This window comes from Aristolochia californica, unplaced genomic scaffold (assembly GCF_029961685.1).
Source record: "Aristolochia californica isolate CCGP_79_NKW_82.1479 unplaced genomic scaffold, dmAriCali1.0.hap1 SCAF_4, whole genome shotgun sequence".
Classification (NCBI taxonomy): Eukaryota; Viridiplantae; Streptophyta; class Magnoliopsida; order Piperales; family Aristolochiaceae; genus Aristolochia; species Aristolochia californica.
In genome coordinates this window covers 21,924,090-21,996,178 of record NW_027182103.1, presented here as the reverse complement: position 1 = coordinate 21,996,178, position 72,089 = coordinate 21,924,090, and the positions used below count along the sequence as shown (strand labels likewise).

Sequence of the window (72,089 nt, the reverse complement as noted above, 5' to 3'; positions counted from 1 at the left end):
AAAAATGCATTATCAAAGCCTAATAGACGTAGAAAGTACGTTGTTTCAGAAAAAAAATGCCTCACCACAAAATTTTCTTTAAAAGAATTTTGAGCTAGATAAATGTTTCCATGAAACATTGGGGACTAATGGTCCCTAGAGACACATTTTTACAAGAAATATTTTTCCAAATATTCCTTAAAAAATACCCTAACTAGGCCTTATATTATTAAAAAGTAATTTGTTTCAACAAAAAATGCCTGACTAAAAAAATATCCTTGTAGGAATTTTTAGCTAGAAAAGTGTTTCCAAGAAACATGTGGCACTAATGGTCTCTAAAGATGTATTTTGACCAGAAATACTTTTCCAACGTTTCCTAAAAAACTGAACTAACAAGGCCTTATAGTTATAAAAATTTATTTCATTCACCAAAAATTGCCTTACGACAAAAAATTCTTATTGGGAATTTTTAACAAGAAAAGTGTTTTAGGTAACAAGAAGCACTAATGGTCCCTGTAGTTTTATTTTTACAAGAAATATATTGCCAGGTTTTTTTGAAATTGTTTACTAAAAAAACCTTATAGTTGTTGAAAGAAATTTGTTTCAGCAAAAAATGCATTACCACTAAATTTTCCCTGTAAGAATTTTCAGCTAGAAAAGTGTTTCAAGAAAACATGAGGCAGTAATCATCCCTGGAGACTTATTTTTACTAAAAATACATTTTAAACATTTAGCAAAAAATGCACTAACAAGGCCTTATAGTTGTAGAATAATTTGTTTTCGCAAAAATTGCCTTACCACAAAATTTTCTTGGTAAGAATTTAAATTTGAATAGTGTTTCAAGGAAACATGATGCACTAATGGTCCCTACAAATGTATTTTTACAAGAAATAATTTTCCATTATTTCCTGAAAAAATGCACTAACAAGGTCGTACTGTTGTAAAAAGTAATTTGTTTAACCAAAAATTTCTTTACCAAAAAATCTTCCTAAAAAGAATTTTCAGCGAGAAAAGCGTTTCTAGGAAACAAGAGGCACTAATGGTCACTTGAGATGTATTTTTACTAGAAGTACTTTTCCAACATTTTTCATAAAAGTACACGAACAAGGCCTTATAGTGGTAGAATATAATTTGGTTCAACAAAAATTATTATTCCAAAAAATTTTCTTGGTAATAATTTTCTTCTAGAAAAGTGTTTCTAGGAAACAGGAGGCACTAATGGTCCCTAGAGACATATTTGTATGACTCCTGATCGTAGAATGTAATTTGTTTCAGTAAAAATTGCCTGAACACAAAATTTTCCAACTAAGAAATTTTAGTTAGAAAAATTTTTCCAAGAAACATGAGGCATTAATGGTCTCAATTGATGTATTTTTTCTAGAAATATTTTTCCAACGTTTCCTAAAATGCACAAATAAGGCCTTATAGTTGTAGAAAGCAATTTGGTTCAACAAAAAATGCCTAACCATAAAATTTACCTGGAATGAATTTTTAGAATGAAAAGTGTTCAGAGGAAACATGAGGCACTAATCGTCCCTAGGGATGTATTTTACATGAAAAATATTTCCGACATTTTCTGAAAAAATTCTATAAAACGACATCATAGTTTTAGAAAATAATTTGTTTAAAAAATTGTCTTACCACAAAATTTTCTTGGTAAGAATGTTCAACTAGAAAAGTGTTTCCAGGAAACATGAAGCACTAATGGTCCCTAGAGACATATTCCTACTAGAAATATTTTGCCAATGATTTCAAAAAAAGCAACTAACAAGGCATTATAGTTTTAGAAAGTAATTTATTTTATCAAAAATTGCTTGACCACAAAAGTTTTCAGGTAAGAATTTTCAACTAGAAAAGTGCTCCCAAGAACAATGAAGTACTAATGATCCTTAAAGATGTATTTTTACTAGAAATACTTTTCCAACATTTCCTAAAAAAGGCACTAAAAATGCCTTATAGTTGTTGAAATAATTTGTTTCACCAAAATATCCCTAACCACAAAATTTTTGAGTAAGAATTTTCAGTTAGAAAAGTGTTTGCGTAAAACATCGTGCACAAACAGTCTTTATTAGAAATAACTAGAAATAACTAGTTATTTTTTACTAGAAATAACTTTCCAACATTTCCTAGAAAAATGAAATGATAAGGCCTTATAGTAGTAGAAAGTAATTTGTTTTAGAAAAAAATGCCCCACCACAAAATTTTCTTAGTAATAATTTTTCAACTAAAAAAGTGTTTCCAAGAAACTTGAGGCACTAATTGCCCTTGAAGAAGTATTTTTTACTATAAATAAATTTCCAACATTTCCTAAAAAAAAAAATACAAATCCAAGGCTTTATAGTTGAAAAAAGTAATTTGTATCACCAAAAATTGCTTTTCCACAAAATCTTTCTAGTAAGAATTTTTTTCTCAAAAAGTGTTTCCAAGAAACTTGAGGCACTAATGGTCCATGGAGATGTATTTTTATACGAAATACTTTTCCAAAGATTCCTAAAAAATGCATGAACCAGGCCTTATAGTGGTAGAAAGTAATTTGTTTTAGCAAAAATACCCTAGCACTAAATTTTCCAGGTAAGAATGTTCTGCTAGAAAAGTGTTTCCAGGAAACATGAGGCACTAATAGTCCCAAGAGATGTATTTTTACAAGAAAAACATTTCCAACATGTTTGAAAAAAGGCACTAGTAAGGCCTGATAGTTGTAGAAATTAATTTGTTCAACAAAAATTGCTTTACCACAAAATTTTCTTGGTATAAATTTTTTGCTGGAAAATTGTTTCCGGGAAAAAGAGGCACAAATGGTTTTTAGCGATATATTTTTACTGGAGACCCTTTTCCATCGTTTCCTGCAAAAAATGCACTAACAAGGCCTTATAGTTCTAGAAAGTAATTTGTTTATGCAAAAATTGCCATACCAAAAAAATTTCCTGGTAAGAATTTTTAGCTAGAAAAGTGTTTTAAGAAAACATGAGCCAGTAATGGTCCATGGAGACATTTTTTTACCAGAAATTGTTTTCAACATTTCCTAAAAAATGGCATTAACATGCCACCAAACTTTCCTCGTAAGAATTTTTTGCAAGAAAAGTGTTTCTAGGAAATATGAGGCACTAATGGTCCTTGAGACGTATTTTTATTTTTAAAATAAATACTTGTCCAACATTTTTTGAAAAAAATTTGCTAACATGGCCTTATAGTTGAAGAACGTAATTTGATTTAGCAAAAAATGCCTTACCACAAAATTTTCATGGTAAGAACTTTCACCTAGAAAAGTGTTTCCAGGAAACATGAGGCACTAATGGTCTCCATAGATGTTTCTTTAGTAGACATATTGGCCAAATTCTCCTAAAAATAGACACTGACTAGGCTTTATAGTTGCAGAAGGTAAGTTATTTCAGAAAAAATTGTCTTACCCCAAAATTTTCAAGGGAAGAATTTTCAGCTAGAAAAGTGTTTCCAAGAAACATGAGGCACTAATGGTCCCATGAGTGGTATTTTTACTAGAAATACTTTTCCAAGTTTCCTGAAAAAAAATGCACTAACAAGGCCTCATAGTTGTAGAAAGTAATTGGTTTCAGCAAAACATGTCTGACTAGAAAATTTTCCTCATAAAACTTTTTTGCTGGAAAAGTGTTTCCAAGTAACTTGAGGCACTAATTATCTCTACTGATGTATTTTTACCAGAAATACTTTTCCAACATTTCCTTAAAAAATACATACATAAGGCCTTCTAGTAGTGGAATGTAATTTCTTTAAAAAAAAGCCTTACCACAAAAGTGTTTCCAAGAAACATGAAGCACTAATGGTCCCTTGACACGTATTTTTACTAGAAATACTTTGCTAATGTTTCCTAAAAAAAGTCACTTTCAAGGCCTTATTATTTTAGAAACAAATTTGTTTCAACAAAAATTGCCTTACCACAAAAATTTCTTCATAAAAATGTTCTGTTAGAAAAGTGTTTCTAGGAAACATGAAGCACTAATGCTCCCTATAGATGTATTTTTACGAAATTCTTTCCTGAAAAAAGCCACTAACAAGACCTTCTATTTGTAAAATTTAATTTGCTTCAACGAAAAATGCCTTATCACAAAATTTTTTAGGTCAAATGTTTTAGCTAAAAACGTGTTTCAAGGAAACATCAGGCACTAATGGTCCGTGGAGATGTATTTTTACAATAAATACTTTTCCAACATTACTTGAAAAAAAATGAACTAACAAGGCCTGATAGTTGAAAAATGTAATTTGTTTCATCAACAATTGCCTTACCACCAAATTTTCAGCTAGAAATGTGTTTATAGGGAACTTGAGGCACAAATGGTCTCTGGAGACATATTTTTACAAGAAAAGTTTTTTCCAACGTTTCCTGAAAAAGGCAATAACAAGGCCTTATAGTTGTAGAAAGTAATTAGTTTCAGAAAATATTGGCTCCGACAATATTGTCATGATAAGAATTTTTAGCTAGAAAAGTGTTTCCAGGAAACATGAGGCACTAATGGTCCCAGGAGATAATTGTTATTAAAATATTGTTCCAATGTTTCTTGAAAATAGACACTAACAAGGCCTTACAGTTGTAGAAAGTAATTTCTTTTTTAGCTAGAGAAGTGTTTCTAGGAAACATAAGGCACTAATGGTCCTTGGATACTTATTTTGTACTAAAAATATTTTTGCAATGTTTCCTAAAAAAAATCCCTAAGAAGGCCATATAGTTGTAGTAAGTTATTTCTTTCATCACAATTTTTCTTGTAAGAATTTTTGTTTGAAAAGAATTTCTAGGAAACATGAGACATTAATGGTACCCAAAGACATATTTGTACTACAAATACACTTCCAACATTTCTTAAAAAAATGCACTAATGAAGCCATATAGTTGTTGAAAGTAGATTGTTTCAACAAATATTGCCTAACCTCAAAGCTTTCCTGGTAAGAATTTTTAGGTTGAAAAGTGTTTCTAGGAAACATGAGCCACTAATGGTCCTAGAAGACATATTTTTCCTAGAAATAATTTTCCAATGTTTGTAGAAAAAAAAGAACTAACAAGGCCTTAAAGTTTTACTAAATAATTTATTTAAGCAAAAAATGCATTACACAAAATTTTCTTGGTAAGAATTTTCAGCTAGAAAAGTGTATCCAGGAAACATGAGGCAATAATAGTCCTAGGAGATGTATTTTATTTTTTAAAAAATACTTTGCCAATGTTGCTTGAAAAAAAAACTAACATGACTTTATAATTTTAGAAAGTAATTTGTTTTGGAAAAAAATGTTTTACCACAAAATTTTCGTGGTAAGAATTGTCTGCTAGAAAAGTGTTTCTAGGAAACATGAGGCATTAGTGGACCCTAAAGACATTTTTTTTACTAGAAATACTTGGACAATGTTTCTAAAAAAAGTAACTATCGAGGCCTTTTAGTTATAGAAATAAGTTGTTTTAGAAAAAAATTGCCATACCACAAAATTTTACTGGGAAGAATTTTCTACAAGAAAAGTGTTTCCAAGAAACATGAGGCACTAATGGCCCATGGATATGTATTATTACTAGAATTATTATTCCAACGTTTCCTAAAAAAATGCACTAACAAGGCCTTATAATTGTTGAAAGTAATTTGTTTTAGAAAAAATAGCAAAACCAGAAAATTTTCTTGGTAAAATTTTTTATCTTGAAAAGTGTTTCCTAGAAACTTGAGGCACTAATAGTCCTTGATGACATATTTTTATTGGAAATATTTTTCCTACATTTCCTGAAAAAAGGCACTATCAAGGCCTTACAATTGTTGAAAGTATTTTTTTCGACAAAAAATGCTTTACCACAAAATTTTTAGTAACGAGGCCTTACAATTGGAAAGAGTTTTTAGTTTTAAAAGGGTTTCAAGGAAACATGAGGCACTAATGCTCCCTGGAGATGGATTTTTCCTAGAAATACTTTTCCAACGTTTCCTTAAAAAAAACACTAACAATGCCTTATAGTTGTAAAAAGTTGTTTGTTTCATCAAAAATTGGATTTCCAAAAAATTTTCCAAGTAAGAATTTCCAAGTTGAAAAGTGTTTCCAGGAAACATGATTCACTAATGGTCCCTAGAGACATTTTTTTTCCTAGAAACGTTTTTCAATGTTTCCAAAAAAAAAATTCACTAACAAGACCTTATAGTTTTAAGAAGTAATTTGTCTAACCAAGAAATACTTGGAAACATGAGGCACTAAAGGTCCCTGGAGACATATTTCCAATGTTTCCTGAAAAAAGTCACTAATAAGGGCTCATGGTTATAGAAAGTAATTTGTTTAAAAAAAATGCCTCATAAAAGTTTTTTTCTTGTAAGAATTTTCTGCTAGAAAAATGACTCTAGGAAACATGAGGCACTAATGGTCCTTACAGATGTATTTTTACTACATATTTTTTTCCAACGTTTCATGAAAAAGGCATAACAAGGCCATATAGTTGTAAAATGTATTTTGTTTAAGCAAAAATTCCCTTACCTCAAAAATTTTCATGCAAGAAATTTCTTCTAGAAAAGTGTTTCCTAGAAACCTCAGACACTACTGTCACTGGAGACATATTTTTACTAGAAATAGTTTTCTAATGTTTCCTGAAAAATGCACAAACAAGGCCTTATAGTATACAAAGTAATTTATTTCTACAAAAATTACCTTAACTCAAAATTTACCTGGTAAGAATTTTAAGTTAGAAAAGGGTTTCCAAGAAACATGAGTCGCTAATGGTCTTTGGAGAACTATTTTTATGAGAAATAAATTTCCAATATTTCCTAGAAAAAAGATACTAACTAGAACTTACATTTCTAAAAATTAATTTGTTTCAGCAAAAATTGCCTTAACTCAACATTTTCTAGGTAAGAATTTTTAGCTGGAAAATGTTTCCAGGAAACATGAAGCACTGATGGTCCCACGAGATGAATTTTCCTAGTAAAATTTTCAACTTGAAAAGTGTATCCATAAAATTTGACATTTTCTATAAAACATGCACTATCTAGTAAAAAAAATTCCAAGAAATATTTTTCCAATGTTTCTTCAAAAGATGCACAAACAAGGTCTTATAGTTGTAGAAAGTAATTTCAGCAAAAATTCCCTTACCTCAAATTTTTCCTGGTAAAAATTCTCAGTTGTAAAAGTGTTTGAGAGATAAATGAGGCACTAATGGACCCTGGAGATATATTTTTACAAGAAATACACTAAAAAAGCCTTATGGTTGCAGAAAGTAATTAGTTTGAACAAAAAATTTATACCACAAATTTTTTTTGGAAAGAATTTTCATCATGAAAATTTTGAGGACTCAATAGCTAACTGTTAAATTGGGTTGAAGGCCCTATCCCAAAATCACTAGCCACTTAGGAAACCTCTTTTGCCAACTAATAAATGCTAGATCTTTATATTCACTAATGTATGTGGGACTATCCTTTTGAACACTCCCCCTTACGTGTAGGCACATGGATAATTTGGGTAGAGGCCCTCATGTGGTGGCACGTGGATAATTTGGGTGGATGCCCACATATGAGAACCTTGCTCTGATACCATGTTAAATTGGATCGAAGGCCCTATCCCAAAATGACTAGCCACTTAGGAAACCTCTTCTGTCAACTAATAAATGCAAGATCTTTATACTCGCTAATGTATGTAGGACTATCCTTTTTAACACTAACCGAGTCATCCAAAGGAGGCTCATTGAGTCACTGAGTTAATTGCTTTATTTCTATATTATTTTAAATTCGTTTTATGCATTATTTAAGTTAAATTACCGTAGGGACAAAATTGTAAAATTAAACCCTAAAACTATGTTGCCGTCAACCCTACTTAGAGGGGAAGGAGAATGAGAAAAGGCAAGTCTTGAATTAGGTTAAACAGGGTTCAGAGTTCTCCTTGACGAGCTCTAGAATCAAGTTCCCTCTTGAATATGAATTTCTTTCTTCTCTCTTTGATTTTTTTTTACCTTCCTCTTCACCAAAAACAAGGAGGGATTTCTTCCTCTTTTCCAAGCTCAACAAGAGGCCTTTAGCCTCTAATCAGTGCACAAAAGCAAGAGAGGATCTCTCTCTCTTTCTGAGCAAAGATAGAGATTTTCCAGCCACTAAACTGAGAGCAGCAAAGGCTAGAGGTTCTTCAACCGCTAAACTAGAGAGCAACAAGGTTAGTGACTCCTAACCTCTCATCCGTGGACTGCCCAAGTTAGAATCTTTTCAGCCCCTAACCCGGATAGCAGCTGGAAGGGTCCTAACCCTCTCAGCCGTGAGCAGCAAGGGGCCATTCCCCTCCTGTCCGAGAGCAGCAAGGGCTTCCCAACGTCTTACCAAGAACAGCAGCATAACTGCAAAAAGGAAGCTCATTTCCTCCCAATCGAGAGCAGCAACTCTCTTACAACTCTGGATTCACCAATCCCACACCGAGTTATCAAAGCAAGGGACCATAACAACTTTGTATTAGAGATATACCGTTGTTGCGAGTTCGAATCCGGAGGGGGTGACCTAGATGCCAGATTAAAATTACTGGTAGGCTCAAAAAGTGGATCGGGCCAGTGTTGCTAGAGTGGGCCATTGAGGATGTCAGCTCAAAATGGTGAGAGTATTGTTATGATCCTGAGGTTAAGTACTTCTGCTATCTAATAGATCGATCTTTTGGTAAGTATTGGCTAGGTACTTAACATTTGATATCAGAGCAGGAACACAATGAGTGATTCTTCATCCCGAGAAAAGTATCTAGCCATACTCAATCTATTGGGAGAAATACATGCAAGGTTTTTAGCATTGGTAGAAATACGCACAGAAATTTTAGCATGCCGTGATGGAAGGCGTGAATCTTCCATTAAAATTTATAAGGAAGGGGCCAAGCATGGAAATTCGAAATCGGGGACCATGAAAATTTCTAAGTAGGGAAGACCATAGCACAATTCCCTAACATGGAAATCTGACATTGGGGAACCAAAAAATCTGAAATCGAAGGCTTATTCTGCAAAAACCTCACCGATAATGGCTGAATTGGGTTCGACATAAAAAAACCCCTTATCATGGCAAGGAAAACCCCTTCCTGAATAGGAGACAGAAATATTTCTAGAGACTCTTCCCACCTGGAAAAGTTTCTGACCTACCTCTTTCTCGGAAAAAAGTCGACCTAAATTCTCCAATCTTTACCGACTGGAGAAGCACCATGTGGCTGCTGTTTGCCATCCAAAAAAGGTGAGGCTCTGTCGGAAAAAGGTCCGGTTGGCTTTGGTGGAAGAAAATACTTCAGGAACAGTGAGTTCCGAATTGAAATGTTGACACCTCTCACGGTTGCTCTCAGCAGCCTAGCGGGTAAATGACTTCAATGAATTTTGGGGTCAGTTTTTTAGACGATTTTCTACAAATTTCGTTTTCTCCTTTCTCTAGTCCTTCATTGTTTTTAAGAAAACACTCTCAAATTGGGTTGAGGGTGCACCGTTGGACACAAAAATAGAAAGGTTACTCCAATTTTGACGGAGTTCAGGCTTTAGTGTCTGAAATGCGAGATGGGAATTTTTTGGGTAGTTTGGGAATCATACAGAAATTTCTATGGGTGATGAATTATCTTACTATTGATGAGAACATAATCAATTTCTGGGTGGAGACTGAACAAAGTATACTTGATGCGGTTTTACGTGGGCATATTGATTTTGCGTCTAATCCATGGCCATCAATTTCTAGTGGTGCCTCATTAAGCAGTGGAATTAGCACACGGGCCTATAATTTTCTTGCAATATTTCGGGAAGATAGGGAGAATGGACGAGGCTGTGCAGCTGTTTGATGATATGCCTGAAAGAAAGGTGGAGTACTGGATTTCTTTGCTAAGAAGTTTTGCTGAACAGGGGAATGTGATAAATTATATTACTGTTGTTGAGAACAGAAACAGTGTTCTTACTGCATGTGCCATTCTTGGATTCTTGAGATTGAGATGATGATGAAATTTAAAATTGCTGCGGCTGTTGCAGTGAAGAAAGGTGCACAACATTAGAAAACTGAAACTGAGAGTAAGGATTTTGATGCTGCCAACCAGGATAATGAGGCAATGTGGATATATATGCAAAGTGTGGGATGACTACAGTCAATTTTTTTTGGCTTCTGCTGTTGCAGTGGTGATATATGCTGGCATGCACAGAAGGATACATGACCACTAAGTTGATGACGACTTTTAAATTTGATGCTGCTGTGGCAGTGCAGAAAGGGGCACAACAGTAGAAAATAAAAACTGATAGAAAGGATGTATATGAGCAGAATTTATCAAGTTCAGAGGCTTTATCATTATCTTCAACAAAGGGTGCTATTGGGCAGCTGGGGCTGTTGAAGCAGTTGAAGCAATCTTTACTGTCTACACTATGGAATTGCTCAACCAACCATAAATCTTCACAATGCAGATCCTGATTTCCATGATGATTCCATGCCTCTGAGTGTTTCAAGGGTCTTGCCAATCAGGGTTTGCCTTTCAAATTCTTTGCACTTGGAGGAACACTTGCAAATTTCGAAGTGGTGTGATATTGTCATTTTGACTGCTGTCTACAAAACAGTGCTGCAAATTGAGATAGGAGGTGAAGCGGCAATTTTGCACTCTATTTCAATGGAAAGGCTTCAACTTGTCGTGGCAATGAATGCCAACTTCCCTACTGCTGCTATATAAATTCACCAGAGAGCACTATTTGCTCTTCGTAAGTCTTCTCAGAAGAATTATAGCAACATTGCTGCTAACAACTCAGGCCTAAACCATATTGGTCTGCGGATGGAGAAAATCTTTCAACAGAAGAAATATGTTGTTGTTTGTGAGAACATCATCAAGTATGGAAGCTTTGTTCCAAGGGTCATATTTTTACTAGAAATACTTTTTCAATGTTTCCTTAAAAAATGCACTAACAATGCCTTATAGTTGTAGAAAGTAATTTTTTGCAGTAAAAATTGCTTTAACACAATAATTTCTTGGTAAGAATTTTCAGCTAGAATTATTTTCCAGGAACCATGAAGTACTAATGGTCCCTCATGACGTATATTTACTTAAAATACCTTTCAAATATTTTCTGAAAAAAAAGGTACTAACAAAGCCTTGTGGTTGTAGAAATTAATTTGTTTTAGCAAAAATTGCCTTACCTCAAAATTTTCCTGGTAAGCATTTTCAGCTTAAAAAGTGTTTCCTATAAACATAAGGCAGTAATGGTTCCTGGAGACGTATTTTTACTAGAAATGTTGTTGAATTTATGGGAGAGAGAAATACTTCATTTACTTGTTGTAATCAAAGTACATGAACCCTTATTTATAATAGAGGAAACTAGTGGAGTCCGATTACAATTAAACTACCCTTGTCCCAATTACACCCAAACTCTAACACTTAAAGATAAGTCTTAGCATAATTAAATACCTCAATATAAATAGAAGCCTAACATAGCTAAAACACCTTTCAATAGAAACTCTTCTATGAGACCTCCTTCCATAATAATTTTGGCTTTGTAAGACTTCTTATTGTGAGAGTCATGTAAGAGGCTTTCATATCTTCTTTTCAACACTCCTCCTAAAGCTGGAGTTTATAACTTCAGCTTGCAATGAAAAAGATTCTTGGTCTTCAATTTTATTTGCTGCAAACTTTTCTTCTTAGATGCAAAAAAAACTTCATCTTTAAAAAACTTAATTTTTTGTGCTCCCCCTTTCTTGCATTTTTTGTCACATTAAAATTACCACAACATATAGAATAAAATACCTCTTTCTTGTAATTCTTCTTCTAATTTTTTCCCTCAAACTGGGAGGTAATGGCAGTGATCCCAGTTTGAAAAAAATAACATAGATGTAGTAATAAGGTCTTCCATGTCCCAACTTGGGCACCGACTCTCAAAGATAGAAATCAGTGATACATGAGTAATGCCTGTCATTCACAAGACGGTGATAAAAGACCCACGGATACATATAAAAGGTCTCAATGGACTTAAAAGTAAACCAACCAAAGCAACACATAAGGGGTTGGCTCAAAGGGGTATGTGAGAGTCAAATAAAGGACGGTAGGAAACAGGATGCCAAATAACGAATGGGTAATGGGTAAAGAGGAAGATAAGATGTTGAGGCCACCATGTGCTTTATTTTTCTAAGAAATTCAAATTCTGTAGCAGATGAACCAATACTGACAACAGTTAGCAAATAATGAACCCAAGGCAAGCAATTGAGAAGTTCTTCTTCAAAAATAATGTCTCAATCAAAGAGACACAATAACAATAGTGGTAATCGGCCAATCCTCAAATAACATGTACCAAATATGCAATTGTATAGCAACGGATAACTGGTAAATAATGGAAGTCCATTAGAGTAATAAGGATACATGAAATAATTTGATGTATCTACAGAAAATAATATTGTTACAAGGTGAGAGCCACCATGATCACAGGAGTAGGTGGGACCAACCATGATCACGTGAAGTGGCATGATGAGTCATCACACTAGCTGGAATCCTTCTCACATGAGTTGAAATATTTGGCAATCTTTCTTGATTAATGTAATTGATTTATCTTCCCTTGATTTGTGTAGATTTGGATAATCATGATTGATGTTATTAGGGATATTAGGGATCCTATCTTATCTATTTATATGTAATTGAAATAGTATAAATAGGGGTCTTGGTTGGAGGGTTCAATCCTCTCCACTTCTCAACTCATAAAGAATCTCATTCTATCCTAAACTATTTTTCTCTCTTTTCTCTCCTCTCCTCTCTACCCAAGCTCTCTCTCTCTCGTTTTGTTTTTTTTCTTCTCCCTCTCTCATCTTGAGTGAGGTTTCTATCGTGAGGTCCTAAATTCAACATAGCATCTGTTATAATGTGGGACCCACCATGGTGCACGAGATGGTGGGATCCACCATGAGGACGTGGGATGCCAAAAAGAGTCCTCACCCATGCTAGAACGAGTTAAGAAGATAAGAAGCACAAGCTAAAAGTAGTTAGAAGACCTGAAGATCAAGTGGGACCCACAAAGATACCACGAGCTGGTAATCTTATCAATATGAGCTGGAAGATCATGTGGGACCCACAAGGGTTAAGGCCACGAGCTAGCCTCCTCCCTTATGTCCATGTTATTGAAGAAGATTTGTAGTTTAACTTATATAAGACTTCTAGTAGATTGTGTTATCTTTTCATGATAGACTTATCTTAGAGAGTTAGGGATGAAATGTAATTAGGAGATTGAAAGGTTAATTATATAAGGATTCTATCACTTCCTCTAAAATAAATAGAGGTGTTGTAATTCAGAATTAATCAAGTCACAGAACTCCTTCTTGAGTAAATCTCTCTCTCTCTTGCTTGGTGCACACCTCTCTTTTTCCACTTCTCTTCTCTGTACCCAAGAGCTTTTCTCCCCTTTTCTTCTTTTTATTTCTCTCTTATCTTGCTTAGAATATTGGAAAAGGGATCCTAAATTCAACAGTATTAGAGCATCAAATTTAGGATCCCCACGTCAAAAGAACGCTCTAAGAAGTTATGATCAAAGCTACTCGTAGAAGCTCTTTGTGAAGCAAGATTGATGCTTGTGAGATAAGTTTTTTATTCTTTTTATTATTACTTCAAGTTCTTTGTTTTTGGATAATTAGAAGAAGTTTAAGAGATGATTTTATTTCTGTCTTCATCTTATGAAAATATTGAGATTTAGGCATCTCGGATTAGAAGAAGTTTACCATGGCAATTTTGTCGGATTGCAAGTTTTTGGCTGAAATTCAGTTTATGTTGAGATTTTCTAAATAAAAGTTAGAATTTTTTTGGAAAAATATTTTCCTAATGAAGAAAATTATCTTCAGCCTATTATGAGTGGATTTTTATCCACTGGATTTCAGAAATCTAATTACATACCTTCCATGCTAAGCTTCTCCATTAACCGAGTTGTTTGAAAAAATCTACTTGGTTTTGTGATATTTTGGAGAATTTTTTGAGAACCAAGAATTGGTTGATTGTTCTTGGAAAATCAAGAATAGAATATTCTGTTTTAAATAAAAATAATCAAGCACAAATTAAGAAAGGAAGTGGTCCTTTGAAAGTTTGGTAGACTCAATCCATGAAGAAAGGTTCCTGTTTTTTAAGATCTCACAATATCTTCTTGATTAGGCCTGATTTTATTTGATTTTTGATCAATTATATATTCCCTAATTCATGAGGAACTGAATATATATACTGGTTTATCTCAAGCTGGAGTCAAATATATTTTTGGAATGATCTTGGAAAAATCGAATTCGGAATTGCTAGCTTACCTTACTTGATGTCATGCTTATTGATTAATTTTTGCTATTCTTTACAAGGAAGACTAGAGAATTAATTATAGAAAATTTTGGCCAGAAAATTGACTAGCCCAAGAGGGTTCCCTCTTTGTCTAAAGACTTGATCAAGCTTGGGATCTCCTCCTTTCTACCCGAGCTAGCCTTGGCCGCACTTGAATCTCCAAGCTTACTTAGGCTACTTCAAATTTGAGTACACTATTACCCTTGGATGGCCTCTTATGTCTGAAGAATACATGGGGTGACAAAAATGATATTCTTAAGATTACTACCATACCCTTGCAAGGGATATCAAATTTCTTGATCTGGTGCACATCGGTTCGACGGTTCTTTATAACAAGGGACCTACTTCGTCACCTCACCATATTGGGGCTACCCATTGATGAAGAAGATGTTGCTTATGCTAAGTGGTTAAAAAATGACATTTTGGTAATTAGTTGGCTAATCAAAAACTTGGAAGAACCTGTCTCCAACAATGATATTCATTTTGACACCACCAAACAAATTTTGGAGACATGTGCTAAGTTGTACTCTAGCTCTGACAACTTACACATGTCATATGATATTCTCCAAAGAATGTTCAACACTATACAAGGAGAAAATATTCATGAGTATTTGGCTCATTTTAGAGGCCTTGTTCAAGAATGGAAGCTAGCTAAGCCTACCTCCACCAATGTCTTTGTCCAAGACAAGTAGAAGGAAGCCTTAGCCACTACCATTTCCCTAGCAAACATTAAGCCATATCTCAAAGTTGCGAAAAGTCAACCCAGCACCTCTTCTATTCCCACCTTTGATGATTTATGTACCACATTACTCTGCATTTCAGACTCTTCTTCTCCTTATCCTACTAAAGTATCATCCACTTTGTACTCCGAGCATAGGAGAACATCAACCGACTGCAACCGAGGCTGTGGAAGAAAATTACAGAGGAGGATGAAGAAGAGGTGGAAGGAATGGTTTTGTTAGAATAGACGGAAGGGAATTCACCCATTGTGAGAAAGATGGCCACACTATAGATCAGTGTTTTAAAATCCATGGCAAATCGGATTGGGTTAAGGCTAATCAAGCCTCAATAAGTCATACAAAGGAGGACCATTTACCATAGCTGACGGCTCCGAAACTAAAGTTCTGGGGAAAGGATCCACATCTGTTACACCATCAATTCCGCTTATATATATTATTTTTGTTCCTAATTTTCCCTTGAATCTTTTATCTGTTAGTCAGCTAACATAAAATTTTAATTGCTCAATTACCATCTCACCCGCTTCTTGTGTGTTTTAGAATCTTACAATGAAGCAAGTGATTGGAGGAGGCCATGAACAAGGGGGACTCTACCACCTGGACGTGCCTCAAATAAATGCCATCTCAATCAAGGAAACTGAGACAATTCTATGGCACAATAAATTGGGACATCCATCCACACAATCTCTTCATCTTCTTTTTCCTACCTTTAAGGATATGTCAAATTTAAATTGTGAAGTGTGTCAACTAAGCAAACATCAGAGGACCACGTACTCACCTCGTCCATAACTTAAAAGTATTTCTCCTTTTTTCGTTGATCCACACAGATGTATGGGGACCCTTGAACATCTCAAACATTTCCTAAGTCAAGTACTTTATTACATTTATTGAAGATTGTACTCGTACCACATGATTATTTCTTTTTAAAGAGTGATCTAAAATACCCTCAATTTTTAATCCCTTTCATGCTATGGTTGTCACTCAATTTGGTAAAAGAATCAAAGTACTTAGGTCTGATAATGCCAAAGAGCACTTTCAAAGATCTTGACTATTTTTGTAAAGAGAATGACATTATCCATCAAGCATCTTGTGTCTACACCTCCCAACAGAATGGTGTACCAGAACGGAAGAACCGTCACCTTCTTGAGGTAGCTCACAACTTATTGTATACCATGAAAGTCCCATACTTTTATTGGCCCCATGCCATCCTTACTACATGATTTCTTATAAATAGGCTCCCTCTTCCATTCTTGTTCATAAATCCCCATATTCCTTATTGTTTCCACACGGTAATCCCTTTTCACTTCCCTCAAAAGTCTTTGGTTGTACATGCTTTGTTCATATTAACTCTCCAAAACATAGTAAACCTGATCCAAAATCTGTCAAGTGTATCTTCTTAGGATACTCTCGCATGCAGAAGGGTAATATTTGCTACAATCCCACTCTCTAAAGGTTACTTTTGTCTATGGATATAAATGTTTTTGAAGACTCTTTATACTACTCTGACAATGCTCCTCCAGGTCTCTCTTCTATACTAGCTTCTCCTCGACCGGTTGTGCTCCGTGCTATGAAAATTGTTGAACTACCTGAAGAGCTGGTTGACACCACTCCTGCAGAGTTTGTGGATCCCATCAAGTTAATTCCATCTTCTCCTGTTCCTTTTGGACCACAATATGATACTCGACCTATTGCCTTAAGAAAAGAACCCAGAACTTGCACTAGGCCCTCTACTTCTCACCACATATCCAATTTTTTGTCTCACCATCGTTTATCCTCTTAATGTTGTCAAATTTTTACAGCTATCTCCTTCATCTCAGTCCCACGGTCCTATCAGAAGGCTCTGAAACATCTAGGGTGGAAGACAATGGATGAAGAAATGCAGGCACTCTATGAGAATCAGACATGGGCTCTGGCTCCTCTTCCATTAGATTAAAAACCTATCAGCACAATCCAGATGGATCAGTTGCTCGCCTTAAGTTCTACTTAATTTCTAAAGGCTATACATAGTGTTATGGGATCGGTTATGAGGAAACATTCTCTTTGGTAGCCAAATTGAACTTGGTACAAATTTTATTATCGCTTGCTACTAATTCTTCTTGGCCGGTCTATCAAGTAGATGTGAAAAAATCTTTTCTCAATGGGGATATAAAGGAAGAAATTTATATGCAATAACCACTTGGATTTGTGGTTGAGGGGGAGTTGGCATGTCGATTGAATAAATCCCTTTATGGTCTAGAATAGTCTCCTCGTGCATGGTTTGATAAATTTAGCCAACCACTTATACAGGCCGAATTTCACAGATATTTCATAGATCACTTTGTATTTCTTAAAGACACACCTATATGCAAAGTGATTTTGAACTATATATGTTGATGATATTGTCTTAACCGGTAGTGATCCTGAGGGCATTCAAGAAACCAAGGAAAAGATATATGAAGAATTCAAGACTAAAAATCTTGGACTACTTAAGTACTTTCTGGGCATTGAAGTACTACAGTCCAAACATGGGATTATACTATCTCCAAGGAAGTATGTCCTTGATCTACTGGAGGAGACATGCGTGATGGGGTGTGGACCAGAAATAGTAGACTGATCAGTAGACAGCAGAATCACTGGGCTGAGATTACCGTTCAGTTGGGTTATGAAGCAGTGGAAATTATGACATCAAGACAATCTACGCCTACTTGGGAGGGTTTCCAATCAGTGAGACACAACTGCAATGGAAAAATAATAACAATGATTGCAAGATGACACCAGCTCGAGCAAAAACTTTCAGGAATAAGGGAGATGCCAACTATAGAATAAATTCAACTTCTAGTATTGGATGTATAGCCGATTTCTAACTCTGCAATCCAAGTAGGAACGACACGACACTTCAAGATGAACAAGGTCTAGAAGCTTCTAAATTGCTAGTGATCATAGATCAAAAAAGGATCACATTAACTGTGTGGGTTGACCTAGTCAACTCACAGAACGAGCTCTGATACCATGTTGAATTTATGGAAAAGAGAAATACTTAATTGACTTGTTTTAGTTAGAGTACGTGAACCCCTATTTATAATAGAGGAAACTGGTAGAGTCCAATTATAATTAAACTACCTTTGTCCCAATTACGGCCAAACTCTAACACTTAAAGGTAAGTCATAACATAATTAAATAACTCAATATAAATAGAAGACTAACATAGCTAAAACACCTTTAAATTGAAACTCTTCTATGAGACCTCTTTCCATAATAATTTTGGCTTTGTAAGACTTCTTATTGTGAAAGTCATGTAAGAGGCTTCCATATCTTCTCTTCAAAAAATAATTTTCCAATGTCTCCTAACTAAAGGCACTAACAAGACCTTAGAGTTGAAAGTAATTGTCTTGCAAAAAAATTTCTTGGTAAAAACTTTTCTCCTTGAAAAGTGTTTCCAGAAAACATGAGGCACTAATAGACGCTAGAGATATAATTTTACTAGAAATACATTTCCAAAGTTTCCTAAAAAGGCATTAATAAGGCCATAATGATGTAAAAACTTAGTTGTTTCAGAAAAAACTTACCTTGCACTAAAATTTTCCAAGTAAGAAATTTCATCAAGAAAAGTGATTCTTGGAAACATGAGGCACTAATGGTCCCTGGACATGTATTTTTACTAGAAATATTTTTCCAAAGTTTTTTGAAAAAAGGCATTAACAAGGCCTTATAGTAGTCAAATGTAATTTTTTTTTCTTGAAAAATTGAAATACCACAAAATTTTCTATGTAAGAATTTTCAGCTTGAAAATTGTTCAACGGAAATATGAGACACTAACAGTCGGTCCATAAGACCAAGGAAGACCCACACATCCAAGAGATGTGGAAGATGGGCTCATGGCCCATAGATCAAGTCCATAACTTCTTCTTCCTCCTGTTTTCTCTCTATGAGTCCCTTTCTCTTTTTGTCCATGAGCTAAATCCATGGAGTCCTGAAAATCAATATGGTATCAGAGCATTGATTTTCAGGACTCGTAGCTATGGTTCCAAAAATTCCTTTTCTATCTCTTTGTCTTGAGTCCTTGTGTTTTGCTTATTCTCTCCCCTAGTGAAACCCATATTTTTTCTCTTTTCTTTGCTCATATTGCTACTTTGATTGATTATTCTTTATTATATAGATTATTCTTCATCCTAGTATTTTCCCGCTAGTTGAAAGATTTCCATTGCCAGCCAGATTTTTTTTTTTGGTTCTATTTAGGAAGCAAGGAAGATGACTTTACTGATTTCGGAAAGTTCCTTTGCTGATTGATTTTTTGTCCGTTGCTTCTCCGAAGATGCCGTGATTACCATCTGAAGTCTTGGTGGTTCTCAAGTTTTTCATAACTGTTTGAAAGCCAGCATCGCGGGAGAAGATGACTCTACTCCCGAGACTACGAGAAAATCCCATTGCTGTTGTCCATCCCAGGTTGGAGAAGATCGTAAATTGATCTTATTCTTTGTTTTTCATTCAATTATCCAGCTAGATCAAATTATCCTGGCATTATGGTTTATTTCTATTTGGTTGTTGCTGGATCTTTGGTTCTCTGATCCTACCTCATATGTCTACTACTTTCTGGAGATAGAATTGTATCATCTCTACTGTCAGACTAATTCAGAAGTTATTCAGATGTCGTATTGCTCTCTCATCCAGCCTGGTCGTTGGATTCATTCCAAGTTAATCTTGTGAGTTATCTGGCCGTATTGATCATCCTCAATCAAGGATCTAGCAAGTTATACGCTAAAGAAGTTTATCTTGGAAAGGCATCTCCACTGGCATATTTTTTTCAAAACAAGTGATTTCTTTCTTGTTTGGAAATTTTTTTTTTTCCGTTTGGATTGATCAGTAGTTCTAGCATTGTCTACTAATTTTCCGAATCTAACAGCAACGAAGACATTTTTTTCGGACATAATCTTGCTGACAATCTGGCCGTATCTACTTCTGCTCCCGTTATTTGCCGTCAATCTGGAAATTTGATCTTGGTTTGATCTTGCAGCTGGTTTTTGAAAATTTGGAAATTCTTCATTGGCGTTTTTCCTTTCTCCGACTGCTACTACAAGATCTCCTACCATGATTGTCTTTGGTTTTCCAATCTATTTGGAAGTAGGCAGGAAGATGAAGGTATTTTCGTATTTTATTCACCAAGTTAGGTAGATTGATTTTAATCTAGCGTTGGTTTTGCCAACCCTAACCAGACCTTGCCGGGCAACCTACCGACCCGCCCGACTCATTCTATTCCCTCGGGTTAACCTAGTGGGTTGGGTCAACCGAGTCAACTCTGTCCTGGTTAGCCTGACTCGCTTTAGTTATTTTTTTACCTCGATATACATGTCTAGGTCCCAAGTTTTATACCTATTCTTCTATAACTAGGACATATTGATCTACTATTTGACTCGACGCAATTTGGTACTTTTTCCAGCTGGATTATTATTTTGAGGCACAACATATTCGTTGGTCAACTTATTGCATTGGATTATTTCATGGGTCATTTTACAAAGTTTATTATTTTGATATGTGTTATGTGTGTTGGAAGATGGTCATGTTATATGGACTCAGGCCCATTTCAACTGCTGCTATTGTGTCTTTTTGGATTAGACATTATTATTGAAGAAGAGGTGGCCTCGATATCCTTTCTCCTACCATCCTTTATTTGACTCTCACATATCTTTGGGCCAACCTTTTGAATGTTGCTTCGGATGGGAGTTTAAGTCCATTTATACATACATATGGGTGTTTTAATTCCATTGAGACTTTTTCATTTAAATACCGGGGGGTTTTTTATTGCCATCTTCTAAATGACAGGCTTTACCCACTTATCACCCATTTCGACCTATGAGACTCGGTGTGTGGGTTGGGACACCGTGATGGAGGAGAGTATTACTACATATATGTTACCCCTCTTAATTGGCATTTATTACTCCCATCACTTGAGAGTCGTTGTCCCGTGGAGGGACACGGTGATGGAGTTTTATTACACTTCTGAGTATTGCGTCCCACTACCTATAGAAGATAGGAGTGTGCCCTACATCCAACATGGGTTATGACTAGAGTATGGAGCAATGTTGTACGGCTTGGAGTGATTTTAATCTCACTTATCTTATGCCAACTGGGCCTCATGGAAGAGACCACTAGCATGAGGGGGTTTGTTGGAAGATGGGCCCAAACCCACACGACCTAGGAAGGCTGACAAATCCATGTGTGTTGGAAGATGGTCCCAAGCCCATAAGACCAAGGAAGACCCACACATCCAAGAGATGTGGAAGATGGGCTCAAGGCCCATATATCAAGTCCATAACCTTTTTTTTCCTCTTGTTTTCTCTCAATGAGTCCATTTCTCTTTTTCTCTATGAGCTAAATCCATGGAGTCCTGAAAATCAACAATATTTGCATAAATTAATTTGTTTCAGCAAAAAGTGTTTTACCAAAAATGATTCCTAGAATGAATTTTCAAGTTGAAAGTGTGTCCAGAAAACATCAGGCACTAATGGTCATTGGAGATGTATTTTTACTAGAAATACTTTTCCAACGTTTCTTGAAAAAATATCACTAACAAAACCTTCTAGTTATAGAAAGTAATTTGTTTTGGCAAAGTTTTCCTAGAAAGAATTTTCTGCCTAAAATGTGTTTTCTAGGAAACATGAGGCACTAATGGTCCATGGAGACGTATTTTTACTAAAAATATTTTCTTAGCGTATCCTAAATCAATGCTTTAACAAGGTCATATAGTTGTAGAACGTAATTTGTTTCAACAAAAAATTTCGAGTAAGAATTTTCAACTTCAAAAGTCTTTCTAGGAAACATGAGGTACTAATTGTCCTTGGAGATTTATTTTTATAAGAAATACATTTCTATCTTGTCCAAAAAATGCACTAAGAAGACCTTATAGTTATAGAAAGTAATTTGTATCATAAAAAAATCCTAACCACAAAATTTCCCTGTTTAGAATTTTCAACATGAAATTTTTTTCTAGGAAACATGAGGTAGTAACCCAAGGTTCATATTTTTACTAGAAATACTTTTCCAATTTTTACAAAAAAAATGCACTAACAAGGCTTTATAATTGTCGAAAGTAATTTGCTTTAGAAAAAAATTTCTTTACCACAATAGTTTCTTGGTATGAATTTTCAGCTAGAAATTTTTTTTCCAGGAAACATGAGGCACTAATGGTCCTTCACGATGTATTTTTACTAAAAATATTTTCCAAACATTCCCTAAAAAAATGCACTAACTAGTCCTTGTGATTGTAGAAATTATTTTAGCACAAATTGCCAAACCAAGAAATTTTCTTGGTAACAATTGTTAGCTTAAAAAGTGTTTCCTGGAAACATAAGGCACTAATCGTCCTTTGCGATGTATTTTTTACTAGAAATACCTTTCCAATGTCTCCTAAATAAAGACACTAACTAGACCTTTGAGTTGTAGAAAGTAATTTATTTCAACAAAAATTGTCTTACAACAAAATTTTCTAGGTAAGAATTTTCAGCTTAAATAGTGTTTCCAGGAAACATGATGTACTAATGGACCCTGGAGAAGTAGTTTTACTAGAAATACAATTAAAATTTTCCTAAAAAACGTTATAACAAGGCCTTGATGATATATGAAGTTATTTGTTTTAGAAAAAAATTCCTTATACCAAAATTTTCCTGGTAAGAATTTTTGACAAGAAAGTGATTTTCTTGAAACATAAGGCATTACTGGTCCCTGGACATGTACTTTTACAAGAAATACTTTTCCAATGTTTCCTGAGAAAAAGGCATTAACAAAGCTATATAGTTGTAAAATGTAATTTTTTCAACAAAAATATCTTTATTAAAAAATTTTCCTAGTTAGAATTTTTAGCTTAAAAAGTGTTTAATGGAAATATGAGGCAATGATGGTCCATGTTGACGTATTTTTAGTAGAAATATATTTCCAATGTTTCCTAAGAAAATACACTAACAAGGCCTTATTGTTGCAGAAAGCAATTTCTTTCGGTAAAAGTATCTTTACAAAAAAAAATTCTTGGTAAGAATTTTCAATTAGGAAAGTGTTTCCAAAAAAAATGAGGCACTAATGGTCCTTGGTGACGTATTTTTACATGTAATACATTTCCAATGTTTCCTGAAAATAAAATCAATGACAAAACTTTATATTTGTAGAAAATAATTTGTTTCAGCAAAGTTTTCCATGTAATATTTTTTTGCCTAAAAAATGTTTTCCAGGAAACATGAGGCACTAATGGTCCATGGAGCCATATTTTTACTAGAAGTACTTGTCCAACATTTTTTGAAAAAATGCACTAACAAGGTCATATAGTTGAAAAAAGTAATTTGTTTAAGTAAAATTTTTCTAGTAAGAATTTTCTACCTCAAAAGTGTTTCCAGGAAACACGAGGAACTAATGATCCCTGGAGAGGTATCTTTACTAGAAATACTTTAACAACATTTCCAAAAAAATTCCCTAACTAGGCCTTGTAGTTGTAGAAAGTAATTTGTTTCATAAAAAATATTCTTACCACAAAATTTCCCTGGTAAGAATTTTCAACATGAAAAATGTTTCTACGAAACATGAGGCAGTAATGGTCCCAAGGGTCATATTTTTACTTGAAATACTTTTCAAACATTTATAAAAAAAAATGTAGTAACAAAGCCTGATAGTTGTAGAAAGTAATTTGTTTAAGCAAAAAATGTTTTAACATTATAGTTTCCTGGTAATGATTTTCAACTAAAAAACGTTTTTCTAGGAACCATGAAGCACTAGTGGTCCCTCACGATGTATTTTTACTAAAAAAAAATTTCAAACATTTCCTTAAAAAAATGAACTAACAAGGCCTTGTGGTTGTTGTAGAAAGTAATTTATTTTTTTCAATAATTTCCTTACCTCAAAATTTTCCTGGTAAGAATTTTCGGCTAGAAAAGTGCTTCTAGGAAATATGAGGCACTAATGGTCCCTAGAGATGTAATTTTACCATAAATACTTTTCCAACATTCCAGAAAAAAAAGTACTAACAAGGCCTAGTAGTTGTTAAAAGTATTTTGTTTTAGCAAATATTGCCTCACTTCAAAAGTTTGTTGGGTAAAAATTTTCAACTTGAATAGTGTTTATAGGAAACATGAGGCAATAATGGACCCTAGAGACATATTTTTACTAGAAATACATTTCCAAAGTTTCCTAAAAAAGGCTGTAACCTGGCCGTAATGTTGTAAAAAGTTATTCGTTTCAGAAAAATAACTTACGCAAAAGTTTTCCTAGAAATATTATTCAACAAGAAAAGTTATTCCATGAAACTTGAGGCACTAAGGGTCCCTAGACACATATTTTTATTAGAAATTCTTTTCTAACGTTTTTGGAAAAAATCCATTAACAAGGCTTAATAGTTGTAAAATGTAATTTTTTTTAGTAAAAATTGTCATTTTACATAATTTTTTGGAAAGAATTTTCATCTTGAAAAGTGTTTCATAGAAATATGAGGCACTGATGATCCATGGAGATATATTTTTATTAGAAATTATTTTCCAACATTTGATAAAAAATACACTAACAAGGCGTCATAGTTGTAGAAAGCAAAATTTTCAGCAAAAAATGCTTTACCAAAGAAGATTTTTATTAAGAAATTTTCAGGTAGAAAAGTGTTTCCAATGGTCCCATGAGACGTATTTTTACTAGAAATACTTTTCTAATGTTTCTTGAAAGAAAAATCACTAATAAAACCTTAAATTTTTAGAAATAAGTTTCCTTCAACAGACTTTTCTAAGTAGGAATTTTTCTCCTAAAAAGTGTTTTCCAGGAAACATGAGGCACTAATGGTTCATGGAGATTTATAGAAACATGAGGCACTAATGGTTCATGGATATTTATTTTTACTATAAATATTTTCCCATTGTCTCAAGAAAAAATGCACTAACAAGGTCCTATAGTTGTAGAAAGTAATTTGTTTCAGCAAAAATTTCTTGTAAGAATTTTCAGCTTGAAAAGTGTTTCCAAAAAATATAAGGCCATAATGGACCCTGGGGATGTATTTTTACTCGAAATATAATTCAAACATTTTCAAAAAAAAAGCACTAACAAGGCCTTATAGTCGTAGAAAGTAATTTGTTTCATAAAAAAATATCCTTACGACAAAATATCCCTTGGAAGAAATTTCAACTTGAAAAATGTTTCTAGGAAACATGAGGCAATAATGGTCCCAAGGGTCATATTTTTACAAGAAATATTTTTCCAACGTTCCTAAAAAAATGTACTAACAAGGCCTTATAGTTTTAGAAAGTAAATTATTTCAGCAAAATTTGCTTTACCACAATAGTTTCCTAGTAAGAATTTTCAACTAGAAAAGTTTTTCCAGGAAACATGAGGCACTAATAATCGTTCAGGACGTATTTTTACAAAAAATATATTTCGAACTTTCTTTGAAATAACGCACTAACAAGGCCTTGTTGTTGTAGAAAGTAATTTGTTTTCGCAAAAATTGCCTTACCACAAAATTTTCCTAGTAAGAATTTTGAGCTAGAAAAGTGTTTCTAGGAAATATGAAGCACAATTGGTCACTAGAGATGTAATTTTACTAGAAATACTCTTTCAACATTTCCTGAGAGAAAAAAAATACTAACAAGGCCTTGTAGTTGTTTCAAGTAATTTGATTAAGCAAAAATTGCCTTACATCAAAATTTTCCTAGAAAGAATTTTCAGCTTGAATAGTATTTCAAGGAAACATTAGGCAATAATGGGCCCTAGAGACGTATTTTGACTAGAAATATGTTTCCTATGTTTCCTAAAAAGGCTGTAAGAAGGCCTTAATGATATAAATAGTTATTTGTTTTAGAAAAAAATTTCTTTACACCAAAATTTTCCTTGTAAGAATTTTGAACAAGAAAAGTGATTCTTAAAAATATGATGCACTATTGGTCCCACGACACGTATTTTTACTAGAAATAATTTTCTAATGTTTACTGAAAAAAGGCATTAACTAGGCTTTATAGTAGTATAATGTAATTTTTTCAGCAAAAATTGGTTGTTTACCAAATTTTCCTGATAGGAATTTTTCAGCTTGAAAAGTGTTTCATGGAAATATGAAGCATTCACGGTCCTTGGAGATGAACTTTTAGTAGAAATAATTTTCCAACGTTTCCTAAAATAATACACTAACAAGGCCTAATATTTGAAGAAATCAATTTTTTCGGCAAAAATTGTTTTACCAAAAAAGATTCTTGGTAATAATTTTCAGGTAGAAAATTGTTTCCAGAAAACATGAGGTGTTCCTTGTAGACATATTTTTACAAGAAATACTTTTGCGACGTTTCTTGAAAAAAACTTACTAACAAAACCTTACATTTATAAAAAATAATTTGTTTATGCAAAGTTTTCCAAACAAGAATTTTTTGCCTGAAAAGCATTTTCCAGGAAACATGAGGCACTAATGGTCCATGGAGATGTATTTTTACTAGAAGTACGTTCCCAATGTTTCCTTTAAAAATGGACTAACAAGGTCATTTTTAGAGAGTAATTTGTTTAATCAAAAAATTTCTAGTAAGAATTTTCAGCTTGAAAAGTGTTTCCAAGAAACTTGAGGCACAAATGGTCCCTTAAGATATATTTTTACCAGAAATACATTTCCATCATTTCCAACTTGAGGCACAAGGCCTTATAGTTGTGTAAAGTAATTTGTTTGATAAAAAAATATCCTTACCACATAATTTCCCTAGTAAGAATTTTCAACGTGAAAAATGTTTCTAGGACACATGAGGTACTAATTGTCCCAAGGGTAGTAAGAAGGCCTTAATGACGTAAAAAATTATTTGGTAATAAAAATTGCCTTACAATAAAATTTTCTAGGTAAGAATTTTCAACAGGAACAGTGATTCTTGAAAACATGAGGCAATAATGGTCCCAGGACACGTATTTTTACTAGAAATACTTTTCCAATGTTTCCTAAAAAAGGCAATAACACAACTTTATAGTAGTAATATGTAAATTTTTTCAGCAAAGAAATTCTTTTTTCAAAATTTTGCTAGTAAGAACTTTCAGCTTGCAAAGTGTTTCATGAAAATATGAGGCATTGACCATCCATCGAAATGTAGTTTATACTAGTAATATTTTTCTAACGTTCCCTAAAAGGATACACTAACAAGGTCTAATAGTTGCAAAAAACAATTTTTTCGGCAAAAATTGGTTTACCAAAAAAGATTATTGGTAAAAATTTTCAGGAAGAAAAGTTTTTCTAGAAAACATGTGGCACTAATGATCCTTGGAGACTTATTTTTACTAGAAATACTTTTCCACTACTTCATAAAAAAATCACCAATAAAACCTTATAGTTATAGAAATTAATTTGTTTCATCAAAGTTTTCCAAGTATGAATTTTCTACCTGAAAAGTGTTTTATTGGAAACATGAGGCACTAATGGTCCGTGGAGACATATTTTTACTAGAAATACATTCCCAATGTTACCTTAAAAAATTCACTAACAAGGTCGTATAGTTGTAGAAATTAATTTGTTTAAGAAAAAAAAATCAAGTAACAATTTTCAGCTTGAAAAGTGTTTCCATGAAACATGAGGCATTAATGGTCCTTGTAGATGTATTTTTACTAGAAATACATTTCGAGCATTTCCAAAATAATGCACTAACAAGGGAAGTATTTTCAACTTGAAAAATGTTTCGAGGAAAATGAGGCAGTAATGGTCCCAATGGTCATTTTTTTAACTAGAATGTATATTCCAAAATTTCCAAAACAAATTCACTAACAAGACTAGTTGTATAAAGTAATTTGTTTCAGCAAAAATTGTTTTACCAAAATAGTTTCTTGGTAAGAATTTTTGGCAAGAAAAGTTTTTCTAGGAAACATGAGGCAGTAATGGTCCCTTGAGACGTTATTTTACTAAAAATACTTTTTGAACATTTTTTGAAGAAATGCATTTTTCTATGGTAGTAGAAAGTAATTTGTTTTTCACAAAAAATTCCTTACCTCAAAATGTTCCTAGTAAGAATTTTTAGTTAGAAAAGTGTTTCTAGGAAATATGCACTAATGGTCCCTAGAGATGTAATTTTACTAGAAATACTTTTCCAATGTTTCTAGAAAAATATGAACTAACAAGCTCTGTAGTTGTTAAACGTATTTTGTTTAAGCTAAAATTGCATTACATCAAAATTTTCCTGGTAAGAATTTTCACCTTGAATAGTGTTTTTAGGAAACATGAGGCACTAATGAACCCTGGAGATGCATTTTTACTAGAAATAAATTTCCAAAGTTTCCTTAATAGGGCAATTACAAGGCCTTAATGATGTAAAAAGATTTGTTTTAGAAAAAAAATTCCTTAGACTAAAATTTTTTTGGAAAGAATTTTGAATGAGAAAAGTGATTCCTGGAAACATTAGGAACTAATGGTCCCTGGACATGTATTTTTACTAGAAATATTTTTCTAATGTTTCCTGAAAAAAGGCATTAATAAGGCTTTATTGCAGTGAAAAGTAATTTTTTCAGCAAAAATGCCTTATAACTAAATTTTCTTGGTAAAAATTTTCAGCTTGAAATGTGTTTCATGCTCCATGGAGACATATGTTTAGTAGAAATGCTTTTCCAACATGTTCTTAAAAAATACACTAACAAAGCCTTATAGTAGTAGAAAGCAATTTTTTCGGCAAAAAGTTGCTTTACCAAAAAGGATTCTTAGTAAGAATTTCAGGCAGAAAAGTATTTCCAAAAAATATTAGACACTAATGGTCCTTAGAGACATATTTTTACTAGAAATACTTTTCCAAAATTTCCTAAAAACAAATCATTAACAAAACCTTACCGTTATAGAAAATAACATGTTTAAGCAAAGTTTTCGAAAGTAAGAATTTTCTGCCTCAAAAGTGCTTTTTAGGAAACATGAGGCACAAATCATCCATGGAGACATATTTTTACTAGAAATATTTTCCCAATGTTTTCTGAAAAAAATGCATTTACAAGGTCATATAGTTGAAGAAAGTAATTTGTTTCAGCAAAAAATTTCTACTAAGAATTTTTAGCTTGAAAAGTGTTTCCAGGTAACATGAGGCACTAATGGTTCCTGGGACATATTTTAACTAGGGACATATTTTCAGCATTACCAAAAAAATGCACTAACAAGGCCTTATAGTTGTATAAAGTAATTTGTTTCATAAAAAATATCCTAACCACAAAAATTTCCTGGTAAGAGTTTTCTACATGAAAAAGGTTTCTAGGAAACATGAGACAGTAATGGTCCCAAGGGTCATATTTTTGATAGAAATAATTTTCCAAAGTTCCTAAAAAAATGCACTAACAAGGCTTTATAGTTGTAGAAAGTAATTTGTTTCAGCAAAATTGCTTTACCACAATAGTTTCTTTTTTAAAATTTTCAGTTAGAAGTTTTTTTTCTAGGAAACATGAGGTACTAATGGTCCCTCGAGATGTATTTTTACTAAAAATACATTCAAACATTTTCTAAAAAAATGCACTAACAAGGCCTCGTGGTTGTAGAAAGTAATTTGTTTTCACAAAAAAATGTCTTACCTCAAAATTTTCTTGGTTTGAATTTTCAACAAGAAAAGTGGTTGTTGGAAATTTGAGGCACTAATGATCCCTAGAGAAGTAATTTTACTAGAAATAATTTTTCAACGTTTCCTGAAAAAAAGAGTACTTACAAGGCCTTGTAGTTGTTAAAAGTAATGTTTTGGGCAAAAATTGCCTTATATCAAATTTTTCGTAGTAAGAATTTTCTGCTTGAATAGTGTATCCAGGAAACATGAGGCACTAATGGACCCTAGAGACTTATCTCTACTAGAAATACTTTTACAAAGTTTCCTAAAAAAAGGCAGTAACAAGATCTTAATGATGTAAAAACTTATTTGTTTCAAAAAAAAATATCCTTACACCAAAATTTTCATGGTATGAATTTTTTGCAAGGCGTTGTAGTAGTAAAATGAATTTGTTTTGCGTTAATTACCTTATTAAACATTTTTATTTGTAAGCATTTTCAGCTTGAAAAGTGTTTCTTGGAAATATGTTGCCTTGATGGCCCATGGAGATGTATTTTTAGTGAAAATTCTTTTCCAATGTTTCCTGAAAAAATACACTAATAAGGCCATAGTTGTAAAAAGCAATTTTTTTTGGCAAAAAATGTTTTACCAAAAACAATTCTTGGTAAGAATGTTTAGGTAAAAAATTGTTTCCAGAAAACATGAGACCATACTGGTCCTTGGAGATATATTTTAACCAGTAATATTGTACCAAAGTTTCCTGCAAAAAAAAAAAAAAAAAAGAAGTTACCAAACGTTATAGTTATAGAAAAATAATTGTTTCAGCAAAGTTTTCCAAGAAAGATTTTCTGCCTGAAAATTTTCCATAAAATATGAGGCACTAATAGTCCATGGAGACGTATTTTTACTACAAATATTTCACAACGTTTCCTTAAAAAATGCACTAACAAGGTCATATAGTTGTTGAAAGTAATTTTTTTCAGAAAATTTTTTCTTGGAAGAATTTTCAGCTTGAATAGTGTTTCCAAGAAACATGAAGTACTAATAGTCCTTTGAGATGTATTTTTAATGAAAATGCATTTCCACTGTAAAACAAAAAAAAAGCATTGACAATGCCTTATTGTTGTAGAAAGTAATTTGTTTCATAAAAAAGATCCATACCACAAAATTTCCATGGTAAGAATTTTCAACATGAAAAATGTTTCTAGGGAACATGAGGCAGTAATGATCCCAAGAGTTGTATTTTCACTAGAAATACTTTTCCAACATTTTAAAAAAATTACACTAACAAGGCCTTATAGTTTTAGAAAGTAATTTGTTTCAGCAAAAATTTCTTTACCACAATAGTTTCCTGGTAAGAATTTTCAGCTAGAAAAGTTTTTCTATGAAACATGAGGCACTATTGGTCCCTCGAGATTTATTTGTACAAAAAATAAATTTCAAACATTTTCTAAAAAAAAATGCACTTACTAGGCTTTTTTGTTTTAGAAAGTAATTTGTTTTCTCAAAAATCGCCTTACCTCAAAATTTTCTAGGTAACAATTTTTCAGCTTAAAAAGTGTTTTCTGGAAACATGAGGCACTATGGATCCCTGGAGACATATTTTTACTGGAAATGGTTTTCCAATGTCTCATGAATAAAGGCACTAACTTGACCTTAGAGTTGTAGAGTGTAATTTGTTTCAACAAAAATTCCTTGGTAAGAAATTTCAGCTTGAATAGTGTTTTTAGGAAACATGAGGCACTAATGGACCTTGGAGATGTATTTTTACTAAAAATAAATTCCTAAAGTTTCCAAAAATAGGTAGTAACAAAGCTTTACTGATTGTAAAAAGTTATTTGTAATAGAAAAAATGCCTTACACCAAAACTTTTCAGGTAAGAATTTTCAACAAGAAAAGTGATTCCTGGAACATGAGGCTATAATGCTCTCTGGACAACTATTTTTACAAGAAATATTTTTCGAACATTTCCTAAAAAAAGGCATTAACATGGCCTTATGGTAGTTATTTTTTTTAGTAAAAATTGCCATAACACAAAATTTTCCTGGTAAGAATTTTCTGTTTGAAAAGATTTTGAAGGAAGTATGAGGCACTGAAAGTCCATGGAAATGTATTTTTAGAAGAAATAAATTTTGAACATTTCCTTGAAAAAGCACTAAAAATGCCTTATAGTTGCAGAAATTATTTTGTTTCAGCAAAAAATGGTTTACCAAAAATGATTACTGGAAAGAATTTTCAGGTAGAAAAGTGTTTCTAGAAAACTTCAGGCTCAAATGGTCCTTCAAGATGTATTTTTACTAGAAATATTTTTCCAACGTTTCCTGAAAAAAATCACTAACAAAACCTTATAGTTATAGAAAGTAATTTGTTTTAGCAAAGTTTTCCAAGAAAGAATTTTCTGCCTAAAAAGTGTTTTTCAGGAAACATGAGGCACTAATGGTCCATGAAGACGTATTTTTACTAGAAATATTTTCCCAACGTTTCCGGAAAAAAAAGCGCTAACAAGGCCATATAATTGTAGAAAGTTATGTGTTTTAATTTTTTCCATACATAAACTCTAAATTTTTCATTTTGTTGTGATCTATTTGCCTTTTTTGTTTACGGGAAGAAGGGAGAGCGAAAACTCAAAGTTTTGATTTAAGAAAAAAGTATACATCTTAAATGGAAATGCACAATGCACAAATGTAGAGAGAGATAATTTTAAAGAGTGTCTGTAATTTTTTGGGATTGTAAACTCTTTTTAGTTTTTATATATTAGGTTTTGCAATCGTCGGGGAAAAGGGGGAGGCAGGGTTTTTTAACTAAGTGTTGACTCCCAATCCATAAGACTTTTGTAACAAAAATATAGCCCGTTACGCATGATAAATCACTTTACAATCATCTATGGTGGTTAGGTCAACTTTTTGTAAATGGGCAAAATAATGGCTTATTTGACTCGGGTAAATATCCCACTGCACGTTCACTTGAGAACTTAATGAACGTTTGTTATTTTCTTTAAAAGGTTTGGATCCATAGGTCATTTTCAACTATAACAGGTTTCAAGCATTCATATCCGTTTTTAAAACGTGTGTAGAGGAAATCTCTATTTTATAAAATTCCAAGCTATTAGGGTTGAACTAGAAGAATTTCCCAAACTTGGATAACAAAACTTTTGTGTTCATTTTTTTTTGTGTAAATAAATTTTTTTTACATACATTTGTGATTTTTTAAAATTTTTTCCATACATAAACTCTAAAGTTTTCATTTTGTTGTGATCTATTTGCCTTTTTTGTTTACGGGAAGAAAGGAGAGCGAAAACTCAAAGTTTTGATTTAAGAAAAAATTATATATCTTAAATGGAAATGAACAATACAAAAATGTAGAGAGAGATAATTCCAAAGAATGTCTATAATTTTTTGGGATTGTAAACACTTTTTAGTTTTTATATATTAGGTTTTGCAATTGTCAGGGAAAAGGGGGAGACGGGGTGGTTTACCTGAGTGTTGACTCCCAATCCATAAGACCTTTTTTACAAAAATATAGCCTGTTACGCATGATAAATCACTTTACAATCATCTATGATTGTTAGGTCAGCTTTTTGTAATAGGGCAAAATAATGGCTTGTTTGACTCGGGTAAATATCCCACCGCACGTTCACTTGAGAATTTAATGAACGTTTGTTATTCTCTTTAGAATGTTTGGATCCATAGGTCATTTGCATCTTTAACATGTTTCAAGCATTCATATCCATTTTTAAAGCATGTGTAGAAGAAATTTCTTTCTTATAAAGTTCAAAGCTATTAAGGTTGAACTAGTGGAATTTCCCAAACTTGGATAACAAAACTTTTGTGTTCATTTGTGGTGTGTGAATAAATTTTATTTACTTACTTTTTTTATTGCTTTTAATTTTTTCCATACAAACTCTAAAATTTTCATTTTGTTGTGATCTATTTGGCTTTTTTGTTTACAGGATGAAGGGAAATCGATAACTCAAAGTTTTGATTTAAGGAAAAAGTATACATCTAAAATGCAAATTAAAAATGCACAAATGTAGAGAGAAATAATTCCAAAGAGTGTCTCTAATTTTTAGGGATAGTAAAAAACTCTTTTTAGTTTTTCTATATTAGGTTTTGCAATCGTCGGGGAAAAGGGGGAGGTGGGAGATTTTTAACTGAGTGTTGACTCCCAATCCATAAGTAATATCTCACAAAAATATAGCCTGTTCCGCATGATAAATCACTTTACAATCATCTATAATTGTTAGGTCAGCTTTTTGTAAATTGGCAAAATAATGGCTTGTATGACTCCGGTAAGTATCCCACCGTGTGTTCACTTGACAATTTCCTGAGCGTTTGTTATTATCTTTAAAAGGTTTGGATCCATAGGTCATTTGCATCTTTAACTTGTTTCAAGCATGCATATCTATTTTTAAAACATGTGTAGATGAAATTTCTTTCTTATAAAATTCCGTGCTATTAGGGTTGAAGTAGTGGAATTTCCCAAACTTGGATAACAAAGCTTTTGTGTTCATTTGTGGTGTGTGAATAAATTTTCTTTACTTACATTTTTTTATTTCTTTAAATTCTTTCCATACATTAAACCAAAAATTTTCATTTTGTTGTGATCTATTTGCCTTTTTGTTTACGGAATGGAGGAGAGAAAACTCAAAGTTTTGATTTAAGAAAAAAATATACTTCTAAAATTGAAATGCACAATGCACAAATGTACAGAGAGATAATTCCAAAGAGTGTCTATAATTTTTAGGGATTTAAATTCTTTTTATTTTTTATATATTAGGTTTTGCGATCGTCGGGGAAAAGGGGGAGGCGCGGGATTTTTAACTGAGTGTTGACTCCCAATCCATAAGTCATTTCATACAAAAAATATAGCCCGTTACGCATGATAAATCACTTTACAATCATCTATCATTGTTAGGTCTGCTTTTTTTAAATGAGCAAAATAATGGGTTGTATGACTTGGGTAAATATCCCATTGCACGTTCACTTGAGAATTTAATGAGCGTTTGTTATTTTCTTTAAAAGGTTTGGATTCATAGGTCATTTGCATCTTTAACATGTTTCAAGCCTGCATATCCATTTTTAAAACATGTTTAGAAGAAATCTCTTTTTTATAAAATTCCAATCTAAAAGGGTTGAACTAGTGGACTTTCCAAAACTTGGATAACGAACCTTTTGTGTTCATTTGTGGTGTGTGAATAAATTTTCTTTACTTACATTAGTTATTATTTTAAATTTTTCCATATATAAAATCTAAAATTTTCATTTTGTTGTGATGTATTTGTCTTTTTTGTTTACGGGACGAAGGGAGAGCGAAAACTCAAAGTTTTGATTTAAGAAAAAAATATTCATCTAAAATGAAAATGAACAAAGAAAAAATGTAGAGAGAGATAATTCAAAAGAGTGTCTCTAATTTTTAGCGATTGTAAACTCTTTTTTGTTTTTATATATTAGGTTTTGCAATCGTCGTGAAAAAGGGGGAGGTGGAGGATTTTTAACTGGGAGTTGACTCCCAATCCATAAGTCATTTCTTACAAAAATATAGCCCGTTACATATTATAAATAACTTTACAATCATCTATGATTGTTAGGTCATCTTTTTGTAAATGGGCAAAATAATGACTTGTTTGACTCGGGTAAATATCCACCGCACGTTCAGTTGAGAATTTAATGAGCGTTTGTTATTCTCTTTAAAAGGTTTGGAACCATAAGTCATTTACATCTTTAACATGTTTTAAGCATTCATATCCATTTTTAAAACATGTCTAGAAGACATCTTTTTCTTATAAAATTCAAAGCTAGTAGGGTTCAACTAGTGGAATTTCCCAAACTTTGATAACAAATCTGTTGTGTTCATTTGTGGTGTGTGAATTAATTTTCTTTACTTAAATTTTTATTGTTTTAAATTGTTTCCATACATCAACTCTAAAATTTTCATTTTGTTGTGATCTATTTGCCTCTTTTGTTTATAGGATGAAGGGAGAGCGAAAACTCAAAATTTTGATTTAAGAAAAAAGTATACATCTAAAATTGAAATGCACAATGCACAAATGTAGAGAGATATAATTCCAAAGAGTGTCTATAATTTTTAGGGATTTTAAAAATATCTTTTTTGTTTTTATATATTTGGTTTTGCAATCATTGGGGAAAAGGGGGAGGCGGTGGATTTTTAACTGAGTGTTGACTCCCAATCCATATGTCATTTCTTAAAAAAATATAGCCCTTTATGCATGATTAATCACTTTACAATCATCTATGATTGTGAGGTCTGCTTTTTGTAAATGGGCAAAATAATGGGTAGTTTGACTCGGGTAAATGTGCCATCGCATGTTCACTTGAGAATTTAATGAGTGTTTGTTATTCACTTCAAAAGGTTTGGATCCGTAGGTCATTTGCATCTTTACCTTGTTTCAAGCATACATATCCATTTTTAAAACATGTGTAGAAGAAAACTTTTTCTTATAAAATTCAAATCTATTAGGGTTGAACTAGTACAATTTCCCAAACTTGGATAACAAAAATTTTGTATTCATTTGTGGTGTGTGTATAAATTTTCTCTACTTACATTTTCTATTGTTTTAAATTGTTTCCATACATAAACTCTTAAATTTTCATTTTGTTGTGATCTATTTGCCTTTATTGTTTACGGGATGTAGGGAGAACGAAAACTCAAAGTTTTGATTTAAGAAAAAAGTATACATCTAAAATGGAAATGAAAAATTAAAAAATGTAGAGAGAGATAATTCTAAAGAGTGTCTGTAATTTTTAGGGATTGTAAAAAAAACTTTTTAGTTTTCATATATTAGGTTTTGCAATCGCCCGGGAAAAGGGGGAGGCGGGGAATTTATAACTGAGTGTTGACTCCCAATCCATAAGTCATTTCTTAAAAAAATATAGCTATTTATGCATGATAAATCACTTTACAATCATCTATGATTGTTAGGTCAACTTTTTGTAAATGGGCAAAATAATGGCTTGTTTAACTCGGGTAAATATCCCACGGCAAGTTCACTTGAGAATTTAATGAGCATTTTTTATTCTCTTTAAAAGGTTTCGATCCATAGGTCATTTGCATCTTTAACATGTTTCAAGCATGCATATCCATTTTTAAAACATGTGTAGAAAAAATCTCTTTCTTATAAAATTTCAAGCTATTTGGGATGAACTAGTGGAATTTCCCAAACTTGGATAACAAAACTTTTGTGTTCATTTTTCGGTGTGTGAATAAATTTTCTGTACTTACATTTGTTTTTTTTAAAATTTTTTTCCAAACATAAACTCTAAAATTTTCATTTTTTTATTTGTTTGTCTTTTTTTTTTTTATGGGATGAAGGGAGAGCGAAAACTCAAAGTTTTGATTTAAGAAAAAAGTATACATCTAAAATGGAAATGCATAATGTACAAATGTAGAGAGAGATAGTTCCAAAGATTGTCTGTAATTTTTAGGGATTGTAAAACTCTTTTTAGTTTTTATATATTAGGTTTTGCAATTGTGGGGAAAAGGGGGAGGCAGGGGATTTTTAACTGAGTGTTGACTCCCAATCCATAAGTCATTTCTTACAAAAATATATACCGTTATGCATGATAAATCCCTTTGCTATCATCTATGAATGTTAGGTTAGCTTTTTGTAAATGGGGAAAATAATGGCTTGTTTGACTAGGGTAAATATCCCACTGCAAGTTTACTTGAGAATTTAATGAGCGTTTTTTATTCTCTTTTGAATCCATAGGTCATTTTCATCTTTAACATGTTTTAGGCATGCATATCCATTTTTAAAACATGTGTAGAAGAAATATCTTTCTTATAAAATTCCAAGCTATTAGGGTTCAACTAGTGGAATTTTTCAAACTTAGATAACAAAGCTTTTGTGTTCATTTGTGGTGTGTGAATAAATTTTCTTTACTTACTTTATTATTTTTTAAATTTTTTTCCATACATAAACTCTAAAATTTTCATTTTGTTGTGATCTATTTACCTTTTTTGATTACGGGATGAAGGGAGAGCGAAATTTAAAAGTTTACATTTAAGAAAAAAATATACATCTAGAATTGAAATGCACAATGCACAAATGTAGAAAGAGATAAGTCCAAAGAGTGTCTATAATTTTTAGGGATTTTAAAAAAAATATTTTTAGTTTTTATATTAGGTTTTGCAATTGTCGGGGAAAAGGGGGAGGCGGGGGATGTTTAACTGAGTGTTGACTCCCAATCCATTAGTCATTTCTTACAAAAATATAGCCCGTTAAATATGATATATCACTTTATAATCATCTATGATTGTTAGGTCAACTTTTTATAAATTGGAAAAATAATGGCTTGTTTGACTCGGGTAAATATCCCACCGCACGTTCACTTAAAAATTTAATGAGCATTTGTTATTCTCTTTAAAAGGTTTGGATCCATAGGTCATTTGAATCTTTAACATGTTTCAAGCATGCATAATTATTTTTAAAACTTGTGTTGTAGAAATCTCTTTCTTATAAAATTCAGAGCTATTAGGGTTCATTTAGTGGAATTTCCCAAACTTGGATAACAAAACTTGTTTTTTCATTTGTGGTGCGTGAATAAATTTCCTTTACTTAAATTTTTATTGGTTTTATGTTTTTTGATATATAAACTCTAAAATTTTCATTTTGTTGTGATCTATTTGCCTTTTTGGTTTAGAGGATGAAGGGAAAGCGAAAACACAAAGTTTTGATTTAAGAAAAAAATATATATCTAAAATGGAAATGCACAATGCACTAATGAAGAGAGAGTAAATTCCAAAAAGTGTCAGTAATTTTAGGGATTGTAAACTCTTTTTATTTTTAAATATTTGGTTTTGCAATCATTGAGGAAAAGGGGGAGGAGGGGGATTTTTAAATGGGTGTTGACTCCCAATCCATAAGTCACTTCTTACAAAATAGAGCCCGTTACGCATGATAAATCACTTTACAATCATCTATGATTGTTAGTTTAGCTTTTTGTAAATGGGTAAAATAATGGCTTGTTTGACTTAGGTAAATATCCCACATCAAGTTCACTTGAGAATTTAGTGAGCGTTTGTTATTCTCTTTAAAAGGTTTGGTTCCATAGGTCATTTGTTTCTTTAACATGTTTCAAGTATGCATGTCCATTTTTAAAACATGTGTAGAAGAAATCTCTTTCTTATAAAATACCAAGCTATTAGAGTTCAACTAGTGGAATTTCCCATACTTTGATAACAACACTTTTGTGTTCTTTTGTGGCGTGTGAATAAATTTTCTTTAGTTACATTTGTTATTTTCTTAAATTTTTTCCATACATAACCTCTAAAAGATTAATTTTGTTGTGATCTATTTGGCTTTTTTGTTTACGGGATGAAGGGAGAGCGAAAACTCATAGTGTTGATTTAAAAAAAAAAGTATACATGTAAAATTGAAATGCACAATGCACAAATGTGGAGAGAGATAGTTCCAAAGAGTGTCTATAATTTTTAGGGATTGTAAAAAACTATTTTTACTTCTTATATATTAGGTTTTGCAATCGTCGGGGAAAAGGCGGAGGCGGGTATTTTTAATTTAGTGTTGACTCCCAAGCCATAAGTCATTTCTTACAAAAATATAGCTTGTTACGCATGATAAATCACTTTTCAATCATCTATGATTGTTTGGTCAGCTTTTTGTAATTGAAAAAAATAATGGGTAGTTTTACTCGGGTAAATATCCCATCGCACGTTCACTTGAGAATTTAATGAGCGTTTGTTATTCTCTTTAAAAGGTTTAGATCTATTGGTCATTTGCATCTTTATCATGTTTCAAGCATGCATATCCATTTTTAAAACATTTTTAGAAGAAATCTCTTTGTTATAAAATTCAAAGCTATTAGGGGTTAACTAGTAGAATTTCCAAATTTTGAATAACAAAACTTTTGTGTTCATTTGTGCTGTGTGAATAAATTTTATTTACTAACATTTGTTATTGTTTTAAATTTTTTCCATACATAAACTCTAAAATTTTCATTTTGTTGTGATCTATTTTCCTTTTTTGTATACAGGACGAAGGAAGATCGAAAACTCAAAGTTTTTTTTTAAGAAATAAGTATACATAAAAAATGGAAATGCACAATGCAAAAATGTAGAGAGAGATAATTCCAAAGAGAATCTGTAATTTTTAGGGATTGTAAAATCTTTTAAGTTTTTATATATTAGGTGTTGCAATCGTCGGGGACAAGGGGGAGGCGGGGGATTTTTAACTGAGTGTTGACTCCCAATCCATAAGTCATTTCTTACAAAAATATAGCCCGTTGCACATGCTAAATCACTTTAGAATCGTCTATGATAGTTAGGTCAGTTTTTGTAATTGGGCAAAATAATGGCTTGTTTGACTCGGGTAAATATCCCAATTGTACGTTCACATGAGAATTTAATGAGTATTTGTTATTCTCTTTAAATGGTTTGTATCCATAGGTCATTTGAATCTTTAACATTTTTCAAACATGCATATCCATTTTTAAAACATGTGTCGAAGAAATCTCTTTCTTATAAAATTCCAAGCTATTAGGGTTGAACTAGTGGAATTTCTCACACTTGGATAACAAAACATTTTTGTTCATTTTTGGTGTGTGAATAAATTTTCTTTACTTACATTTGATGTTGTTATAAATTTTTTCCATACATAAACTCTAAACTTTTCATTTTGTTGTGATCTATTTGCCTTTTTTGTTTACGGGAAGAAGGGAAAGCGAAAACTCAAAGTTTTGATTTAAGAAAAAAGTATACATCTAAAATGGAAATGCACATTAAAAATTTTAGAGAGAGATAATTCCAAAGAGTGTCTGCAATTTTTAGGGATTGTAAACTCTTTTTAGTTTATATATGTTAGGTTTTGCAATCATCGGGGAAAAGGGGGAGGCAAGGGATTTTTAACTGAGTGTTGACTCCCAATCCAAAAGTAATTTCTTAAAAAAATTAGCCTTTACGCATGATTAATCACTTTAAAATCATATATGATTGTCAGGTATGCTTTTTGTAAATGGAAAAAATAATGGTTTGTTTGACTCAGGTAAATATCCCACCGCACGTTCACTTGAGAATTTAATGAGCATTTGTTATTCTCTTTAAAAGGTTTGTATCCATCGGTCATTTGCGTCTTTAACATGTTTCAAGCATGCATATCCATTTTTAAAACATGTGTAGAAGAAATCTCTTTCTTCTAAAATTCCAAGCAATTAGGGTTGAACTAGTCGAATTTCCCAAACTTAGATAACAAAACTTTTTTGTTCATTTGTGTTGTGTGAATAAATTTTCTTTACATACATTTTTTTATCATTTTAATGTTTGTCCATACATAAACTACTAAATTTTCATTTTTTTATTATCTATTTGCATTTTTTGTTTACAGGATGAAGGGAGAGCGAAAACTCAAAATTTTGATTGAAGAAAAAAATATACATCTAAAATGGAAATGCACAATGCACAAATGTATCTTTCTTCCTTTTGTTGTGATCTATTTGCTTTTTGTCTCTTTTTTTGTTTACGAGGTAAAGGGAAAGTGAAAACTCAAGTTTTGTTTTAAGAAAAAAGTATACATCTAAAATGGAAATGCACAATGTACAAATGTAGAGAGAGATAATTCTAAAAAGTGTCTATAATTTTTAGGGATTGTAAACTCCTTTTAGTTTTTATATATCATGTTTGCAATCATCGGGAAAAGGGGAGGCGGGGGATGTTTAACTGAGTGTTCACTCATATTCCTTAAGTCACTCCTTACAAAAATATAGTCCGTTACGCATGGTAAATCACTTTACAATCATCTATGATCGTTAGGTCAGCTTTTTGTAAATGGGCAAAATAATGGTTTGTTTGACTTGGGTAAATATCCTACCGCACGTTCACTTGAGAATTTAATGTTATTCTCTTTAAAAGGTTTGGATCCATTGGTCATTTAAATCTTTAACATGTTTCAAGCACGCATATTCATTCTTTAAAACATGTGTTGAAAAATCTCTTTCTTATAAAATTCCGAGCTATTAGGGTTGAACTAGTAGAATTTCCCAAACTTGGATAACAAAACTTTTGTGTTCATTTGTGATATGTAAATGAATATTCTTTACTTATATTTGTTGATTGCTTTAAATTCTTTCCATACATAAATTCTAAAATTTTCATTTTGTTGTGATCTATTTGCCTTTTATCTCTTTTTTTTGTTTGCGAGATGAAGAGAAAGTGAAAACTCAAGTTTTGATTTAAGAAAAAAGTATACATCTAAAATGGAAATGCACAATGCACAAATGTAAAGAGAGATAATTCCAAAAAATGCTTGTAATTTTTAGGGATTGTAAACTCTTTTTAGTTTCTATATATCAGGTTCAGCAATCGTCGGGTAAAGGGAGAGGTGGCATATTTTACTTACATTTGTTATTTTTAAAAAAAATTTCCATACGTAAACTCTAAAATTTTCATTTTGTTGAGATCTGTTTGCCTTTTTTGTTTTCTGGATGAAGGGAGAGCGAAAACTCAAAGTTTCGATTTAAGAAAAAAAAATACATCTAAAATGGAAATGCCCAATGAAAAATGTAGAGAGAGATAATTCCACAGAGTGTATGTAATTTTTAGTGATTGTAAACTCTTTTTAGTTTTTATGTATTAGGTTTTTCAATCTTCAGGGAAAAGAGGGAGGCGGGGGATTTTTATATGAGTGTTGACTCCCAATCCATAGGTCATTTCTTACAAAAATATAGCCTGTTACGTATGATAAATCACTTTACAATCATCTATGATTATTAGGTCAGCTTTTTGTAATTGAGAAAAATAATGGGTAGTTTCACTTGGGTAAATATCCCATCGCACGTTCACTTGAGAATTTAATGAGCGTTTGTTATTCTCTTTAAAAGGTTTGGATCCGTAGGTCATTTGCACCTTTAATATGTTTCAAGCATGCATATCCATTTTCAAAACATGTGTAGAAAAATCTCTTTCTTATAAAATTCCAATCTAATAGGGTTGAACTAGTGGAATTTCCCAAACTTGGATAAAGAAACTTTTGTGTTCATTTGTGGCGTGTGAATAAAATATCTTTTCTTACATTTGTTATTGTTTTAAATTTCTTCCATACATAAACTCTTAAATTTTTATTTTGTTGCGATCTATTTCCCTTTTTTTTTACAGGATGAAGGGTGAGCAAAAACTCAACGTTTTTATTTCAGAAAAAAGTATACATCTAAAATGGAAATGCACAATGCACAATTGTCGAGAGAGATAATTCCAAAGAGTGTGTGTAATTTTTAGGGATTGTAAATTCTTTTTAGTTTTTATATATTATGTTTTGCAAAGTCGGGGAAAAAGGGTAAGCAGGGGATTTTTAACTGAGTGTTGACACCCTTTCCATGACTCATTTCTTACCCTAAAACATGTGTAGTAGAAATCTCCTTCTTATAAAATTCCAAGCAATTAGGGTTGAAGTAGTGGAATTTCCAACATTTGGATAACAAAACCTTTGTGTGCATTTGTGGTGTGTGAATAAATTTTCTTCACTTACATTTGTTATTGTTTTAAATTTTTTTCCATAAGTAAACTCTAAAATTTTCATTTTGTTGTGATCTGTTTACCTTTTTTGTTTACGAGAGGAAGGGAGAGGGAAAACTCAAAGTTTTGATTAAAGAAAAAAGTAAACATCTAAAATGGAAATGCACAATGAAAATATGTAGAGAAAGAGATAATTCCAAAGAGTGTCTGTAATTTTTAGGGATTGTAAACTCTTTTTAGTTTTTATAAATTAGGTTTTGTATTCGTCGAGGAAAAGGTGTAGGCGGGGGATTTTTAACTGAGTGTGTACTCCAATCCATAAATCATTTCTTACAAAAATATAGCCGGTTACGCATGATAAATCACTTTACAATCATCTATGATTGTTAGGTAATCTTTTTGTAAATGGGCAAAATAAAGGCTTATTTGACTCGGGTAAATATCCCACCGCACGTTCACTTGAGAATTTAATGAGCGTTTGTTATTCTCTTTAAAAGGTTTGGATCCATAGGTCATTTTCATCTTTGACATGTTTCATGCATTCATATCCATTTTTAAAACATGTGTAGAATATACTCTTTCTTATAAAATTCCAAACCATTATGGTTCAACTAGTGGAATTTCCCAAACTTTGATAAAAAAAACTTTTGTGTTCATTTGTGATGTGTGAGTAAATTTTCTTTACTTACATTTTTTATTGTTTTAAATTTTTTCCATACATAAACTCTAATATTTTCATTTTGTTGTGATGTATTTGCCTTTTTTGTTGAGGGGATGAAGGGAGAGCAAAAACTCAATGTTTTGATTTAAGAAAAATGTATACATCTAAAATTCAAAATGCACAATGCCAAAATGTAGAGGGAAATAATTCCAAAGTGTGTCTATAATTTTAAGGGATTGTAAAAAACTCTTTTAGTTTTTATATATTAGGTTTTGCAATTGTTGGGGAAAAGGGGGAGGCGGGGGATTTGTAATTGAGTGTTGACTCGCAAACCATAAGTCATTTCTTACAAAAATATATCCTGTTATGCATGATAAATCAGTTTACAATCATCTATGATTGTTAGGTCAGCATTTTGTAAATGGGCAAAATAACGACTTCTTTGACTCGGGTAAATATCCCACAGCACGTTCACGTGAGAATTTAATGAGTTTTTGTTATTCTCTTTAAAAGGTTTGGATCCATAGGTCATTTGCATTATTAAAAATTTTCAACCATGCATATCCATTTTTAAAACATGTGTAGAAAAAATCTTTTTCTTATAAAATTTACAGCGATTAGGGTTGAACTAGTGGAATTTCCCAAACTTGGATAAAAAAACTTTTGTGTTCAATTGTGGTGTGAGATTAATTTTTCTTTACTTACATTTGTTATTGTTTTAAATTTCTTTCCATACATAAACTCTAAAATTTTCATTTTGTTGTATTTTTTTGCCTTTTTTGTGTATGGGATGAAAGGAGAGCTAAAACTAAAAATATTTATTTAAGAAAAAAGTATACATCTAAAATGGAAATTCACAATGCACAAATGTAGAGAGAGATAATTCAAAAGAGGGTCTATAATTTTTAGGGATTGTAAACTCTTTTTAGTTTTTATATATCAGGTTTTACAATCGTCGGGGAAAAGGGGGAGGGGGGGAATTTTAACTGTGTGTTGACTCCCAATCCATAAATCATTTCTTAAAAAAATATAGCCCCTTACGAATGATAATCACATTACAATCATCTACGATTGTTAGGTCTGCTTTTTGTAAATAGTTAAAATAATGGCTTGTTTGACTCGGGTAAATATCCCACCGCGCGTTCACTTGAGAATTTAATGAGTATTTATTATTCAATTTAAATGGTTTGGATCCATAGGTCATTTGAATTTTTAACAAGTTTCAAGCATGCATATCAATTTTTAACACATGTGTAGAAGAAATCTCTTTCTTATTAAATTCCAAGCTATTAGGGTTGAACTAGAGGAATTTCCCAAACTTGGGGAACAAAAATTTTGTGTTCATTTGTGGTGTGTGTGAAAAAATTTATTTACTTACATTTTTTATTATTTTAAATTTTTTCCATACGTAAACTCTAAAATTTTCATTTAGTTGTGATCTGTTTGCCTTTTTTTTTTTTTACAGGATGAAGGGAGAGCAAAAACACAACGTTTGATTTAAGAAAAAAGTATACGTCTAAATGGGAATGCAGAGTGAAAAAATGTAGAGAGAGATAATTCCAAAGAGTGTCTGTAATTTTTAGGGATAGTAAAGTCTTTTTAGTTTTTATATATTAGGTTTTGCAAATGTCGGAGAAAAAGAGGATGCGGGGGATTTTTAACTGAGTGTTGACTTCCAATCCATAAGTCAATTATTATAATAATATAGCCCGTTACGCTTGATAAATCAATTTACAATAATTTATGATTGTTAGGTCAGCTTTTTGTAAATAGGCAAAATAATGGCTTGTTTGACTCGGGTAAATATCCCACGCCACGTTCACTTGATAATTTAATGAACATTTGTTATTCTAGTTAAAAGGTTTGGATCCATAGGTAATTTGCATCTTTAATGTGTTTCAAGCATTAATATCCATTTTTAAAACATGTTTAGAAGAAATGTTTTTCTTGTAAAATTCCAAGCTATTAGGGTTGAACTAGTGGAATTTCCCAAACTTGGATAACAAAATTTTGTGTTCATTTGTGGTGTGTGAATAAATTTTTTTTACTTACATTTGTTATTGTTTTAAAATTTTTCCACAATTAAACTCTAAAATTTTCATTTTGTTATGATCTATTTGAGTTTTTTGTTTACGAGATGAAGGGAGAAAGAAAACTCAAAGTTTTGATTTAAGAAAAAAGTATACATCTAAAATGGAAATACACAATACACAAATATTGAGAGAGATAATTCAAAAGAGTGTATGTAATTTTTAGGGATAGAAAAGCTCTTTTTATTTTTTAAATATTAGCCTTTGCAATTGTCGGGGTACAAGGGTAGCCGGGGGATTTTTAACTGAGTGTTGAAACCTTATCCATAACTCATTTCTTAAAAAAATATAGTCCGTTATGCATGATAAATCACTTTAAAATCATCTATGATTGTTAGATCAACTTTTTGTAAATGGACAAAAAAATGGCTTGTTTGACTCGGGTAAATATCTCACTGCACATTCACTTGAGAATTTAATGAGCATTTGTTACTCTCTTTAAGAGGTTTGGGACCATAGGTCATTTGAAACTTTAACATATTTCAAGCATGCATATCCATTTTTAAAAAAAGTGTAAAAGAAATCTCTTTCTTATAAAATTCCAAGCTATTAGGGTTGAACTGGTGGAATTTCAAAAACTATGATAACAAAACCATTTTGTCCATTTGTGGTGTGTGAATAAATTTTATTTACTTATGTTTGGTATTTTTTTATATTTTTTCCGTACGTCAACTCTAAAATTTTCATTTTGTTGTGATCTGTTTGTTTTAATTTTTTTCCGTACGTAATCTCTAAATTTTTTATTTTGTTGTGATCTGTTTACGTTTTTTGTTTATGGGATGAAGGGAGAGCAAAAACTCTAAGTTTTTATTTAAGAAAAAAGTATACATCTAAAATGGAAAAGTTTAGAGAGGGATAATTCCAAAGAGTATCTGTAATTTTTAGGGATTGTAAACTCTTTTTAGTTTTTATAAATTAGGTTTTGATATCGACGAGGAAAAGGGGAAGGCGGGGGATTTTTAACTGAGTGTTTACTCCAATCCATCACTCATTTCTTACAAAAATATAGCCCGTTACACATGATAAATCACTTTACAATCTTCTATGAATTTTAGGTCATCATTTATAAATGGGAAAAATAAGGGCTTCTTTGACTCGGGTAAATATCCCACAGCACGTTCACTAGAGAATTTAACGAGCATTTGTTATTCTCTTTAAAAGGTTTGGATCCGTAGGTCATTTGCATCTTTAACATGTTTCAAGCATTCATATCAATTTTAAAAAAATGCGTAGAAGAAATCTCTTTCTTATAAAATTTCAAGTTATTAGGGTTCAACTAGTGGAATTTCCTAAACTTGGATAACAAAAATTTTGTAATCATTTGTGGTGTGTGAATAATTTTTTTTTACTTAAATTTGTTATTCTTTTAAATTTTTTCCGTACATAAACTCTAAGATTTTCATTTTGTTGTGAACTATTTTCCTTTTTTTTTTACTAGATGAAGGGAGAGCGAAATCTCAAACTTTTGATTTAAGAAAAAAGTATACATTCTAAATGGAAATGCACAATGCTCAAATGTTGAATGAGATAATTCCAAAGAGTGTCTATATTTTTTAGGGATTTTAAACTCTTTTTAGTTTTTATATATTAGGTTTTACAATCGTCGGGAAAAAGGGGGTAGCGGGGGATTTTTAACTGAGTGTTGACTCCCAATCCATAAGTAATTTCTTACAAAAATATAGCCCGTTACGCATGATAAATCACTTTACAATCATCTACGATTGTTAGGTCAGCTTTTTGTAAATAAACAAAATAATGGCTTGTTTGACTTGGGTAAATATCCAACCGCATGTTCACTTTAGAATTTAATGAGCGTTTATTATTCTCTTTAAAAGGTTTGGATCCATAGGTCATTTACATCTTTAAAAAGTTTCAAGCATATACATCAATTTTTAAAACATGTGTAGAAGAAATCTCTTTCTTATAAAATTCCAATCTCTTAGGGTTGAACTAGTGGAATTTCCCAAACTTGGGGAACAAAACTTTTGTGTTCCCTTGTGGTGTGTGAATAAATTTTATTTACTTACATTTGTTATTGTTTTAATTTTTTCAATACGATAACTCTAAAATTTTCTTTTTGTTGTGATCTGTTTGCCTTTTTTGTTTACGGGATGAAGGGAGAGCGAAAACACAAAGTTTGATTTATGAAAAAAGTATACATCTAAAATGGAAATGCACAATGCACAATGCACAAATGTAGAGAGAGATAATTCCAAAGAGTGTCTATAATTTTTAGGGATTGTAAACTCTTTTCAGTTTTTATATATTAGGTTTTACAATCGTCGGGGAAAAGGAGGATGCGGGGGATTTTTAACAGAGTGTTGACATCCTATCCATAACTCATTTCTTACAAAAATATAGCTCGTTACGCATGATAAATTACTTTACAATTATCTATGATTGTTTGGTCAGCTTTTTGTAAATGGGTAAAATAATGCTTGTTTGACTCGAGTAAATATCCCACCGCATGTTCACTTGAGAATTTAATGAGCGTTTGTTATTCTCTTTAAAAGGTTTGGATCCATAGGTCATTTTCATATTTAACATGTTTCAAGCATGCATATCCATTTTTAAAACATGTGTAGAAGAAATCTCTTTCTTAGAAAATTCCAAGCTATTAGGGTTGAACTAGTGGAATTTCCAAAACTTGGATAACAAAACTTTGTGTGCATTTGTGGTGTGTGAATAAATTTTATATACTTACAATTTTTATTGTTTTAAATTTTTTCCATACGTAAACTCTAAAATTTTCATTTTGTTGTGATCTGTTTGCCTTATTTTTTTACGGGATGAAGGGTGAGTGAAAACACAAAGTTTGATTTAAGAAAAAAGTAAACATCTAAAAAGGAAATGCTGAGTGAAACAAGGTAGAGAAAGATAATTCCAAAGAGTGTCTGTAATTTTTAGGGATTGTAAACTCTTTTTACTTTTTATATATTAGGTTTTGCAAACGTCAGAGAAAAAGAGGAGGCGGGGGATTTTTAACTGAGTGTGACTCCCATTCCATAAGTCATTTCTTGCAATAATATAGCACGTTATGCATGATAAATAAATTTACAATCATCTATGATTGTTAGGTCAGCTTTTTGTTAATGGGCAAAATAATGGCTTGTGTGACTCGAGTAAATATCCCACGCCATGTTCACTTGATAATTTAATGAGCATTTTTTATTCTCTTTAAAAGGTTTGGATCCATAGGTCATTTGCATCTTGAGCATGTTTCAAGCATTCATATCCATTTTTAAAACATGTGTAGAGAAATCCTTTTCCGATAAAATTCCAAGCTATTTGGGTTGAACTAGTGGAATTTCCCAAACTTGGATAACAAAAATTTTGTGTTCATTTGCCGTGTGTGAATAAATTTTCTTTACTTACATTTGTTATTGTTTTAAATTTTTTCGACAAATAAACTCTAAAATTTTCATTTTGTTACGATCTATTTGACTTTTTTGTTTACGGGATGAAGGGAGATGGAAAGCTCAAAGTTTTGATTTAATAAAAAAGTACACATCTAAAATGGAAATTCACAATAGACAAATCTTGAGAGAGATAATTCAAAAGATTGTCTGTAATTTTTACAGATAGTAAAACTCTTTTTAGTTTTTATATATTAGGTTTTGCAATCATCGGGGAAACGGGGGAGGCGGGAAATTTTTAACTGAGTGTTGACACCATATCCATTACTCATTTCTTATAATAATATAGCCCGTTATGCATGATAAATCACTTTACAATCATTTATGATTGTTAGGTCAACTTTTTGTAAATGGACAAATTAATGGCTTGATTGACTCAGGTAAATATCCCATCGCGCGTTCACTTGAGAATTTAATGAGCTTTTGTTATTTTCTTTAGGAGGTTTGGATCCATAGGTCCATTTCATCTTTAACATATTTCAAGTATGCATATCCATTTCTAAAACATGTGTAGAAGAAATCTCTTTCTTATAAAATTCTAAGCTATTAGGGTTGAACTAGTGGAATTTCCAACACTTGGATAACAAAACCTTTATGTGCATTTGTGGTGTGTGAATAAATTTTCTTTACTTATATTTGTTATTTTTTTTTATTTTTTCCATACATAAACTCTAAAATTTTCATTTTGTTGTGATGTGGTTATGTTTTTTGTTTATGGGATGAAGGGAGAGCGAAAACTCAAAGTTTTGGTTTAAGAAAAAAGTTTACATCTAAAATGGAAATGCACAATGAAAAAATGTAGAGAGTGATAATTCCAAATAGTATATGTAATTTTTAGGGATTGTAAACTCTTTTTAGTTTTTATAAATTAGGTTTTGCAATCGTTGAGGTAAAGGGGGAGGCGGGCGATTTTTAACTGAGTGTTTACTCCAATCCATAACTCATTTCTTACAAAATATAGCCCGTTACGCATGTTAAATCACTTTACAATCATCTATGAATTTTAGGTCATCTTTTGTAAATGGAAAAAATAAGGGCTTATTTGACTCGGGTAAATATCCCACACCACGTTCACTTGAGAATTTAATGAGCGTTTGTTATTCGCTTTAAAAGGTTTGGATTCGTAGGTCATTTGCATCTTTAACATGTTTCAAGCAATCATATCCATTTTTAATACATGCGTATAAGAAATCTCTTTCTTATAAAATTCCAAGTTGTTAGGGTTGAACTAGTGGAATTTCCCAAACTTGGATAACAAAACTTTTGAAATCATTTATAATGTGTGAATAAATTTTCTTCACTTACATATGTTATAGTTTTAAATTTTTTCCATACAAAAAATCTATATTTTCATTTTGTAGTGATCTATTTTCCATTTTTTTTTACTGGATGAAAGGAGAGCTAAAACTTAAAATTTTTATTTAAGAAAAAAGTATACATCTACAATGGAAATGCACAATGCACAAACATAAAGAGAGATAATTCCAAAGAGTGTCTGTAATTTTTTGGGATTGTAAACTCTTTTTAGTTTTTATATATTAGGTTTTGCAATCGTCGGGGAAAAGGGGGAGGCGGGTGATTTTTAACAGAGTGTTGATTCCCAATCCATAAGTCATTTCTTACAAAAATATAGCCCGTTACGCATGATAAATCACTTTACAATCGTCTACGATTGTTTGGTCAAGTTTTAGTAAATAAGCAAAATAATGGCTTGTTTGACTCGGATAAATATCCCACCGCACGTTCACTTGAGAATTTAATGAGATTTTATTATTCTCATTAAAACGTTAGGATCCATAGGTCATTTGCTTCTTTGACATGTTTCAAGCATGCATATCCATTTTTAAAACATGTGTAGAAGAAATCTCTTTCATATAAAATTCCAAGTTATTAGGGTTGAACTAGTAGAATTTCCAAAACATGGATAACAAAACTTTTGTAATCATTTGTGGTGTGTGAATAAATTTTTTTAACTTACATTTGTTATCGTTATAAATTTTTTCCATACATAAATTCTAAAATTTTCATTTTGTTGTGATCTATTTTCCTTTTTTTTATGGGATGAAGGGAGAGCGAAAACTCAAAGTTCTGATTTAAGAAAAAAGTATAAATCTAAAATGGAAATGCACAATGCAGAAATGTAGAGAGAGGTAATTCCAAAGAGTGTTTGTAATTTTAAGGGATTGTAAACTTTTTTTAGTTTTTACATATTATGTTTTGCATTTGTCGGGGAAAAGGGGGTGGCGGAGGATTTTTAACTGAGTGTTGACTCCCAATCCATAAGTCATTTCTTACAAAAATATAGCCCGTTATGCATGATAAATCACTTTACAATCATCTATGATTGTTAGGTCAACTTTTTGTAAATGGGCAAAAAAATGGCTTGTTTGACTCGGGTAAATATCCCACCGCACGTTCACTTGAGAATTTAATGAGTGTTTGTTATTCTCTTTAAATGGTTTGGATCCATAAGTCATTTACATCTTTAACATTTTTCAAGCATGCATATCCATTTTTAAAACATGTGTAGAAGAAATCTCTTTCATATAAAATTCCAAGCTATTATGGTTGAACTAGTGAAATTTCCAAAAATTGGATAATAAAACTTTTTTGTTTATTTGTTGTATGTGAATAAATTTTCTTTACTAACATTTGTTATTCGTTTAAATTTTTTCCATAAATAAATTCTTAAATTTTTATTTTGTCGTGATATATTTGCCTTTTTTTACGGGATGAAGGGAGAGTGAAAACTCAAAGTTTTGATTTGAAGAAAAAATATAAATCTAAAATGGAAATGCACAATGAAAAAATGTAGAGAGAGATTATTCCAAAGAGTGTCTGTAATTTTTAGGGATTGTAAACTGTTTTTAGTTTTTATATATTCGGTTTTGCTATCGTTGGGGGAAAAGGGGGAGGCGAGGTATTTTAAGTTGAGTGTTGACTCCCAATCCATAAGTCATTTCTTGCAAAAATATAGCCCATTATGCATGATAAATCCCTTTAGAATCACCTATGATTGTTAGGTCAGCTTTTTGTAAATAGCAAAATAATGGCTTGTTTGACTTGGGAAAATATCCCACCACATGTTCACTTGAGAATTTAATGTGAGTTTTTTATTCTCATTTAAAAGGTTTGGATCCATAGGTTATTTTCACCTTTAACATGTTTCAAGCATGCGTATCCACTTTTAAAACATGTGAAGAAGAAACATGTTTCTTATAAAATTCCAAGCTATTAGGGTTGTACAAGTGGAATTTCCCCGACTTGGATAACAAAACTTTTGTGTTCATTTTTGGTGTGTGAATAAATTTTCTTTACTTACATTTGTTATTTCTTTAAATTTTTTCCACACATAAACTTTAAATTTTTAATTTTTTTGTGATCTATTTGCCATTTTTTTACGGGAAGAAGGGAGAGCAAAAATTCATAGTTTTTATTTAATAAAAAAATATACATCTAAAATGGAAATGCACATTGCACAAATGTAGAGAGAGATAATTCCAATGAGTGTCTGTAATTTTTAGGGATTTTAAACACTTTTTAGTTTTTATATACTAGGTTTTGTAATCGTCGGGGAAAAGGGGGAGGCGGGGGATTTTTAACTGAGTGTTGACTCCCAATCCATAAGTTATTTCTTACAAAAATATAGCCCGTTATGCATGATAAATCACTTTACAATCATCTATGATTGTTATGTCAGCTTTTTGTAAATGGGCAAAATAATGGCTTGTTTGACACGGGTAAATATCCTATCGCACGTTCACTTGAGAATTTAATAAACATTTTTTATTCTCTTTAAAAGGTTTGAATCCATAGGTCATTTGAATTTTTAACATTTTTCATGCATGCATATCCATTTTAAAACATTTTTAGCAGAAATCTCTTTCTTATAAAATACCAAGCTATAAGGGTTGAACTAGTCGAATTTTCCAAACTTGGATAAGAAAACTTTTGTGTTCATTTGTGGTGTGTGAATAAATTTTTTTTACTTTCATTTGTTATTGTTTTAAATTTTTTCCATACATAAACACTAAAATTTTAATTTTGTTGTGATCTTTTTTCCTTTTTTTTTATGGGATGAAGGGAGAGCGAAAACTCAAAGTTTTGATTTAAGAAAAAAGTATACATATAAAATAAAAATGCACAATGCACAAACGTAGAGAGAGATAATTCCCAAGAGTGTTTATAATATTTAGGGATTGTAAACTCTTTTTAGGTTTTATATATTAGGTTTTGCAATCGTCTGGGAAATTGGGGAAGCCGGGGATTTTTATCTGACTATTGATTCCCAATCCATTAGTCATTTCTTACAAAAATAAAGCTTGTTACGCATGATAAATAAGTTTGAAATCAACTATGATTGTTAGGTCAGCTTTTTTTAAATGGCAAAATAATGGCTTGTGTGTCTTGGGTAAATATCCCACCGCACGTTCACTTGAGAATTTAATGAGCATTTGTGTTTCTCTTTTAAAAGGTTTGAATCCGTAGGTCATTTGCATCTTTAACATGTTTCAAGCATGCATATCCATTTTTAAAACATGTGTAGAAGAAATCTCTTCCTTGTAAAATTTTAAGCTACTATGGTTGAACTAGTGGAATTTCTCAAACCTGCATAAAAAAACTTTTACGTTCATTTTTGGTGTGTGAAAAAATTTTCTTTACTTACATTTATTATTGTTTAAAAAATCTTTTCATACATAAACTCTCAAGTTTTCAATTGTTTGTGACCTATTTGCCTTTTTTGTTTACGGGAAGAAGGGAGAGCGAAAACTGAAAGTTTTGATTTAAGAAAAAAGTATACATCTAAAAATAAAATGCACAATGCACAATGCACAAATGTAGAAAGAGATAATTCTAAAGATTTTCTGTAATTTTTAGGATTGTAAGCTCTTTTTAGTTTTTATATATTAGGTTTTGCAGTCGCCAGGGAAAAGGGGGAGGCGGGGGATTTTTAACAGAATGTTGACTCCCAATCTATAAGTCATTTCTTACAAAAATATATCCCGTTGTGCATGATAAATCACTTTAAAATCATCTATGATTGTTACGTCAACTTTTTGTAAATGGGCAAATAAATGGCTTGTTTGACTCGAGTAAATATCTCACCGCACATTCACTTGAGAATTTATTGAGCGTTTGTTATTCTCTTTAAATGGTTTGGATCCATTAGTCATTTACATCTTTAACATTTTTCATGCATGCATATCCATTTTTAAAACATGTGTAGAAGAAATCTCTTTCATATAAAATTCCAAGCTATTAGGGTTGAACTAGTGGAATTTCCCAAACTTGGATAATAAAACTTTTTTGTTCATTTGTGGTATGTGAATAAATTTTCTTTACTAACATTTGCTATTGTTTTTAAGTTTTTTCCATAAATAAACTCTTAAATTTTTATTTTGTTGTGAAATATTTCCCCTTTTTTTACGAGATGAAGAGAGCGAAAACTCAAAGTTTTGATTTAAGAAAAAAATATACATCTAAAATGGAAATGCACAATGCGCAAATGTAGAGAGAGATAACTCCAAAGAGTGTCTGTAATTTTTAAGGATTGTATACTCTTTTTAGTTTTTATGTATTAGGTTTTGCAATCGTCGGGGGAAAAAGGGGAGGTGGGGGATTTTAAACTGAGTGTTGACTCCCAATCCATAAGTCATTTCTTAAAAAAATATAGTCCATTACGCATGATAAATCACTTTAGAATCACTTATGATTGTTAGGGCAACTTTTTGTAAATAGCAAAATAATGGCTTGTTTGACTCGAAAACATATCCCACCACAGATTCACTTGAGAATTTAATGTGAGTTTTTTATTCTCTTTTAAAATATTTGGATCCATAGGTCATTTGCATCTTTTACAAGTTTCAAGCATGCATATCCATTTTTAAAACATGTGAAGAAGAAACCTCGTTCTTATAAAATTCCAAGCTATTAAGGTTGAACTAGTGGAATTTCCCAAACTTGGATAACAAAACTTTTGTGTTCATTTTTTGTGTGTGAATAAATTTTTTTTACTTACATTTTTTTAAAAAAAAATTTCCACACATTAACTCTAATTTTTTAATTTTGTTGTGATCTATTTGCCATTTTTTTAACGGAAAGAAGGGAGAGCGAAAATTCAAATTTTTTATTTAAGAAAAAAGGATACATCTAAAATGGAAATTCACATTGCACAAATGTAGAGAAAGATAATTCCAAAGAGTGTCTGTAATTTTTAGGGATTGTAAACTCTTTTTAGTTTTTATATACTAGGTTTTGCAATCGTCGGGGAAAAGGGGGAGGCGGGGGATTTTTAACAGTGTGTTGACTCCCAATCCATAACTCATTTCTTACAAAAATATAGCCCGTTATGCATGATAAATTACTTTACAATCATCTATGATTGTTATGTCTTCTTTTTGTAAATGGGCAAAATAATGGCTTGTTTGACTTGGGTAAATATTAGTTGCACGTTCACTGGAGAATTTAAGGAACGTTTTTATTCTTTTTAAAAGGTTTGAATCCATAGGTCATTTGCATTTTTAACATTTTTCATGCATGCATATCCATTTTTAAAACATGTGTAGAAGTAGTCTCTTTCTTATAAAATTCCAAGCTAAACTAGTGGAATTTCCCAAACTTGGATAACAAAATTTTTTGTTCATTTGTGGTGTGTGATTAAATTTTCTTTACTAACATTTGTTATTGTTTTAAATTTTTTCCATACTTCAACTCTAAATTTTTTATTTTATTGTGATCTATTTGCCTTGTGTTTATGGGATGAAGGGAGAGCAAAAACTCAAAGTTCTAATTTAAGAAAAAAAGTATACATCTAATATGGAAATGCACAATACACAAATGTAGAGAGAGATAATTCCAAAGAGTGTCTGTGGTTTTTAGGGATTTTAAACTCTTTTTTAGTTTTTATATATTAGGTTTTGCAATCGTCGGGGAAAAGGGGGAGGTAGGGGATTTTTAACTGACTGTTGACTCCCAATTAGTAAGTCATTTCTTAATAAAATATAGCCCGTTATGCATGATAAATCATATTACAATCATCTATGATTGTTAGGTCATCTTTTTGTAAATGGGCAAAATAATGGGTTGTTTGACTTTGGTCAATAACCCATCACACATTCACTTTAGAATTTAATGATAGTTTTTTATTCTTTAAAAAGTTTGGATCCATAGGTCATTTGCATCTTGAGCATGTTTCAAGGATGCATATCCATTTTTAAAACTTGTGTAGAAGAAGTATCTTTGTTATATAATTCCAATCTATTAGAGTTGAACTAGTGGAATTTCCCAATCTTAGACAACAAAACTTTTGTGTTCATTTGTGGTATGTGAATAAAGTTTCTTTACTTAAATTTGTTATTGTTTGAAATTTTTTGCATACATAAACTCTAAAATTTTCATTTTGGAGTGATCTATTTGTCTTTTTTGTTTACGGGAAAAAGGCAGAGCAAAAACTCAAAGTTTTGATTTAAGAAAAAAAGTATACATCTTAAATGGAAATGCACAATGCACAAATGTAGACAGAGATAATTCCAAAGAGTGTCTGCAATATTGAGGGATTGTAAACTCTTTTTAGTTGTTATAAATTAGGTTTTGCATTCATCGGGGAAAAGGGAGAGGCGGGGGATTTTTAACTGAGTGTTTACTTGAAATCCATAAGTGATTTGTTACAATAATATAGCCCGTTATGCACGATAAATCACTTTCCAATCATCTATGAGTGTTAGGTCAAGTTTTTGTAAAAGGGCAAAATAATGGCTTTTTTGACTCGGGTAAATATACCACCCCACTCACTTGAGAATTTCATGAGTGTTTGTTATTCTCTTTAAATGGTTTGGATCCATAGGTCCTTTGCATCTTTAACATTTTTGAAGCATGAATATACATTTTAAAAACATGTGTAGAAGAAATCTCTTTCTTATAAAATTACAAGCTATTAAGGTTGAACTAGTGGAATTTCCCAAACTTGGATAATAAACTTTTTGTTCATTTGTGGTGTGTGAATAAATTTTCTTTGCAAACATTTGTTATTGTTTTAAATTTTTTCCATACATAAACTCTAAAATTTTCATTTTGTTGTGATCTATTTACCTTTTTATTTTACGGGAAGAAGGGAGAGGGAAAACTCAAAGTTTTGATTTAAGAAAAAAGTATACATAAACAATGGAAATGCACATTGCAGATATGTAGAGAGAGATAATTCCAAAGTGTGTCTGTAATTTTTAGGGATTTAAAACTCTTTTTAGTTTTTATATACAAGGTTTTGCAATCGTCAAGGAAATGGGGGGAGGCGGGGGATTTTTAAATGAGTGTTGACTCCCAATCCATAAATCATTTCTTAAAAAAATATTGCCCGTTACGTATGATAATTCACTTTACAATCATCTATGGTTGTTAGGTCAACTTTTTGTAAATGGCCAAAACGATGGCTTGTTTGACTCGGGTAAATATCCTACCGCACGTTCACTTGAGAATTTAATGAGCATTTGTTATTCTCTTTAAAAGATTTGGATCCATAGGTCATTTGCATCTTTAACATTTTTCAAGCATGCATATCCATTTTTAAAACATGTGTAGAAGAAATCTCTTTCTTATAAAATTTTGAGCTATTAGGGTTGAACTAGTGGAATTTCCCAAACTTGGATAACAATTTTTTTTTTCATTTGTGGTGTGTGAATAAATTTTCTTTACTAACATTTGTTATTGTTTTAAATTTTTTCCTTACATAAACTCTAAAACTTTCATTTTGTTGTGATTTATTTCCCTTTTTTGTCAACGGGATGAAGGGAGAGCGAAAACTCAAAATGCTTCTCCGTAACTTCGTAAATTCATTTATTCTGTAATTTTTCGAGCAGCAACGATCTTGCAGACTAGATGTACACCAACAGGATTCTGGCATGCAGGTTTGAGGCTTTTTGAAGATGCAGAACGCATTGTTGCTGAGTCTTCACAAAAGGAGCACCTGGGAGCATGCATTGCTAGGGCTCATGAACATTTAGATGAGGCAGAGAATGGACCCCGGGCCTCAGACTCCACACCAAATACTCTGCACAGAGATTCTATATTTCTATTTGAAGGACATTTAACAGTTGGACTTGAGCCCCGGCCACCTGCATGGCTCGTGGCATAGAATTTACTTACAACTCTTGCTACCACACAAGAGCAGGTTAGTGCTGCTGAGTCTTCTCAATCCCATGGGGAGAGTAATAGAAAAAAAAATTTTGATCCTGATGCTACTTCTGCAATGTTGGAAGAGTTGGTAAAAACTATGCAAGAAATCAGTGGTTTGCAAGACATTCATTCTGTCATTGAAGCTTCATTACAGGAAATTGGTGCTAGACCAAAGAAGCCACCTCCAACCACAAAAGAGATGGTTGCAAGGCTTCCAGTCATCACAGTCACACCTGAAATCTGGGTGAAGCTAGGGAGAGAGACAGAATGTGCACTTTGCATGGAGAACTTGGTTATAGATGACAAGATGCAGAGTTGCCTTGCAAGAATTTATTTCCAATGGCTGGATGAGAATAATTCGTGCCCGATCTGCAGGCATGAGCTACAAACAGAAAACCATGCATATGAGAGCTGGAAATAACGTGAAAATGAGGCTGAAGAAGAAAGGAAAGGAGCAAAAATGCACTCCGAGGTGGAGAATATATGTTGAATACTATTGGTGCTTCTACCACAATATAGTACTTGGATAAAAAAAAATTGTTAATTTTCAAAGGAAACTTTCTGCCAACTGGGGGAACTAGTGGAGGGTTTCAAATACCACAATATCTATGTCCGGGGTGTTACATTGCAGCACTTACACCACTTATGTCATCCTGTGGGTTGACGCGGATGCCACAAATGCTACTTGGGGAGATATGGCAACATTTTGGCACGCATCCCGATCTTCAAGCTTGAGGACAAGCTCTTTCTCCAGGAGGGGTGTAATATTATGAACTCAATAGCAGGCCGAATCATGCAGAGATGTCATGGCTAAGTCAATTACTTTGGCTGAGTCAGTTTCTTAGTTATTAAGTTACTTACATGTTAAGTTACTTAGTCAGTAAGTTAAGTCAACTACTTAGTCATTAAGTTTATTTACTTTAAATGTTGTGGAGGGGCAATCTATAATTTTCTCTTGAACCTTGTCGACGTGATCCCTATTTAGGGGTGTAAGGAATGGAAAAGAGACAAGCCTGAATTTAGATTAAACAGAGGGTTTTGAGTTCTCCTAAATGAGCTCGGGGGTGTGCTTTCTCCTTAACAAACCTAGGGTTTTCAAGCTTCCATTTGGCTTGATATTCTTTCTTTCTCTATGAATCATTGTGTTAGATCCGGGATCATAACAGCTTCCCCTGCAAGAATGGTATCTGAAATATCATTAAAGATCAATTTTCCCATTACCTGCATAGGGTCTGATCGTAACCCTCATAAGTTCCCAACAATTTGGCAGAGATGCCAAAAGATTTAATGCATGAACCTCATCATCAAATTTAATTTGAACGGATGTCAATTGATTGACAATCATGCTAAACTCATTCAAATGTTATGCTACTGATGTTTTTTCTATCATCTTTAAATTGAAGATTTTTTTTCGTTAGATGTACCTTATTATTTGTGGAAGGCTGCTCATACATTTCGGACATAATCTTCATCATCCCCTCTGTGGTTTTCTCCGACGCCATGTTTAAAGCAACATTCTTCGACAATTTTAATGGGACTACTCTTAACATTTGTCTATTGAGGAGATTCCAATGATCATCCTTCATACCTTCTGGTTGCAAAGCCAGAAGTGGTGCGTGCAGCTTTTTACTGTACAAATAATCTTTGATCTGCATCCTCCAGAATGCAAAATCCATACCATCGAACTTGTTGATTCCAAGTGTCAATCCTTCTCCGCCAGCCATTGCTTTCAATCACAAACCAAACTTCTGATACCACTTGTTAGGAATTAGATACACTAATTCCAAATTAACGAGAGCAATAATAATAAACACGAAAGAAATAAAAGCAAGCAATGAAAATTAAAAACTACGTCTTGTCTTCCGCCGCTACAGTAATCAACTATGAAGATGAAATAGTTTATAAAGAGAAACCACACACACTTACATGTGTTTTTCTCTAACCTCTCGGGCTACAGTTCCAGATGCTCCTCAGGATGATGATACTCATCAAAATGATAAAACCCTAACAACGACGACTCCATATATAAAAAGAAAATAGGGCAATTGGATTACAAGTGTGAAATTCCCACACTACCCTTAATGACACATCAATTAATATATCGTGTCAGAGGGTAAGATTTAATTAAGCTCCACAACTTAACACGCATGGCATGAAATATTTTCCAAAATATAGGCCCAGAGATGACCCGATGCAGTGGGAGCTTATATGTCTAATTTTTTTTCCTTTTCAACTGTTGGAAGATGGGCCCAAGCCCACACGACCAAGGAAGGCTCACACATCCAAGAGATATGGAAGATTGGCTCAAGGCCCATAGACTAAGGAGAAGGCCCACATACCCATACACTGATGGAAGGATGTTAATAAAGAGTCGTCTCATAAAGATGGCACTGATGTAATTAGTTTAAGTACCAGGGGTATAATTGTAATATTGTAGTATTATTAATATATAAATTGAGTTTTAGGGGAAGGGTTAGGAGACAAGTCCATAACCTCTTATTCCTCCTATTTTCTCCCAATATGTGTTTCTCCTTTTTTCCTTGAGCTAAATCCATGGAATCCTGAAAAATCAACATGGTATCAAATTATGATTTTTAGGACTATTGCTGTTGTTTTTAGAATTCTCAGTTTTTTTGGGCGCATGATTCTACGTCTTCTCCTATTTTTTTATTTTAAAAGCTCTCAATCTCATTTACTCTATGGGGTTTTCCCCTTACATGATTATTCAAAGTTTGTTGTTGTTGATAATTCTCTGCTTCTGTCCTTGGCGAATTCTGATTCTAAATCTAGTGGTCTACCGCAAGTAGCTGCTATTGAGGCAAGGTTCACATTTTTCTTTGTGTGATTTAATATTGGATATCTCTAGGCTCCTTTCCATTGTTTGTTGTTGGTTACTGGTTGCTTGGTAACATATATATTTCAGAGTCTTTGTTAATCGACGTAACCACTTGAACTGGAAGCTAAAGAATCGTTGTAATTTTGGGTGTCCACATGACGCAGATAGGTTCTGGTTTCTGGTGCTTACTGGTTTGTTTCTGTGACGTGGATATGGATTGTTGGTTTTTGCGAATCCTTGGCAGTCGTTGTTTCTTATTATTGGTTCCTAAGAATCCTTACTGATTCTGGTGGCTGATTTTGTTACTCTGTGCAGCGGTCATTGGATAACAGTAGAGTAAGAGAATATTTCTACTGCAGTTAGTCTCCACATATTCATCTACTGCTGATTATATTGCAAAATGCTTGTATGCATTAGAGTGTGCATGGTACTCGTTATTCATCACCTATTGTAGTCTTTATGTAACAAAGCAGAGGGAGCAGTAATCTTGGTAGAGGGAGCAGTAATTTTTTTGCAGTCTGGTATGTGGTGGTCTTGACGTAATTTGTTATGGTTCCGGATCTGACACAAGGATTCGTTGTTAAGGTTCGGTTTGGCCATGGGGAATTTTAGAACAACATGGCAGAATTGTAGGGAGACATGGAGAGGAAGATGAAAATCAATTGAAAACCCTTGAGCTCGTTGAGGAGAGCTCCAAGCTTGTTTAACCTAAATTTAACCTAAAATCAATGTTTCTCTTTCTCATTACTCTTATCCCCTTAAATAGGATTCCCCCTGTTAGGGTTTAAGATAAAATATTACAAAAATACCCCCATAAATAAAATATTTCAAAAATACCCCTATAATTAAAATATTCCAAAAAATACCCATGTGGCCTAAAATGAAATAAAACAATGTAAATTAAATATAAACAATTAAATATTAATGTTATTGCATGCATAACATTACACCCCCCTTAGAAGAACGAGCTTGTCCTCAAGCTCGTAAGAAGGGTTTGTATGCCGACGTCTCCTCTGGGCCCAAGTAACATCCGCGATCGCTATGTCCGCCCTCTGGACGCCCAAAACTGGAGCACTCCCTCTAGCAACTTTTTTTTTTTTTTTTTACGCTTGACTGTAGGGATGCATGCCGAATGTCTCTACATCTCCCCAAGCAGCATCTCTGCCCTCCCTCAGTCCTGGACTGGTGTGAAACAGCCCCTCATGGCGGCCCCCCATTGGCCAGGTTGCACTGCCTACACTTTGCCAGCCTGGCAGCAACAACATCAAGACCAGCCCCCTAGGATGGAGAAGAATCAGCAGCACTAACCCCCTCCATTTGCTACATCTTGAAACACTCAGAGGCTGGAAACATTACCATCACTGATAACAGGTTCAGCAGAAGCAATAGATTCAGCATCACCGGAATGATACAGCCCATGTCCAACACTCTGGGTTAGTGCCTTGATTGCATGCCAATAGCCCTCTGCATCCACAAGAAGCACCTCGGCTGGGCTGACTAGCAGCAGTGTATGCTGGACTGTCACAGCAGCCTTGTTGGCTTGGCTGGCTGTTAGCAGAGTATGCTGGACTGCCACAGCACTCCACTGGGTTAAGAGAGCCTTTGCTAGGTGTAAAGAACTCCATGGAGTGGAACTTCCTCTCAGCCCATAAACACTGCCATACCGTTTGCCTAAATATGGACCGATTAGGTGTGTTGTTTCCCATTGGTGTTCACCGAACTGGACAGCATTAATCACTGCAGCATGTCCCTGAATCACATCAGCTATAGATGCACCCTGTGAGCCATTTCCATTTTGGTCTACATATTCCAGGTGTTATTTTTTTCTGCTGACCCCATTGCTGCAGTGCCACCACAGTAGCAATTTGCAGGCCACTGTCCAAGTCAGGTGTGCATGAAGCTATGTCCCATTCATGGTTCTGTCTCTGTACACAATATGGAACTGCATTATATTTTTCAGGTTGTCGTTGCTGCTGGGGTGCCCTTATCTGCACTACAATAACAGCAGCAACATGAGATAGCCTCTTCGGCTCCAACTCAAAGCTAGAGGTGAAGTCTACATAACTAGACTCCATTGTCACCAGATCAACAGTCTTGAGAACTGATGTGCCTGTTACAATATCACTAATATCAACTACTTCAACAATAGGAAGCTGGGTAGCATCTTCCAGAACTTCCATCCCAAAGATAGACATGTCAAATCCATAGACATTTTCCCATAATGGAACGCTAGGTCCACCTCTCCCAACTCCAGCAGCAAACATATTTGCCATATCAGGGAGAATGGTCCCTGCTTTAGCAGCAAATAAAATCAGTATTCCAGTACCACAACCAACATCAAGAACTGTTGCATGGCTCATGAGAGAAGGATTATTCAGAATAGCTACCCTATAAGAATCTGTCCTCACCATCTCGCTGATCATCTCTCTGTGACTTCCAAAAGAACTGTACGCCCCAAAATAATTCTCGTTTACTTTCTTGATTTCTCTGGCAGCAATATTTGCAAAAGAACCCATCAAACTTTTATCCTTCCTTTCCCATGCAGGAAATCTTCCAAGCTCACCCCCCGGCATGCCATTTCCAGCAATAACATTTTGGCCCTTGTAAGCAACAATTGGAAATTCATGAACATCTTCATGTACCTTCTTAAAGGGTCCATGAACATAATCAAATTCAGATAAAACAGCATCAAGAACATTCTCATCCGCCAAGCAAATTCCAGCAAAATCTTTGACGTTGTCCACCTCCCTCAGGAATTCCTCTCTTTCAACTGTTGGGGTACATTCATCTCGGTCATCTTTGTCCCCGCCAAAACTATGCAAAAATGGATCCTCCGACATGAATGGTTTCAGATCTAATGTCTTCCCTTCAGGGACAGAAGCACAAGCAGTGCCAAGGAAGGACACTTCTGCTGAATTGCCTCCAAATTCTCCAAATTCAAATACTGGGGCTGTGAAGAAAATTACCTCATAGTCTTTCTTGGTGAGCCACACAAGGAATGGAGATTTTTCCCACTGTTCCATATACTCCAGTTCATTTTTTTCTTTGTCATCCAACGTTAAGCTGGGCAATGTGGAAGTGTTGTTGGAAGCATCTTCTGCATCATTAAACATACAACTGAATAACTCCATGCAGCTCCTCAAGCCAGGTAGTAAGTTTCTAGCTATAAGGCAACTATTTCTTCCAAAATTCTCAATTCCTTTCATGTATAACTCCTTCTCAATAGGAGACCAACTGTTTTCAGCAACATCTGTTTCTAATTCTCCCTTGCCTGAATAGAAACTTTGCATTGTAATAGGAACTTCAATCCCAATGTTTGGGTGGACTCCTGATGTACTTTCATCCGTTTTTCCCTCCACAAGATCAGAAGCTGCCTCTGGGCCGTCCACTGTTTTCTGTTTGTTAGTTATTGAAGAAATAGATGCCTCATTAGTGGCCAACACACTATAGTTTATGGCGTTAGGCTTCCCCATATTTTCAGGACTTGTTATCTCTTCAAAATTTGTAGTTACATCCTTTTCTATGGAAGCCATATTGCCTATTACATCAACCCGAAGTGTTTGGACAAGGGCCTCAGCTACATAACGGCTAGTCTCCTCCAAAACAACTTCAACTTGAACCCCACATCCAAAAATTTGAAGACTCACAGCCGCACAGATATTGTGTTCATCCAAAGAACAACAAAGCCCCTCAAAAAAAAATTTCAGCATTCTCTATAAAATTATTTCTATGAATCCCGGCAGCCCCAGAAAAAATTACATGTCAAAATTCATACACCCAAAATTTCTCTACTTCTCGGAACAGAAACACACCGGGCCAAAATTTCGAATTGGAAGTTCGTGGCCAAACAACATACATGGGATCCCGAAAATTAAACAGAAAATCCCTCTGTTTCGCAACACCAAAATTTTCATGGAACAATTTCGATGCCATTGGGAAATAATTATGTAAAACATAGATGGATTTCAGAAAAGAGAAGACGAAATTTTGGAAAATTCGTCGCAGGAGTTTACCCCAGATTTTGTGGAAATTCGTTTGCCGTTGTGCTGCCAAGACCGAGTTTGAGAAAAAATTTCGCCGACGGACCCGACGGAGTCTCTGCTTCTCCGGTGGCGAATTGTAGCCCGTTGGGGCTTCGCCGTTTGGGAGTTTTCCCTGTCGACGGTGAAGAATCGACCTTCTGTCGGCCATGATAATGGATATTGGAAGGTCGAACCCAAATCAACTTTTATTGACAAGATTGTGTCCGCATACCCCCTCCGATTTCGGATTTCTAGGGTCTTTGGAGATTTTTGAGGTCCCCGTATTCGGATTTGGGGTCGCACCAGTATCGTCCACCACCTACTACGTCTCGGCAGAAAACCCTGCCGAATGCCCCAAATCGTGGTCCCCGTTGTGCGGCTTTGGCTCTCTCCCTGCGCTGAAATTTTGAAGGTTTCCGAGACAGCCTTTCTGTCCGTCCGAATTTGTGGTTTCCCCCAAATCTTCCGTAGGGCCTTCGGCTGGTAAACGAAAAAAATAAAAAGCTCCATCCGAGACAACTTCTGTTGCTTTCCCTTCTCGTACATCCTGCTCGGGGATTTCAAGTCATATGAATTTTTTGGTGGCAACGCGAACAGAAAATACTTCTCTTGTTGTATGCAATTCTTTGTAAATTGCTCTATACTGTGCACGTCTTTCTTCCCATGATCACGCATGGCAATCCTTTTTTCTCATGACATAGACGGGCTCATTATGTTCCCACTCTGATACCAGTTGTTATGGTCCCAGATCTGACACAAGATTCATTGTTAAGGTTCCAGCTCGGCCATTGGGAATTATAGAACAACATGGCAAAATTGTAAGGAGACATTGGTGAAGCAATTAGCGACCTATTCGGATTCCATATCACAATCTCTTGTCTATGTCATTGCTGCTGTTTAAGGGGCGTTACAACAAGAATTTTGGTTTGGAATTTCTATTTAAGGGGTGTTCCAGATTTCCCGCTGGTATTGCTGTTTGGACATCTCATTAACAGAAAATACGCATCCTTTTAAGAAGCATAGTTTTTTGTTTGGATTTCTGTTTGAATATCTGCATCTCATTAGCAGGAGATACATATCCCTTCAGCAACAGATCAAGGCTTTATCAGATTTTGTTTTTCAGCAACAGAAGCAGCTTCGTCTTCATTGGTATGGCTTATACAAGCTGCTGATTTACCGATTGATTTCGAGAAACTTATCTTGATCTTACTGCTGACTTTCTGGAAAATCCTCTAATCGGTACCTTGAATTTAATATATCGGGAAGAGAGTCTTTGTTTTAATCGGAGTTCTCTACTATCTTTTGAAGATAGAATCGTATCTTCCTGCTGTCAAAATCTTCTAGCTGGTTTACTGAGTTGGCTCTAATCCTGCTCTGCTTGGCAATCACCAGCACCACAATGTTACCATTTCTGGCTGAAGATGCATCTTTTGATCCGAAGGTTTCTGCTTCGTATGAATCTGAGTTTATTTATGGAAGATATCTTGATTCTGTATTGTCACCTACTGCTGTTAATCTGAAGAAAATATTGTCGAGTTTCTGATTATAACTGTCACTTCATTGGCAGATCTTACTGCTGTTTTTAGGAAACTTCTGATTCTTCTCAGAGCTACTTCCTCAGGATCGCTTGTTCATCATTGACAACCGCAACGATACCTCTCTGCTCTCTCTGGTTTTTTGCTGTGTTCAGAAGCGGGGAAGACGATAAATAAATTAAATTTCCAACTTTGGTTTGTTGGATGATATCGTGGACTGCCATTTTATATAGAAAAATCTTATACACCATTTGTAACAAACTGGGCGATGTTTTCTCACCCTCAGCTTGAGGGGGAGTATTACAAGATGGACCTAAGCCCACATGACTAAGGAAGACCCACACATCCAAATGTGTTAAAATATGGGTTCAAGCCCATAAGACCAAGGAGGGCCCACACATCCAAGAAATGTGAAAGATGGGCACATATAGTGATGGTAGGATGGTAAATAAATAGTCATCTCATAGAGATGGCATTGATGTAATTAGATTAAGTTCAAGAGCATAATTTTAATATTGTAGTTTCATTAATCTATAAATTGAGCTTTAAGGGAAAGGTTAGGACACAAGTCCATAACCTCTTTCTTCTTCCTATTTTATCCCAATATATCATCTCTCCTTTTCTCCATGAGCTAAATGCATGAAATTCTGAAAATTAACACGGTATCAGAGCATTGATTTTCAGGACTCGTAGCTATGATTTTTAGGATTCCAAAAACCCTTTTATTTGTCATATTGATGGTTCATTTTTTATAGTTCTTTTTATGTCATCTCCTTCAGCTCTATGATTATTTTATCTCTTTGGCTTTCTTTGCAACATTCTTGAGAGGAGAGTCTCCACCATCTGAGTGTTGAATCCTTTGCCTTCTGACATCACTTGTCTCCAATTCAGTCATCAGTGGCTAGCCGTATAGTGATAGTTTTATTACTAAAAAGAGTAGTACCAATGTCAAAAAATGAAGAGATGTTTGTGATGCCGAGAAGACTAAAAAAACTTTTATTGTGGTCTTTATATCAGAGTCGTATATGGTATTAGTATTACACCTTTGGTCTCTATCGACGAGCAAGATCTGATCTACGACGGGGGAATGGAGTGTGAGGAGGCGATGAAGAAGGCAGGGAAGGAGGTGCAAGTGCTATACAACTTTGGTCTCGGGCACTGATTCTACTTGAAAAAAAATCGCCATTCTCTCCATCCCCATCCAATCCACGTCCACATGCATTTTCTACCACTCTTGTCAACTCATCTAAACTAGAGTAACCGGCTCAGAAAAGGAGAAAGTAGAAAGCTTCGCCTCCGATAAGTAGAAGCAGAGGTGTGCCACAACATCCACAACAACTGCGATTCAAGCGCCTGTGATGGAGCTGGTGAATAGCAGATACTATTCTACTCTTCTAGTTGTTGCCTGGTTGCATGCTTTCCTCCTATAGCCATTGCCTTTGTCATCGTATCACGACGACACTAGTTTGCAGCTGAATAGCTATTCTTCACTAGATTATTTTTCTCTATCGCAGAAAGAGGTTTATGCCAAGAATACGTTTGCTCTTGCTGCTATTTCCTTTTTTGGAAAATTCCTTGGCTCATCTCCTTGCGTCAGGTCCATTGCCATTTACAGAGACTCATTAGTTGTTGTTGTTATATCTATTTTTTGGAATGTCTCGTGACTATATCCCTTTGTGTTGCCATTTTTGGATGACAACTCTAATTATTTTAGAATCTCCTTGTTGGTCCTCTACTATTTAAGTAACTTCTATAGATAGAGTTTTTTCTGCTAGCCTTTCCTGCCCCAGCTAGATTGCCATTTTGGGAGGACGAAGATGATAGCCAGATTGATTTCACCAGCAAGTCTTGTAGCTGTCTCACCATTTGATATGCCGATCTTCAATCACGGCTTGAAGATTTTCCAAGATATTTATGGAAGATGACTGGTCCATTGTGATGTTCAGGGATGATGACTTCTTGAAAAATTAAATGTTTATTAAGTTAGGAAACTTGTTTTCATCCCAACACTGATTCAGCTTCGAGCCCAACTCAGACCAGACCTTGTCGGGTCAACCCACCGACCTGAGACTCATTGCGTGCCGCTCGGGTTAACCTAGTGGGTTGGGTCAACTCAGACTGAATCAACTCAATTCAGATCAACCTGACTCAGCCCACTTGTTTTCCTACCTCGGTTATACAGGTCTGGGTCCTGAGTTTTATACCTATTTCTTTCGTGACTCAACTACATTGGTCTACTACTTAACTCAGCTTGACATGGTCCCTTGGCTCCAACATAATATTATGTAGAATTAATTGACAACTTATTCCTTGGTCAACATATTATTGGTGTACAACCTTCTAATGATCTCTGAGTGGATTATTTTATGGGTCCTTGAATTTTCATTATTTGGTACGTGTTATTGGGCCCATGCCCATTTCATTTGCTACTATTGTGTCTCTTTGGCTGAGACATTATTATTGAAAGACTTGTTAGTTGCTGATTGTTGTCAGCATTGGTTATTTAATGAAGTAGAAAGCATATGGTGGCCCCAAAATATTATCTTTTGGGTGATTACCTATTACACTCCTTAATTGGTATTTATTACTCTTGCCTATGGAGGGACACGATGATGGAGGAGTTTGATTACACTTCTAAGCAATTCCTAGAGACCCACTACCTACAGAAGATAGGAGTTTGCCCAACATCCAACATGAGTTATTTGACTGGAGTATGGAGCGATGTCTTACGGCTAGGAGTGATTTTACTCTCACTTATATTATGCCAATTGGGCCAATTGGAAGAGACCACCGGCTTGAGGGGGAGTGTTGGAAGATATGGTGAACTACCATTTTATACGAGAAGATCCTATACGCCATTTGTAGCAAGTTAGACGTTCATGTTGTTCTCTCACCCCCAGCTTGAGGGGGAGAGTTGGAAGTGGGCCCAAGCCCACACAACCAAGGAAGGCGCACACATCCAAGTGTGTTAGAAGATGGGCTCAAGCCCATAAGACCAAGAAAGTCCCACCCATCCAAGAGATGTGGAAGACGAGCTCAAGGCTCTTAGACCAAGGAGAAGGTCCATAGGCCCATATAGTGATGGCAAGATGGTAAATAAAGAGTCATGTCATAGAGATGGCATTGATGTAATTAGGTTAAGTTTTAGGGGCATAATTGTAATACCATAGTTTCACTAATCTATAAATTGAGCTTCAGGGGAAGGGTTAGGACACAAGTCCATAACCTCTTTATTCCTCCTAGTTTCTCCCAATTTGTCATCTCTCTTTTTCTCCATGTGCTAAATCCATGGATTCCTAAAAATCAATAAGGTGTTGTAGAGATTTTATTCTGCCGAGTGACCCGAACCGGGTTTGTTCTGTTCCACATGGTAAACCCAACGGGCGAGTGCCAGACTCATTCTATTCCGCTTGGGTTAACTCAGTGGGTTGGGTCAACTTGGTCTAGGTCAACCCGACTATGCCCTCTTGTTTATTTTCCTATGTTATAAGTGTTCGGGTCATGAGTTCTCTATTGATTTCTCTTGCGACTCAGTAATATTGGTCTGATATTTGACTCGGCTCAACTTGGTTCCTTGTCTCTGGCTGGATTATTATTTTAAAGTATTGGCAGCTTATTCCTTGGTCAGTATATTATTTTGTGCACAAAATCGCAACAAATTATTTTAAGGATAATTTTTTAAGGATTTTTATTATTTGGTACGTGTTATTGGGCCCAAGCCCATTTCATTTGTTGTTAATATGTCTCTTTGGCTGAGACATTATTATTGAAGGACTTCTCACTTGATGATTTTTGTCAGCATTGGTTATTCCGATGAAAAAAAAAGCACAAGGTGGCCCCAGAATATTATCTTCTGGGTGATTACTCTTTACCCCTCCTTAATTGGTATTTTTTATTCCTACCATTTGAGAGGTCGGTGTTTTGTGGAGGGATACAGTGATTGAGGAGTTTAATTACACTTCAAAGGAATGCCTATAGACCCACTACCTACAAAAGATAGGAGTGTGCCCAACATCCAGCATGAGTTATTTGACTCGAGTATGGAGCGATGTCTAATAGCTAGGAGTGATTTTGTTACAGTCCCAAATCTCACATGGTGATTCACAGTGGGAGAAGATGAAGGACAAAGAAAATCAAGCCGAAGGGAAACTTGAGACCCGAGGTTTGTTGACCTGAACACACATCCCTTAGCTCATTTAGGAGAACTCAAAAATCCTTTCTTTAACCTAAAATCAAGACTTCTCTTTTCCATTCTTTTCAACCCTTAAGTAGGGTTCAAGAGTACAAAATTAAAAATATGCCCCTCTATGCCACTCAACTTGAAAAGTAAATAAACTTAATGACTTAACTTAATAACTAAATAACTTAACAACTAAGTAATTTAACGACTAAGTAATAGACTCAGCCACGTCGCCTCTGAATGACTCGGCTTGCTATTGAGTCCATAGCATTACTCCCCCCTGAAGAAAGAGCTTGTTCTCAAGTTCGAAGATAGGGTAAGCTTGGTGGAGCGTCTCCATGTCCTCCCCTGGGCCAGTCGTGTCATCTGTGGCATTTGTTGGGAGATTTTGTTCCTCTTCTTGTTTGATGTTGGGAATATTATGATGTTGCTCGTCTACAGAAAGTTGGTTGATGTCGTCTTGCACTGCTTGGGAAAACCATTTTTCACACACTTCCATGCTTGTTGGACTATGTGCTCCATCCAAAATGAAAATGAGACCTCCAAATTTACAACTACCCTCACTTTGTGTAGTAGCATGTGGGTCAAGATTAGCCATGCACCAAAAGTGTGCGAACTTGGGACTGATGTCAGATATAGTCAACATTTCATTAAAACACTTGTGGCCCTCTGATATTAATCCTGCATGAATATAAGCATAGAACAGACCAATAAAGGTAATTTCCTTGGTCAACACATTTTCTTTGATGTTGACTTGGCACCCATTTCGTTATTGGAACTTTGTCCCACCATTGCCACAAGATATCCATGAATACAGTGTCCGAACATCATTGTATTCCAACAATTTAAATTTCTCTGTGAGATTTGGTAAAAAACTCTTCTAGTATCATCCACCTGAAGTACCTTGACAAGCATGTCATGAAACTGGTTACCAACATCATACACCCTACATACCAGTGGTTGGGCAGTTTCAAATTGACACACAAATCCAATTTTTGAAATCCAAATAGGATTCAATTGATTCGTAATTACTTCTGTCCACCCAGTTCTTCCAGTGTAGCATATCTTTTCTTTGCGTAAACTATTGCCCAAGGATCCCCCAATTTCCAGTGACCATTAGTGAGTGCATTCCATGCTAGTAAAACTTTTTGGTCCATTCTATCAAGTACATAATGAACAATCTTGATTTCTCCACATTTGGCATCCATGTAAATAAGACATGTTACAACAAACACCTCATATAACAAACCAGTCCATATAGTTCTTCCAGGAATTACCATTCCTTGTCGCATAGATCCTAAATG

The 72,089-nt window shown here is 33.5% G+C and overlaps 1 protein-coding gene across 1 annotated transcript; it reads left to right on the top strand.

Moving 5' to 3' along the window:
- The first annotated feature begins 20,982 nt into the window (after positions 1 to 20,982).
- LOC137963139 (E3 ubiquitin-protein ligase AIP2-like) lies at positions 20,983 to 58,633 on the top strand. The gene is made up of 3 exons (XM_068810312.1): positions 20,983 to 21,083; positions 57,916 to 58,165; positions 58,208 to 58,633. The coding sequence occupies exons 1-3, from the start codon at positions 20,983 to 20,985 to the stop codon at positions 58,631 to 58,633; spliced, it is 777 nt and encodes a 258-aa protein (XP_068666413.1).
- Positions 58,634 to 72,089: the final 13,456 nt, after the last annotated feature.

Bases quoted from the DNA above. Each gene is read 5' to 3' on its own strand.
- LOC137963139 (XM_068810312.1), top strand. From the start codon at position 20,983: ATGACTAGAGTATGGAGCAATGTTGTACGGCTTGGAGTGATTTTAATC. The intron at 21,084-57,915 runs GTTTGTTGGAAG...CTTGCAGACTAG, and splicing joins GAGACCACTAGCATGAGGGG to ATGTACACCAACAGGATTCT. The intron at 58,166-58,207 runs GCATAGAATTTA...ACACAAGAGCAG, and splicing joins GGCCACCTGCATGGCTCGTG to GTTAGTGCTGCTGAGTCTTC.